A 72,089-nucleotide genomic window follows, 5' to 3' on the forward strand; every position below is an offset into this window, starting at 1 on the left:
TCCTGCCAAGATACTCAACCTCCTCTTTGCAAAATTTTAGTTTCACTTTGCTGACCTTATGACCTCCCTTTGCAAGGGCAGTCAGTATTGCTATGGAATATTGTATCAAAGTGCTATCAAGATCCAGATGATTTAGATAATTAAACAGCACCCTATTAAAATTGTAGGACTATCCACAAACCCTTGGGGTAGTCGTGTGTAGGTGTACTGTTGTCCTTCATACAGTAAGTGAAGGCAAATAGAAACTGAAAGTCAGAATGTACTGGAACACTGAAAAATGCATAACATAAATCAATGACAGTGTACCTAGAACCAGCAGGTATGTTAGAGAGCAATGTACGTGGGTCAGGAACAACAGGTGTCTCGGCGTTCACAATGGCATTAATTGTTCTTAAGTCATGTACCAATCAATAATCATTTAGACTGTGGCTTTTTAATGGGGAAGATTGGAGTATTACAGAGACTCTTAGTTATATTATTAATACTCCAGTTTTCATCAGACCTGTAATTGTGGGTCGGATGCCTTCCACTGCCTGGTGCTTAAGAGGATATTGTCCTTTGTATGGCGATACAACATCTTTCCTAAGCGTTACATGTGTTTGTTCTGCGTCAGTTTTGTGTTTTGACTCCAATGTTTGTGGAGCCTGCGTTAATATTTCTTCATGCTCTGTTGTGAGTATCATTTGTTTAGTTGTGTTGTTATGTATCAATACTCTTTGCATAAAACCCGCATCATAAGCACCTATAGTTATTTTTGGATATTGTTTATCAGATGTAACATGCATATTTCTTCCCCAGTCGACTCCCATTCAGTTAACTGTGATGCGGCCTCCACCATCTCTCCCAGCTGATAAGATTCATAGTTTCCTCCCACTAAGAGAGATATGAGGTGATGTGCCTGAAACCTGAAACCACTGCACTAGGTCTGCTGCTACTCCCTCCTTTCCCACATAAATGACATTGCTAGTGAGACAAAGCTTTCTGTCATTAATTAGTACTTTCCAGCAGGCTGCATAGTCTACATTATTTAGTTCTTCATCATATAACAACGTACAATGAAGTGATAATTGAGGTTCGTTCTCTATTCCTAGATGAACTTTTATCGATGTTTTCCATGTTTCCCATTGCTTTGCTAGATTTGAGTCAGAGTCTAGTTTAAGCCAATACACAACAGATGGTTTGTGCAGGGTTTGCAAAGGATTATGTGTTTGTTGAAGTTGCGCGATAATTTTACATGCCATAGTGTCATTTGGAAAGTCCATTCTCAACCCATCAGGGGTTTTTAGACGACATAATATGTCTCTTTCTAATTGTTTTTTATACAATAATGGTACAAATACTGTTTTTCCTTCTATTGTCATTGGAACCGGCTGAGTTAATGGTATTATTTGATTTTTCCCAGACCCTATAGTCTTAATTGATGTATCAGACAGGGGAATATTTGAGGTGTCATCAAATTCCCCTTTGGTTTCTCTAGGCCCCCCCTATTGTTGCACATCAGCAGGCCACGGATTTGTCGGACAGTCTTTTCTAAAATGTTCAGTTGATCCACAGCCCCAGCATCTAGTAAAGAACACAAATCTCGCAAGCCGACGGGATTGAGTTTGTTGTGTTGGAGCCATTCTTCTTTTTCCACGATGAGGTGGCCCCACTCTACGAGCGGGCTGTCTTCTGAAACTATTGTCTTCAGGACAACTCTGTGCTGTGGCTTCCAGTATCTTTGGGCTGTTGGTTCCGTATAATTCTTTACTGTTGGTGTCAGGGTAGTCTTGAGGTGCAGCTGCTTGCAGTTGTTCACAATCCATATCCAAGCATTCTTGTTCAGTGTCAACACAAGTCTGTGGCTCGGCTGTCCAAGGTCGCAGACTGCCGTATCTTTGAGCGTTGAGAGTCTCTTGTAACTCATCCATTTGAAGGCTTCTCAAACGTTGAATTTCATTTAATTTAGTTTGTTGAGTTTCTCTCATGATGTTATCTTCTTCTTTTATTCTTTTTAATTGTTCATCAGTTGATCTTATTATTCCATTTAATTGATCAATGTTGTCAACAGCAGCTTCATATGTTTGTAATCTTTGAAGATAATTTCTTTGTTGTGTCACAGGTGACCATTTGACTTCTCTTGCTGCTTGTTTTTGTTCTTGTGGTGTCTTTGCTTGGTGATACATTTTAATGTCTTTTTGAATTTCATCTTCTGAACTTGTATTGAATGCTTGTTGCTTAGGCTTGTCACCTTTCTTCTTCCGTACAGCTGCTTGTGTGGAGAGGCGGTGTTGTTGCATGATGCTTTCGTCATCTGACTCAGTGGCATCCGCCTTTCCTTCGTCAGAGAGTAGCTCCACCCATGACGCTGTAAATTTTCCATTACGTCCACCCCTCTCATCTTCCCTTGCTCTTGTTACCGGAAGTTGTCCAGTGGGAGTTTCTTTTGGACTGGTCAGGTAGGGTGGGGGCTCTGAGCACAGAGGAGGAGTCGATGGAGCAGAAAGTTCTCCTCTGCATTTCTCATTTTTCCTAGGGCCGGTCTCTCTCACAACAGAAGGCAACTGAGTAACATTTAAGATATGTTGTTTGCTCGCTTGGCGAAACCCTCGCAAAACCTCTCTTTCTTTCTCCCACTCGCTTTCCCTCTTTTTAATATCGACTTCTACCTCATTGCAACAGGCAGCGTTAAAGGTCCCTTCTTTCGGCCACGGTAATGTCCCATTAACACGTTCGTGCCATTTTTTCATACAGAGACGTATCTGACCTGCATGATCTGGCTGTTGATTTATAACCAACTGTAGCGGCGTTAACATCTTATCTTCCTTTGCCACTTCATCACCCATGATAACCTGTGATTTAGTTTTTAAATTCAAATCAAGATGCCGTGTGTCTATGTGTTTTTAGGTTATTTTTATTAACACAACAATCTTTCCAGCTGTAATGCCGTATTTTATTCTTTTATCGTAAGTAAATTCAAAATTTAGTTTGTCTGCTGATTTATCATTAATAGATATTAGATTTTTATTAAGGATTCCAAACTGCCCCGTTTCCCTCCTAACAAACCTGGGAACAATGGATACAGGCATTCAACCTTGGATTTATAGCTCCACTCCTTTTTTATGCCACTATCTGTTAACTCCTCCGGAATACCCAAGCGAGGAGTCAAACACACACATACCCCTTAGATTTAGGATTTCTGCAGAGTTGGTCCAACAAGTAAGAAAAATTCCTACAAGTCCAGATAATAATGTAAGTTTTTAAATGCTGTTAGTTGCCACAGCCTCTGATTTATTGCTCGCTGCTCAGTCTGTCCGTGTATGATCCCGTCTTTATCTTTATAGGTCTCTAAAACAAAAATTAGTTCTAATCCCTCGAGTTTCTATATCATCGTCTTAACTATTTAACGTTTCATTACTGGATTTTGTTTATTAATCATGGAATTTTGGACTATTTATTATTATTATTTTTATCAAAATCAAAACATTAAATACATTCCACTTTTAATTGCACATTATTAAATTAATTTATCTTTAAATTTTTAATCAACTTTTTATGAGCCTGCCACTTGTTTCTCAATAATGACCTTCAAGTGGCTGTCTCAGGCAGACAGCTGCTTTAACCTTATAACAACCTTCAAATGGCTGTTTCCAGCAGCCAGCCACGCTCGCTCGGCAGCCAGTATCTTATTTTTTCCACAAAAGCTTAAAACATAACTTAACCACCACCAACAATAACTGTGCTGATTTATTCTCAAAAAGCAGTAACAAGTTCTCAAGGATTCTTCCTGTTTTTCACTAAACCTAGGAGGCACTATGTCTGATCCTGGCAGTCAGACATGCCCACATTCACAGGTTTCACACGGCTTGTCGCGGATTCAATAATTTTTTATACCAAACCAATATGCCACATTTAAAGTTATTTATTACAACCAATGATTATCGTTATTTATCTCACTCGACTTCATGCAGCGGCTTTATGCTTTTAATCTTATCATCCACCACACACCTCCCTTTCACTCCTCTGCAGCTCTCAGATCTCTGCCACGATCTCAGAACTCTGCCACAATTATTCACAAATCACACTTATTCACGAGTCAAACCTATTCACTCTGTCACACTTATTCACTCTATCACACTTTATTCACGAATCACGCTTATTCACAAATCAAACCTATTCACTCTGTCACACTTATTCACTCTATCACACATATGTCCGGACCATTCGCTCTCACTCAGCAGTGCACACACGCACCTGCCACACCATATACAGAGATTATTTGAAATTACACGATGCACTGTGGACTAATTTTCTACTTTGTTATTACATGTATGTACAGTATGGCCACAATTATAAGCTTATTTCTACTTCTAGTCTCGATAGAAGTCTTCTGTACCTGACTGATTAACTACCACTAATGTGACAGATTTTACTATAATCTTACACAGGACAGGAATTCTCTGTCTCACCTCCTGACTGATCAAACTTCCACTAACGTGGGAGATTTGCTCTTACACAGGACAGTTCCTGACTGATCAAACTTCCACTAACGTGGGAGATTTAATCTTACACAGGACAGGGATTCCCTTGAGTTTTTCTTGTTCCTGACTGATCAAACTTCCACTAATGTGGCAGACTTTGTCTTACACAGGACAGGGATTCCCTTGAGTTTTTCTTGTTCCTGACTGATCAACCTTCCACTAACGTGAGAGATTTAATCTTACACAGGACAGTTCCTGACTGATCAAGCTTCCACTAATGTGGCAGACTTAATCTTACACAGGACAGTTCCTGACTGATCAAGCTTCCACTAATGTGGCAGACTTAATCTTACACAGGACATACACAGACAACTACTCTTTAATAGATAGAAAATAAGAGGTTAGTAGGACAAAAGAGAGGTGTTAACAAGGCACTAGGTCAGATCCACCTTAACAGCTTCATATTACTTATTTCTAGGTTCTTTTGGAAGTGAGGTGTAGAGAATTACCTGAGAGCAGGCACGCCTTTCTCATGTTTTCCAATTAAAATCTAATCAGTAGCCGGCCGGGCTTACCTTTTTGTGTGATTTAGGAGAAAGTGTGGCTCTGCTCCCAGTTGTTCTCGTCTCAGAACTCCTCCTGGCTGGCTCGCCAATTATGTCGTGATAAAAAAGCTCGTCCTTTGGGCCGTGAACTTGTCCGACATTTACTTCAAAGACTCCAATTAAACGCTGACCAAAGATGGATCCGACATAGAGTTGTCTTTTATTTACTCTTGAACAGAAGTAAAGTAAAAGCATACACCCCGAGTCACTTACAAAATACAAAGTACAGGAAAAAGAGTTTCGACAGGAACAAACCAAACGAAGTGACTGACTTCATATCATCAAGGTGTGGTTTATATACTGGTGGGCAGGTGTTGATCTCAGCATTTCTCACTCCCACCTGTTGAGGTCTGATCTGTTGACGGTGCACTTTATTCTGTGACCTTGATTTCACCCTGATACTTTTCTCCGGATGTGTCCCACTTTACTAGCCTTATTTGGACTGTTACCATAGACTTCCATACACTACGCGCACCTTCTCGATCCTTGCCTGGTGGCCATTCTATGTAAGTGCGCCGGAAGCCAAAACTACTAGCTCAGCAGAAAGTATTATACGGGTCATACATAGTTCACATCCATCCCCGTTCACCACTAACACCTTGCACTCCACATCCATCCCCGTTCACCACTAAGCCTTGCACTCCCTCAGATCCTGTAGAAGTGCACATAGGTGGTGCTAAGGAGCATGTTGTAATTTTGGAGATCAAAATGGCTGCCAGTAGTGATAATGCAATGTTGCAATGAAGCAATATAAGAACACAAAATAACTATACTTTAACTGTTCAAACCCACACAAAATGACATTAAATGTAATGTAGTCATTATTGAAATAACACAGTTCATACGTGATCTTTAAAGGTGGCATAACACTCTGTTCACTGGTCTTGTTGTTATCAAACTTTTATGTCATTTCCCATAGAAAAATGCCACCACACTGGCAGATGTGAAAATAACATTGAAAAAGAGAAGGCTGCAGGAAATGGAACTGGACCTTGAAATTAAACGTAGGACTCTTAGGAAACTGGACCTGGAAATCAAGAAACTAGAGGAAGTGAGTATTTCAGTGCACACAGTAACCATAACTGCAATACAGTGTTTTAATTGTTACTTTTGCTCTCTATTCAGGTTCCAAGCAGACAAATGAACAAACGCTAATTGGGGGAAAAAATACAATAAAATAAAAAACTATTAGAAAACATTGTGTGTCCTGCTCTTTTTTTTTTTCATTCAAATCATAACCACCAATGCTAAAAAAAAAATGCACATGGCAAAAAGTAACATTTAAGATACTTTAACTAAAGATAGGCAAAATCCAAAATTAAGTGAAAAAGCGTGCAATATATTGCTCCCTGACCAGTCTGCCATTGATGTTGTCTGGGAAGATGGGAGCGTTTTCCCAGTGAACATCCACAGCCACTTGGGGGGGCCTCTCCCTTCTTAGGACTGCAATGTTGTGCAGTACGGTGCATGCAGCAGTGACATCGCAGGCCCTGTCCGGGGAAACCCTCAGGTGGTGCAGGCACTGAAACCGGGATTTCAAAAGGCCAAAGGTCATCTCGATTCGAGCCCTTGTTTTGCTGTGTGCATGGTTGTAGGCCTGCTGTGGTGGGGTTTGGGGGTCTGCAAGGGGAGTCAAGATGAACGACTCGCAGGCACAGCCTTTGTCTCCCAGAAGCACACCAGAGAATTCACCTGATGATACAAGATATAATTTATAATACTACACAGCAGAGTTAAACACTCATGGTCCCTACAAATAAAATGGGTGGCTTACCTTGAGAGAGTCTCTGGTAAATTGAACTAGCCCGAAAGATTCTGGAGTCATGCACTGACCCAGGCCATTTTGCCTCTAAATTAGTGATAAGGCAGTTGGCATCACAGATCATCTGAAATGTTAAATTTTAATCCATTAAGGTCATTTAATGCAAAACATTAATTTATGTAGGTCACCACAAATCACTTACCTGAACATTGATGCTGTGAAAGGATTTCCTGTTTATGTAATCTCCCTCATTTTCCCCCGAGGGGCATTTGATTCGGATATGGGTGCAGTCCACTGCTCCAATGACATTAGGGAAAGCTGCAACAAAAAATGGTGAGTAGAGCTGTGACTGATCAAATTACAGACTAATGGTTGCAAGTTGAAATTGATGTTACCTGCAATCTTGTAAAACTCCTCCTTGATATAGAGGGGTCTTCTGTGGCCAGGGAAGGTTATGAATATGTGAACAAGTGACTTCAGTGCCAAACAAACACGTCTTATTGTACGGCAAATAGTTGCCTTATTGAAGTTTTCTGCATCCCCAACAGAATAAAGGAAGCTGCCACTCGCAAAAAATCTCAGTGCCACACAGACCATCATGGGAACAGTGAGCGCATGGCTTCGTGCGGTCTTATGCTGTAATTTTGGACCCAGCAGCCTACATAAATATTGCAGCCCATCGCCTAAGAATCTGTATCTCTCAAAGAGATACCCATCTCCAAAGGCCAATGGGTCAAACCTGTCGCGAAAGACTCTCTCGTGCCTAAAGGCTCGTCTGAGGATAAGCGCTTCATCGTCGAGTACATCCTCCAAAAAAGGGCATGCCATTATGAAGAGGATACAGGTGAATAGGAGTTAGGCTTATATACTCTTGCTATCGTCACATTTAATTGAAACCACCTTGCAACTTCAGAAGCCATGTTATATAATCTCAAATACTGCAATAAAACACATGAAACCTGACAATATATATGTAATATTTTAATGCAGGATAATTAAAATGATTCAACATATTTAGAAGAAACAAGGACATGCTGTGAAACATTAATTCCTCACAGGATTGATGGTAGAAATACAGGTGGATCACTAGGATTAATCTTAGCCTGGCTGTTAGCCTGGTCTGGAGCAGGCTAGCTGCAGAGAATGAATCACCATGGTAACTTGACCAGGATAGATTTGAGCTGCTTTCATGCAACTGACTTGAGGCCAAATTAAGCCAGGATAACCAACATATCCCAGCTTAATCCCCTTAAAGCCCTTATCTAGGTTTTGTGCAATACCCCCCAGCAGGCGACAGCCCCGCCTCAGTCATAAACCCAGAGCGGTCCCTTGTGTCGGTCTGTTGCTGTTCTGGTATCATATATTCTTTACGCACTAAATACTTAAAATTTCCTATAAATCCAAAAGCAAAAGAAATCAATTTTAAATGTTTAAATGGTGTGTATCCATCTGGTGAACTATTACTACAGATTTGGTTTTGAAACAAACAAATGTGAATTTTGTGATGATATTGAAACCTCTGATCATTTATTTTTTTCAATGTATGTTTTCTGAAGCACAACTGGCTGCACACAAAGATCCAACTTGAACCCTTTTCTCCAAAAGACATTATCTATGGAGTTGTTATGAACATTAATGAATGGGACTTTCTGGTAAACAATATACTCATCCTCGGAAAATTTTACATACACAAATGTAAATACATGAAAGTGAAACCTAGGTTCTATGTGTTTCATAACGAGTTTCTCTCTTTCACCAAAGCCCTTAACATAATGAAAAGTAAACATGCAATGAAACTTGTCAGTTTATTTGAAAAATATGCTCTGCGACAAAAGCCCTAGCTAAAGTTGTTTAATTTAATTTATTATATTTCATTTATTTATTTCTGCATTCCTCAATGCACCTGCTGCTGTGGAATGTTAATTTTGATATAAACTGTAAAATATGACTGGGTGTGGGAATAGACTGGTTCCGGATTATGGTAGATCAACGCAATGAGTTGTTTGAAACAATGCCACAAACACAGAAGGTCCAGTTCATCTTATTTATTGTTTCGCTGGTTAATTCTGATGAAAAGGAAAACGAAAGAACAGCAAAGATTAGTCCACACAACTCAAATATTCAGATAAGTTAACAACTATTCAAAGTGTACTTAATCTTGGTAAACATAACTCAACTTAGTAAAGAGTAGAAGGTAGCAACAATATTCTTCAATTAACTATGAAATAAACAAGGAGTGTGTGGAACTTAAATGAGTAACTTACATCATCTACGCAGCTCAACAATCATGGAGTTAGGGAGGATGAGGACTCGCAGCCAGCTCCTTTGTTCTCCAGAGCATGAAAGGACCTGCCACAGGTGGGCTACCTGCCTAAATCAACCTCTGAGCTCCGCCCTCCAGTGATGTGAGGGGAAGGGGGAGGGATAGAAGGAGTTAGCCTCGCATCACCAGGCTCTTCAGACAAGCGAAGAGCCTGGTGTCCGTTACCTCTGAATTAGTCTGCATTCTGGTTCCTGTCTGTAGCGGATACCGAAATCACCAAATTCACCAAAATAAAAGTGTTCACCAACATAAAACTTATAAAATAAACATTAACTTGCAATACAATAAAAGCGAAATGTTAACTTAATGGCTCGGGGACTTTCTTGTAAATTATATTCCTTAAATTAAAGAGTTTTACCGCATTTTATTAGCTTGGTGCTTTTATTTTGAAGGAAAGGTCTGTCTCTCTCGCCCTGGATCCGTTTCCTTCCCAAAACAGCGGGTCAACGGCCCCAGACTAAGAAGGAGTTGAGGTGGAAGGTCACCCTCTGCTTTATCCTACTGGTCTACATTTGTTGGAAATATTGATTGGGAAAAAGTCTGGCTACATAGTGCGAAATACGGGGGGGTTTGGGGGGGGTCGGACCCCCCCGATTAACCCCTTGAGACCCCCTGAAAGACTCAAAAGCAAAATCTGAGGGGGGTCTCAATCTTGTCAAAAAATAAATAATATAATATAATATAATAATTTTATTGTGGTCAATTAAATGTGTTTAAGATCACCATGTCCAGTATTCATAATTCAAAACATTTATTCGTTTAACATTAAGCTGAACCGTGTCACCTGCGCATTATGCAAATTAGCCATGTGCGCCAGCCATAGACTGTAAAGGCGCCAGCCCAGCGCAAGAGTCGAGCCCACTCGCTATCAGAACAGAGGATCCAGTTCCTCTCCACCCTCTGCCGAAGAAAGTGAAGTTGAGGCCGAGTGCTCTGAAGACGTAGCCGCAGCCCCTGCTGCTAGCACTGGTGATTGGCCGCTTTTTTTTCTTTCTTTTTTTTCTTTTTTACACCTAAGCAGGTGGGGTAATGGAAATACCGCAACCCTTGGCTTGACATTAAGGCAGGAAAATAACTTGAGGTAAGAGGCTAGCCTGCTTCAGCATACTATGGCCTGAACCCCCAGTGGTGTTGTTTGGCCAGGCGCCTGTTGTGAGCTATTTGTCTGTGCTTTTTCAATTTTCATGATGGCCTGTTATACGAATGTGATTTGTGGATGTGTTCAATGCTGTGTTTAAACGTATTTGCCAGATGGATGGTTAGATAAGGTTACATGATCGGTCATAGTTGCAGGCTGAGGATATCGTGCACATAATTGCACGCCAGATTTATACAGTTGTTATTTGAGTGCACGAGTTTGGTGTCTTTCATTCATTTTAATTATTGTATTTTATTTATTGTCTATTCGTTTCTGCATTGCCCTGATCGCGCCAGTCTCCTATACCTGGCATTTATTCATTGTTCAAGTGCGCCAGTGTGGTGCCAATTATTGTCTTTTATTTATTGAATTGTCGTCTATTTATTATCAATTACTTTCTGCATTGTAATGCACAACTTTGCCTCTCCTTTTTAGGCTATAGGCTAATTTTCTTGGCTTATTGTAATGTTATAGTCCTATTTTATAAAAAGAAAAAAAAAACGGTATTGCGCAACAATCGTGAGTTAGGGACCCCCCCGAATATTGATGGGTATTTCGCACACTGTCTGGCTACTACCTAATACGTTTTTTTTAACCAACAAGGTCAAAGAGATTTCATTTAAAATGCTTCATAGATTTTACCCAACTAATCATTAGGCTTAAGAAGGACATTGATGTGAACTGCACCCACTGTGTCTCTGTCAATGAAACCTTGCTTCATTTATTTTGGTCTTGCCCACACACCAGACAACTTTGGAGCAGACTGGCACGCTTTATCAGTGATCATATTTATCCCCAGTTTAATTTATGCTGGAAAAATGTTTTGTTTGGCTACACTGAATATGATAAAAAACTAAATTCTCAGTTTTATATGATTAATTTGTTAATTATTTTATCCAAATTTTATATACATAAGTCTAAATTTTCTGGTAAGAAGCCAAACTTCTTGGAACTGTCTGCATATGTTGGTCAATATATCTCCTCCCTCTGTGATTGTGAGAATAACTGGGCGTTCACACCAAAAGCGACTGGAGCGACCGCGGCGACCAGCTGCCATTCATTTTCAATGTACACTGGCGACGAGGAGCGATGAGGAGCGACCGGTGGCGGGAGCGACGCGAGCGACGCGATGGGAGCGACGCGACGCGAGCGATGAAAGTTGGGAGAGATTGAACTTTATGCAAATGAGCAGCGGCGCGACCGCGGCGACAGCCAATAGCGGACTGGGATTCCCACAGCCGGAGAAATTGGGAGAGCCTGAATGGACACATCTGCAGCACAGCTTGAAAGTCCCGCCCCTTTGGTCGCTTGGTGCAAGGGCCTGCTAGAGCTGGCAAGCGACGCGATAGGAGCGGCCAGGGCGACTACAGGCGATTTAATCGCTTTCGGTGTGAACGCACAGTAAAAAAGCTGTTAAAACGTATGATCTTTGTAAGCTTTACAAAATATTTAAGTTTATGTTTTTTCTGTCTTGCTGTCATCCCCTGGCGTATTTATGATTGTTTGGTTGTGTATTAATGTTATATACACTTATTTCATCTAACTGTATTCAGTCCTGTGTATACTCTTGTTGTCAATAAAGTTGTAAAAAAAAAAGAAAAAAAAGAGTTGAGGTGGAAGGAGGTGGGGATTTTCTACATAAGCCATGTTGTTTGTACATGATTTTGTCAAATAAAGTTGGAAAAAAAATGCCGTTTCCTCCGGACCAGCAGGGGGCAGCACCGCCGCGGTCATAAAGCCGAGGCGGAACCTTTTATACAGCCTATAGGCGGAACCTTGTGTCTGTCGCTGTTTCCTCCGGACCAGTTAGAGGCGGGAACCACCAGCAGGAAACGATCCGCGGCTCCGTTTGTGTTCATGTTTATATTTCTATTTATTATTATTTACCTGTTGACAGAGCGAGGAGCGCGAGGCGACATGCAGCGCAGCAGCAGCAGCAGCAGCAGCAGCTGGCCTCTGATTGGTCCGCTGCAGTGGAGCCGCTACGTCAACAAACAGGTGAAGGTGGTGGCGGGAAAAGATGAAGAGGAGTGGCGCGGCTGGCTGCTGACCGTGGATCCGGTGTCCGCGAGGTGACACACACACACACACACACACACACACACACACACACGTACGTACGTACGTACGTGACGGAGCAGGCGGTGATAACATGGTGACGTCACTCAAACTGATTGATAATCGATACACCACAGTTATACTGTTACACCCTGAGCTTTTATTTTGAAGGAGCAGATACTGTGTTACTTCCTGTGGAGTTTTATTTTCATGAGACCAGATTCAGACCAGCGGAGTGTTGCACAAAACCTAGATCAGGGATTAAGCCGGGATATGTTGGTTATCCTGGCTGAATTTAGCCTCAAGTCGGTTGTTCGAAAGCTGGATACCTTTATCCTGGTCAGGTTACTATGGTGATTTATTCTCTGCAGCTAGCCTGCTCCAGACCATAATAACAGTCAGCAGTCACTCTGATCAGAAATCAACGTGTTTCACTCAGTTATTCCATGTTCTTATGTAGGCTACTGTATTAAACATTTACAAATCTGTGTCCATCTATGATATTTTCTATGACCACTAGTAGCTATACATCACTGGCTTCTCATAAAAAGCAACGGAGCAGAAATAGCATATAGATGTATTTTTATTTTTATAAAATATGTTACAAAATATATTGGCCTAAATATTGGTTGAGGTAAGAAAATGAGAATAAATTGAGTGAGTGTGAGCAGACACCTTCCAAATAATTTATACACCTCATGTGAACATTGTTATCAGCAGTTTATTGAAGCACCAGACTGCATAATGTTCTTATATTTCATTTGTTTTAACCTGTTGCACTTTGGCCACTTTTGCTGTATGAACTTGTATTACTTGTTATGTACTTCAAGCAATTTGTGCAAATGAATCATCTTCCACTGCTCATCATTAACTCTTTCGCGACCACACTAATTTCTCATCACATCCGCTCAGGACCACATGTTTTTGGCTATTTGTTTACCTTTTATCTCACGTCGAACCGAACTCTGTACATCACCTAGAAACAAACGGTTTTCACGTGGTTGAAGAGTGACTTTACAACGTGCTCCACGAAAAAACGGCGAGTTTTTCCGCCGTTTCGTTCGTGAGTACGAAGTAGAAGCAGAGAGCTGGGTTTCTCCAAAAACGGAGCTCCCGCTCTAGTTTCAGAGAAAAATGCACTTTTGTGTCAAGTGGCAATCTGCTCATTTTACCGGTACTCTGCAGTGTGGCGTCTCCCAAATCATTTCCACGGCTAAATAAATATATTTGTAGGCAAATCTGGGGGGTGTGGCAGCCTGGAGAGCAGCGGTGCAGCGGTGTGGGTCTCTGGCCGCAGCGGAGCAGCTCCGTGACACTGCTGTGTGACTGGCCGCCGGTGAGTGCTCTGTGGCGGGGGCGGCCGGTCACAGCCCCCGCTGCTCAGCGCCCGCTCTGCTGCACAGCGCCGTGAAAACAGCCGTGATAACGGGCTTTCAGATCCGAGTCTCCAAACCATAAACGTTTGTAACAGCACCGGAAAAACTCGCCACATTTGTCGTCGGTCGCTTTTGTCAAAAGAGGGTTTGGAAAGTCGCCAGATTCAGCGAGAAAGTGGCAACACTGTAGCCGACAGCCGCACAGCGCTGCACGCTGTCCCCAGAGCAGCATTCAAGGAGAACGATTACTCAAACAAAACCAAGATCACACAGTTTATAAAAAATATTATGTTTTGATTTTAGTTTAAAACAGTTTTACATATCAGAGGACTACCATATTCACACACAGGGTACCTCAGAGTGTCTATTATCGTAATCTGTAAAAAAAAAAAAACGGTTTAGACGAGTTTACTCGTCGATGGTCGCGAAAGAGTTAAGGCAAAGTGCACAACTGTTGATTTGTGAAAGGAACTTGAGTTGTGATTTTAGTTTTCAGTCTGCAGTCTGCTGTCTGAGCTTTACCACAGCGACGGTGCTTTTTTTTCAAGAGGTGAGTCACCTGACGTCAGCATTAAGATCTGCTGTTGATTGGAGGAAAGTAGCCACACCTGTCCTCTCATCGGTGAATCTGTGATCAGTCTCTGTCTGTTTTCTAAACTGCATACTACCGTACTGCCTACTACATACTGCGTTATATGTACTGTATACTGCATACTGAATGTGGGATTCAGTATACTGCTTGAGCAGACCGACGCCGTTATCATCGCAGTATGCAGTATACGAGTTTCCCAGAATGCATTTCACGGCAACCGGTAGCAGTAGCTGTAAAACAGGCTAAAAGCTGTTTTATTTCTCGCTCTAGTGCTGTAATTATGTAACTTTATTAAGTTTTAATATTTTTTCATGCGAGAAAGTAACTGTTAAGACTCCAAATATACGGCCAGTTTATCCAAATGACGGCTGTTTAAAAGTTTGCTCCGATGTTTTTCGGAGAAGTGAAGCTCCGCAGCGACCGGGACATCACAGAGACAGCAGCCCGGCTCCTGACGTGCTCGGCCGGCCACAACTACGACGTCATTCCGGAGGAGAAAACCATCGCTAATTAACTTACCCGCAGGTTTTTAGAGGTTTACCACCGGCTGGTTAAATTATTTTAAGGAGATAAATGTTGGTCTCATTGATGAAATCTCAATTGTGGCAGTAGCATTAGTTTGTTTGAATGTAAAGTGAAGCTTCTTGTGTGTAAGCAGCGCTGCCTCGGGGCTCTGGAGCCTAACGTTACGTACAGAAATCACCACATTTACAAAAAATAAATAAATATTTTACAATGAACCGATCAGTCTGCATTAAGTTTTATTTTATTAAACTATAGTTACGGTACACGGCTACACTACCGTCTTTGGTTACGCTCTGGTTACGGTTAGGACGTCAGGGGAGCATTGCATTGTGGGATACAGTAGGCGATGTAGACTGGTCAGATGCATACTGGAGATATTTTCCGAATCAGTACGACATCCGGGAACTTTTCGCATACTGCAGATTTTGCTTTTGTTCGCATACTGCATACTACATTTTGGCCAAATCAGTACGTACTAGCAGTATAGTATGCGGTTTCGAATACAGCCTCTGTCTCTACTGACAAGAGAATAAGTTCCACCTGGCTTGACCAAGCCGCTGCTCCTCAGCATGGCTCGCCGTTCGTGAAGCCAAGATGCGCCGATCAGACTCGGTCAAGCCGCGCTTACTCAGTTATCCTGGATTTCTTTATACTACTTTTGCGCAATAGCCCTCTGAAATACATAACAAGTACTAATACAAGTTCATACAGCAAAAGTGGCCAAAAGTGCGACAGGTTAAAATGAATGAAATATGTGACGCGTTCTATCAAAATGAGTCGGAAGTCGCGGCGGCGCATTAACGAAAAAACACGTTTTTTCATGAAAAATTTTATTTTTGGCTGTTTTGGGGTTTTGTGTATTTCTGAATAAATAAAGTCTCAGCTTTAATATGGTGTCAAAATTACTCTAATATTCAAACGATAAATGTAGTTTTGAAGCTCTTAAATGTAACGTGACGCTGCGGCGTACTGACCGTTGATAAAGTTTATTGATGGAGGAGAGGGATTGTGGGTGATGGAAGAAGAGCAGCAGAGCAAGCAGATGAATTCCCGGGGGGAACAAATAGCCCGGCTTTTAAATACAATTCCGGTCAGAGGTGCTACATCTGATGGCGACTGGTCCGAGCTCATCGCGGACTATTTCACAGAGCCTGAGCCAGCTGATCGCGGAGCAGAGTCCGACATCAGCTCGACGTCCGAGACCGAGTCCGAGTCGGACGACCCGGCGGCTAATGTTAGCTTTGATAATGACGATGCCGGAGATCAAAGTGAAATGGAGGAAGACCGTCCACTTATGGATGACCCTATGCTGGTGTGTGATGTCTCTAATGAATCTGATTTGAATGAGGACAGCGTTAAAGAGCTAAAAATGGCCAAAGAGTACAGGTGCACCTGCAAATTATACAGCAACGACGCTTGCTACCAGCGCTTCACGGCAGAGGAGATGGTGAGAAGACGGGACCAGATGCGAGACATGAGTAATGGTAAGTGCTTATACCTTTAGCTAACTGTGTTACTTGTTTGTAAAGGCTATTAAAATGACCACAGTAGGCTTAGAAAGCAGTCTGGCTTTGTGTCATTTAGCAGCCCGGTAATAGCATTTCCCTGCTGACATTAACAACATTCAACATTGAAATTAAATGGACGAGTTGATGAAAAAACGTTATTTCACCGTCAAAACAGCATTGAAACAATGTACTGTAGGCTATTGAACCTGTATTAGCCTATTAAATATCTGCATTATATCGAGTGCTCCAGTTGTTTCTTTGGGTTTAGTCCACTCAATGTATCATGTTTCCTTTAGAATTAGGCTATATTACTGATTGTGATGACTTAGCCTACTATTTCTCCCATCTTTAGCTATATGTTTTTCTTTCTCTCTCTTTTTCGCTTTAATTAGCCTAATTGTTTGTTTTGTTTATAGGTGTATATTGGTTGTGTAGCCTATTCTTGGTGGGTGGGCCTAAGTTGCCCTTTGATCAAGTATCGCCCATCTGGTGAGTGTAAGAACATCATTGGCTTACGGCATAAGCCAATGAAATGAATGAACTCCAGGTAGTGACTATAATAAGCAGCTGTGTCACCCTATGTTCGGCTTACCTCTGATGAAAACGCATTGCGTCGAAACGTTAGGTGTTGTGCACCTGTATTATTATATATCTGCATTATATCGAGTGCTCCAGTTGTTTCTTTGGGTTTAGTCCTACCTACTGGCCCTGTCTGAGAGCACCGATTTACCGGCTGAAGCGCAAGAGCACCCTTCCTTTTGAGCATTGAAACAATGTTTATCTTCCGTGACTATACAGTACGTCTAAATGTCAGCAGACTTCATTTACTAAAAAAAAAAAAAAAACTCCAAGTACCTTCAGCAATTAGCTACATTGTCATCACCACCACGTAATTATGAAAATAATTTTGTAATATCTACAAACGTAATTTCTAAGAGACAGGGTTGCTGTGAGTGAGGAACTCATTTCAAATAGAAAAACAAATAGCCTGACACATGGTTAGAGTAGGTTTTACAATCACATTTGATAACACATGGTGATATAAATTTTCTGAATATGGGGCTGCATTAATGTGAATATGGAAATGATCAGGCCTCATTCAACAATGATTCAACATGATTAAGACAGCTTAAAATCTCTGTGATGACTTGATTTTTTTTTTTTTAAATTTCACATTATGTCCTTTTATAGATGAAAAACATCTGGTTCTTCTTGGGAAGATCAGCTCCCACATGACTCTGTCCAAAGATACTGTGTCCTCCAAGAGAAGCAAGCAGAATGAACGTAAACACCAGAGGACCGCGTACTTTATCGACGGACAGCACATATGCAGGAAAACGTTCAAGTTTCTGCATGCGTGAGTGAACTTTAAAAATAAAATTCTACATTAAGCACTTTACTGTATATGGTATCAGATAAGATCAGATGAACTTTATTAAAGGGGAAATTTGGCTTGGGCTAAAAAGTGCCGGATGCAGCCACAGTCACAGTAACAAATTGCAATATGTACTTGCACACACATACATGCACAAACTTATGTTATATAAATTAAGACAAAACAGAGCATGGCCTAAAACAAACTCGATTTGAAGCTCACAGTTAAAAGTACTCAACAAGAATAAATAGATAAAAGTTAGTAATGAGTTAATTAAATAAATATGTAAAATGATGTACTGTATAGAATAAAACTATTTGAATGACATTATGATACCTACTTAATCTAATTGTCATAATTATTTTATTTTTTTCCAGAATATCTCAAAACAAGCTCACCAACCTTATTAAATTTTATAAAAAACATGGATTGGCACCGAGGATAAAAAGGTCTGGTGGGCGTCTTTTGAGCAGGAGGCTGCTGACCATAGAGGACATCCAGCGGGTCAAGCTATTCATCACCAACTTTGCCGATGTCCATGCGATGCCACTTCCTGGTCGGATTCCAGGTTTTCAGAGGTCTGACATCCAGGTGCTCCCCACTACAGAGACTATGACATCGGTGTGGCGGAAATACAAATGCCATATGCAGGACTATGGTATGTATTGTATTTTTTTCTCATGAGAATTTGCATTTTCATTTTAAGATGTGAAGTACTCAATTTAAGTTTTCCTTTCCCTATTAAGGTCACCGTGCTGCTGGCAACAGCTCCTTTCGGAAGCTGTGGAGGCAGTTGACCCCCCACATTGTCATTGGGAAACCAATGACAGACTTGTGCTGGGTCTGCCAAAAAAATAACAACGCCATCTACCGCAGCTCCAACCTACCAGACTGTGTGAAGTCTGCAAAGTTGAGGAAGCAGGAGCAACATCTCTGTATGGTCGGTGTTGAGCGTCAGGCATACCAAGACATGGTTGCAAGCTGCAAGGCAGCAGTTGGTGTGCTGGGTGTCAAGCTTGGGCCAAATCCACCCTGCAGCCAAGACCTCACCATGCACTACAGCTTTGATTATGCCCAGCAGGTATGTTTTATTATAACTATGTTTCAATGAACATGTAGGGTGAATAGCTGTTAGTGTCACTTAGGCAGATTGTGAGGAGATATGACTCTAAATAAATAATACAAAAAAAAATAAAAAGTGTAAATCCTCATCAATGTGTGTGTGCATGTGACAAAAGGTGCTGACCAAGATAGATGCATAAATACACGTTTTTTTGTTTTTTTTTACGTAGGCTACTGTGTAATGAGTGAATCACTCTTCACTCTGTTTCTTGTCTTGTTCTTACAGGTTCATTACCCCAGTGACCCTCTCCAGCCTGGGCCAGTGTACTTTTTGGTTCCCCGTAAGTGTGGTGTGTTTGGAGTCTGCTGTGAGGGTGTGCCTCAGCAGGTCAACTACTTGATCGATGAGGCTCACTGCATCAGCAAGGGCTCCAATGCAGTCATCTCATACCTGCACCATTTCTTCTCCTATTATGGGCTTGGGGAGAAACATGTCCAGCTGAACTGTGACAACTGCTCTGGACAGAACAAGAACAAGTTCATGCTTTGGTACCTGGCTTGGCGATGCATGATGGGTCTTCATGACAGTGTGTCCCTCAATTTTTTGATTGCTGGCCACACCAAGTTTGCGCCAGACTGGTGTTTTGGGCTGTTTAAGAAGAGGTTCCGCCGAACACCAGTTTCCAGCCTCAAAAACATCTGCCAGGCTGTGAGCTCCAGCACATCAGAGAGCAATGTGAATATCCCCCAGCTGGTTGGTGATGAGACTGGACAAGTGTTTGTGGAAACATACAACTGGCATAGCTTCCTCACTCCCAGCTTCAAACCAATGCCAGGTTTGAAGAAATACCACCACTTCCGCTTCACCAGTACAGCCCCTGGAATGGTCTTCATCAAGGAACTTGACAACATGGTGGAGGAGCCTTTCTTGCTCCTTCGCAATGAAGGAAGCATTGACCTTGAAACCCTGCCCACTGCACAGAAACCACCAGGCCTTCAGGCAGTGCGTCAGTGGTATCTTTATGACAGCATCAGGGAGTTCTGTACCGAGGACACAAAAGACCTGGTTTGTCCAAAACCAGCTGTGGCTAAACCATGATTGGTAATGTGATGTTGGAATGTAGTAGGCCGGCGTGAGTGCATGTGATTGTGTTTAGGGTTAGGTGTTAGGTGTTAAGGTTAGCGTGTTCAAATTATTATATAGTTGTGTGTTCAATAAGATTGAAAAAATATATTCTATATTATTACATTAAATTACACAAACGTCTCTAAAATACTATATATTATATGAAATAATAATTATTAATTATATGTATTATGTGTACATAATCTTTGCTCATTTTTTTCATTGTTGGGATATAGTATTTTTTTCATTTACCTATGTGTTCAAGCTGTGTTTAATATTTAAAAAATTATATATTCTTTATACTGTATTTAAATATACTGTATGTAAACTGTATTTAACTGTATTTAAATATACTTTATTTAAACTGTATTTAACTGTATTTATTGTATTTAACTGTATTTACATATACTGTATTTAAACTGTATTTAACTTTATTTATATTATACTGTATTTAAACTGTATTTAACTGTATTTATATATACTGTATTTAACTGTATTTAAATACAATAATATTGTATATTATATATTAAATCATATTTACAGTATATTGTTAAATTTTTGTTGTTTAATTTTATCAATTGCGTTGCATACCTTTTAGATTATTGTCTACATGGGCTTCTAGGCCTATCTATTGTATTGTGCGTGTGCACGTGCGCGTGACGTGAACATGATCATGTGCACATGTATGTGTGATATGTGTAGGGTATCACTTTAGGCCAAAGTATTGGGTTCATTTTCACCTTGAGTCTTAATACATTTGTTTTAATTAGTGTGAAAAATGGCTGAATATGAATGATTATTTTTAATGCCCTTTTTCTCAAAAGTAACGTTTGATGACAGCCAAACTTTGGAAGAGCATATCTCGGAGAATATTTGGTGTAGAAAGATAATATTGGTATTGTTGTAAAGCTGAGACTTTACTCTTTTCAGACATACAAAAAACCCTGAATGTGTTTCTGGGTCAATGTGACTCAAAATGATGGAGCAGGTCACATATAAGAACATTATGCAGTCTGGTGCTTCAATAAACTGCTGATAACAATGTTCACATGAGGTGTATAAATTATTTGGAAAGTGTCTTCTCACACTCACTCAATTTTATTCTTATTCTCTTCCCTCAACCAATATTTAGGCCAATATATTTTGTAACATATTTTATAAAAATAAAAATAAATCTATATGCTATTTTCGCTCCATTGCATCCATTTGTAAATGCATTTAGTTTAATACAGTAGCCTGTGCAGTATAAGAACATGGAATAACTGAGTGGAACACGTTGATTTCTGATCAGAGTGACTGCTGACTGTTATTATGGTCTGGAGCAGGCTAGCTGCAGAGAATAAATCACCATGGTAACTTGACCAGGATAACCAACAAACCCGGTTTAACCCCTTATCAAGGTTTCTCTCACACCCTGAGCTTTTATTTTGAAGGAATCATTCGGTTCAGACGCTGTGTTACTTCCTGTGGTATTTTATTTTGATGGGACCAGATCCAGCTCAGACCAGAACCGGATCTGGTCAGAACCGGATCTGGTCTGAACTGGATCTGGATCTGGTCTGATCTGGATCTGGTCTGGATCTGGTCTGGATCTGGTCTGAACTGGATCTAGTCTGAACTGGATCTGGTCTGATCTGGATCTGGTCTGAACTGGATCTGGTCTGAACTGGATCTGGTCTGAACCGGATCTGGTCTGATCTGGATCTGGTCTGAACTGGATCTGGTCTGAGCTGGATCTAGTCTGATCTGGATCTGGTCTGAACTGGATCTGGTCTGAACTGGATCTGGTCTGAGCTGGATCTGGTCTGAACTGGATCTGGTCTGATCTGGATCTGGTCTGAGCCTTTCTCTGATCTGGATCTGTTTCTGTCTCTCTGTCTCTCTGGTCCTGGTCCCGGTCCAGTCTGGTCCTGGTGGACTTCGGTGCGGCCGGCGAGACCTCGGTCCAGGTGGTGATGGGCCATGCAGTGGAGGAGGTTCTGGTCCTGAAGGATCCGGACCAGGAGACTCTGGACCGGCTCTGGTCTTGCTTCCTGCCCCCGAGGACCCGGATCCTGGACCCGGAGCAGCTGAGGACCAGGAGGGACCAGGTCCGGGTCTGGCTGGACCAGAACCGCGTCCCGGTGGAGCAGCACGGCGAGGAGCTGCGCGTGGCGGCGGTTCTGACCGTCAGACCGCCGTACGGACCCGAGGACTGCTACAGCGCCAACCAGATCATCCTAGACCGGGTCCAGAAGCTGATCCGGTCCCAACCGGATCGCCCCGGACCGGATCCTGAGACGGAACCAGAACCAGAATCCGATCCGGCTCCGACCGGATGACGTGTTGATCCACATCCAGAGACGGAGACGGACAAAGACACTTCCTGTCTGTCCTCAGTGTTGAGACGCTTTTACTGTGAAATGACCTCATCTGACTTCCTGTTATGCATTTTCAAAATAAAAGTTACATTTGCTAAAAACCCTCAGCATGGCTCGGCGTCGTGAAGCCAAGATGCGCCGATCAGACTAGGTCAAGCCGCGCTTACTCAGTTATCCTGGATTTCTTTATACTACTTTTGTGCAATAGCCCTCTGAAGTACATAACAAGTAATACAAGTTCATACAGCAAAAGTGGCCAAAAGTGCGACAGGTTAAAATGAATGAAATATAAGAACATTATGCAGTCTGGTGCTTCAATAAACTGCTGATAACAATGTTCACATGAGGTGTATAAATTATTTGGAAAGTGTCTTCTCACACTCACTCAATTTTATTCTCATTTTCTTACCTCAACCAATATTTAGGCCAATATATTTTGTAACATATTTTATAAAAATAAAAATACATCTATATGCTATTTCTGCTCCGTTGCTTTTTATGAGAAGCCAGTGATGTATAGCTACTAGTGGTCATAGAAAATATCATAGATGGACACAGATTTGTAAATGTTTAATACAGTAGCCTACATAAGAACATGGAATAACTGAGTGAAACACGTTGATTTCTGATCAGAGTGACTGCTGACTGTTATTATGGTCTGGAGCAGGCTAGTTGCAGAGAATAAATCACCATAGTAACCTGACCAGGATAAAGGTATCCAGCTTTTGAACAACCGACTTGAGGCTAAATTCAGCCAGGATAACCAACATATCCCGGCTTAATCCCTGATCTAGGTTTTGTGCAACACCCCTCAGATTATAAGGAATTTGTGCAATGAATCATCTTCCACTGCTCATCATTAAGGCAAAGTGCACAACTGTTCATTTGTGAAAGGAACTTGAGTTGTGATTATAGTTTTGGATTATTCAATCAGTCTGTAGTTGTCCGCTGCGCCCTCTCTGAGCTTTACCACAGCGGTGCTTTTTTTTCTTCAAAGAGGTGAGTCACCTGACGTCAGCATTAAGATTAGTAGTTCAGTTACTTCTTGGGGAAAGTAACTAGTAACTATAACTAATTAACCTTTAAAGGAACATTGTGTAGGAATTCCTCCATCTCGCGTTGTGGTTGTATATCTCAAGCAACTCAATCGTATTTTTCATGCTGCATTCAGGTGAAATTGGGCAGATGGACGACAGCCGCTGCAGGTAACAGCATAAACAAGCCTCTATGTCAACAAGTGGTCCGTCAGCACCAGGCAAAACAATACACGTGACAATATGTTGTCATGGCGATGTGGTATTGTTTTACCGGCTTTCTCTGGACTTCTGTGACTAAAATGACATCTGGTTTGTTAGCGACGGCCGTCTGCCCGACTGCAGGTGAATGCAGCATCAGTGTAACGCTCCATTCCTCCTCACTGCGTTACCACGGTGACTTTTCACAGACGCCACCTCCACCTGAGCCGACAGCTCCGGTGTCTCCGCTGAGTTTCCGTGGTTTCCTACCGTCACGCTGCCACTGAACGTAAAAACATGGAGACACCACATGGCAGCAGCACCGAGCTTACCCGCTCCATGGAGATATGAATGATATGAACGGCTCATTCAGAGCTGAAAGGAACACTTCACTTTGTTGATGTTAATGAAAAACAGACTGAAGAACCAAATAATCGATTTTCATGAAGAGATAAACTGAAGCATCAACAAACTGAAGTGTTCCGGTAAGCTCCACACCTCGATTATTGTTGAGGTTTGGTCGTGCGCTGTTTTCATCACTTATAAAGAAACTGCAAATTGCTCAGAACAAGGCAGCACGATATTTATTGCGCTGTCCATACAGAACCAATGTTGATAAAATGCATAACTGTCTTGCCTGGTTGAACGGTAAGAACAGATTTACTGCCTCAGTAGCAGCTGTTATTAGAAGACCGTCTGTGAGGAAATTGCCGAGGGTTCTATACAAACGTTTGTCTTTCAGTTAGGATGAACACCGTTACAAAACAAGACATGCTACGGAGGGTAAATTCACCTTACCCAAAGTGAAAACAAACAAGATGAAGTGTACGGTAATTGTATAGGGCCATAGTGATATGGAACATATTATCCAAGAACATAACAAATACAGATTTAAAGATCTATTGAAAGAACATTTATTAGTCAAACAGCTCTCTATCTAGCTGAAGCTATTTGGTGCAATCAATTAGTGTTTGTCTGATTTACTTGAAATGTCTGCTTGTGTATTGGTACTGTTTCTGTAAGTTAATGTAATTATGAGGAACGTATGTTTTTGAACATCTGATTATCTCACTACTATGGTAATAGCTACACTGTGGAAATGAATAAGGTCCAGTAATTAGGGCCACGGGCCATCGCACCGGGCACTGATCCCAGATCAGGGACCAGTGCTTCGCCCGGGCACTACTGTTATTGTGTGGATTTTTTCAGCATTCACACTACTATTGTTCTTCTGTTCGGCCATTTTCTTCCGCCTTTTTACGGTCTTCTTCTAGTCCTTCATACTTTGTGCTATTTCAACAATTCATATATCAAAACGTGAAGCTTTTTCTGGACTTTATCGGATGTATTCAAATTTTTCATACTTTTTTTTACTTTTTCAAATATTTAACTTTTTCAGATTTTTTCCCCCCCCATAGAGAATGCATTGGAACAGCTTCAAACTCTTCAAATCTTCTTACTTCTTTCAGCCACTAAAGCTTCACCATACTTTCTGCTAGAGACTTCATTCAAATTCTAAGCTGTAGACAAACTTTTTAAGTGTTCCTCTATGACTCAGCTTATTGATATTGATATCTTCAAGTTTCTGATATTTGGTTTTAAAATCATTACGTTTTTTGACAAAATCCAGCTTTATAATGGGTGTGTGTTCACACTGTGGTGACCTACTGGAGCACCCAATGCCAGAACATAACTGCTATTGTTCCCACTATTGTGACAGGCTAAAATTCATCATATTACTCCACTCATAAAGCTGCAGTTTGAATGTTTTATGATATTAATACTCATTACTGTAAAAACAAACAAACAAAAAAATCTGTTTAAAGGGTTTTAACTCATTGTTTTTGAACAGACACTGTAAAACGAAAAATTTCAAATAAAAAATAATTTTTCATCAAAACATTTAATCAGACCATATAAGCTTTATTTATGTATTTATGTCAATAGTACATGAAGAGATCCAGTCATAAAGATACAGGCTGACTGTCAAACTACATCAAGTGGGAGTTTATTTTCAAAATCAAAATGAACAAGAAATAACTCGTTTAGAAGAAATGAAACCGATGTGTGAAAACATTTTTCTTGCTGTAGCTGTTCTCTGGGAGAAGCATCTCAAAGGTTTACAATGTGGCTTTTGTTGTCATTCTCTGGTGAATCTAAACAGGTGCTGGTATTGTATGGAGTGGGCACCTTCCCTGGTTACAAACAGACAAAAAGAAATAATATTAACTGTTTATTAATTATATTTGCAGGGTAAAACAAAGTGTTATCCAGCATTGAACAATAAAAATATTATTAATCATATAATAATAGTTGGTTATCTTACTTGACGATGCACATCTTCAGTACAACCTAAAAAGACACAATAACAACAACACAGCAGTAAATGTTTCTGAAACATTCGTTCTGACTCACTGAAATACTGCCCGACTCCAACTACAGAGGAAAATCTGAAAGAACAAGACTGGCTGGTGCTATTTTATACTTTTCCAGACTGTCGACAATTTCTATTAGAGTGTCAGTCGTAGTAAATCTAGGATTTCATAAGTGTTTTTAAGGTATTTTACCAGGCACAACCACCCTGTGAGGGGTTGTGGGGGCAACTGGACGTAGCATGGGGACTCCCCGATGTGGGGGCGTGGAAAGGGGAACAGTCACACCCATTATCACATCACTATTTTGACGCAGGCTATCTAGCTTTTTGCCAGACGTCTCTGAAGTCTCAAATTCACTCATAAATAGGCGCACATTCATAATTTACTTTGTCTTCACACAAAGAGAAAATTATTTATTTGTGTTTGTAATTTGAGTCAGACAAGAGGGCAGGTATTTCTCTGGGGTTTGTTGATAATACTAAAATTATAAAATAATACTCATGCTCATGTTTTAAATGTCAAGGTTTCAGCTGTCTTATGGTGTGTAAATAGATCTTTTACCTTTACCAACCTCTTTTCCTGTCGATCATGATAAAAACTAAAACCATTGAATCAAGTTAAAATACAAAGAGCTATTATTATTTATACTTACATGTGGTGTATTGTATCCATCCATTACGGCACAAAAATCTACTTATCGATCCAGGGCTTGAACACTGGACTTTTGTAAATAGTCGTTCCTTTATGACTCTGTCTTCACGTAGATATAACCCACCTTCATATTGACCAGATGGCGCAACACAATCTTTATTCAAACAAAAGAATTAAAAAAATAAATAAATAAACGTATGATTATTTATTTAGACAACACATTGGATGATGTTTGAAATGAAAGTTGGTAAGGATGAGTTTATACCTCTGCAGGTGGGGAGATGTGACCAGGTACGATCACTGTTGCACCTCACTGTGGGTGAACCCAGTACTCTGTAACGTAGTTTACATTTGTATGTCAAAGACATTTGGTCCGTTTCTACTGTATATTCAGCATTTGGAAGGTTTTGTGGCGCCCCACAGTGGTCGACTGAAACAATAAAAGAGGTTCATTAAGGTTGTCACAGGATCTCAACAAAACATCACAGCATCATCACAGCAGCAACAACAACATAACTTATTTTAATATAACGAGGATTGTGCAATCAGCCTTATGTTATTTTGTTTGCCTAGGACTGTGCCACATAGCCAGAGGTGCAACTGATGTAAAGCCAAACTCAAGTTTGTACAATAAAAAACAACTATTTTGACAATATTTTACAGAGTAAATAAATAAATCAAGTCCTCTACATGTCATTTTAAAGATGCAATACATATGAATGTTTTACTTGTTGTGTAGCGTCCGTCAGAGGTCGTAGAAGTTCCTGTAAGATACAGAGCAGACGAGAGAGCAGAGAACAAGTCTGTCAGTGTCACTTTGGGATTTTCTTTGACTCAGAGTAGAGTGAAAATAATGTTGCAACTAGAAGAAAGTGTAAACCATGAAGTAAATTTTACTTCAAATCAGTGAATTAAATCTGCTCTTCAAGATTTAATCATGTCACACTGATAGAAAGCTCCATAATCCTACCTTCAGTTGGTTGTATCTCCTGGCCAGTAGCTGTGCCCCCTCCAACACCTGTTCCTGCTCCTGAAGAACCAGCACCTGGATCTTCTATTTTTTCTAAGTGGAAAACATTAGGCATTGATACTGTAACTTGAATATGGCCTCTTTACGGTTTCCAAAATGTATTACCATTGAACTTGGAATGAAGCCTAATTTTTCAGCCTTAGAGGTTGGTGCTACTATAAAGGTTTTTCCTAACATAGTCACTAACCTCTAAATTATCTATGCGTGCAAATGTGTTTGTGCAAATAGCAGATAAACAAAGCAAATAAGCACAGAGGCTTTAAGTAATAAACATTATAGACAGGATTGGCATTCTCAACTTACTGCATGTTGGACCTTCAGTCCAGGCCCCAGCTCTGCAAAAGATGGATGTGCTGACGTATATTTCCTCTGTAGCGTATCCATCCTCACATATATACACCACTTCTGTATCTCCAGGAAGAGCCTCCTTGTATCCCCGATCAAATATGACAGCATGAGGAAATGAAGGGGGCTGACCACATGCAGTGCCACTTTCTGTAAATGAGAAAATAAATCATGAAGAGGGACAGAAAAGGACATCAGTATGAAAAGTTGTTGGTTGTGGCAGATGATAACTTTGAATTTAGACACAGACACATAGTATCTGTTTTTAGTTTATTTCTTTTATTGCAGTGACTTTGTCTCTGTATGAACAGAAACGTTCTGTTAAAAAAAAGTCAGTATTTAAAACGGCTAAGAACTAAGGAACTAAAGAAGACGGAGACAATAGTTTGGTAACAGTTTCACGCTTTAATGATAATGTAGGCTGTTGTGGCACCATGCTGTGTCTCCATGCTAATCTGTTCATAAATGCCTACATGCTTTACCACATTCAATATCTTAGCTTTGTATGTTAGCATGCTGACATCTAAGGCAGGTAAAACTAAGACAACCATGGATGTACGGGAACACTTACCTATACATTGTGCCTCATGGGACCATTTACCATTTTCACATGTGATTGTGGCCAACTGACCATTCACAGCTGTTTGAAGTCCTTCATTGCAGATATAGGTGAGCTGGGTTCCACTAGAGTAAGTCTCCTGCCTCGGGGAAAAGACACCACCTAGTAGGTCAGGAGCGCTACAGGACTGTGTATCACTTTGTGCTGAAAAACAACAACAGGAAAGATTACCCTTACTGTTTCTTACAAAATGAAGTTATTGAAAATGAAAATACTCAATGCCATCACCATGTAGCACTGCAGGAAACCAAATGAGGAGAAGACATCCAAAATATCTGTTGCACATCTTGTCAGGGCTGAATCATCTCACGACAACGCAGAGCAAAACTGTCGTCCAGATCTGTTCTTCAAACATAATATGCTCTCAGGCTAGATCCACAAGGCCATGGAAGATTATTTGCTTTACAACTGTCAACAAAAAACTAATGATCAATGATGATTCAGAGTCCAAATTTCAAAATGATTCCCCGGATTGCTGTGTTTTCAGGCTAGGTCAGGTGCCTCAACTGGTTTAATTATTTATCCATCATTACTTCTTGATGAGCACGATAGCTAAAAACAAGATTTATCTGATCATTGGCTGCTTGTAAGAACAACACACACCTGCAGTGTCACAAATCAAGCTTGACTACTCAAGGGGCACCGTTTACCTCAGTGGGTAGAGCAGGCGCCCCCATGCGAGGAGGTTACAGTCTTTGCTGCAGCTGGCCCTGGTTTGAATCTCGCATCGGGTGGCCCTTTGCTGCATGTCATTCCCCCACTCTCTGCCTCCCCATTTCCTGTCTCTCTCAACTAACCTGTCAATTAAAGGCAAAAGCCCCAAAAATATACTTGAAAAGAAAGCTTGACTATTCAAACACTGACACGTTTCAACCATAGGTTTCAACATGGAGATACTGTAGGGTGGACATGTGAGCTACATGTTTCAATGCAAATCAACACATGATGTAACATCATCATCATCACCACCAAGTTTCCAGGCGTGTAGTTGACTTCAACCATCAAAATCCCTGGTTAAAAGACAGACTGTAAATAGTAGTAATAATAATAATAATAATAATAATAATAATAATAATAATAATAACTTAATCATTATCATTATGTAGTATCATATAAATTAACACCACATATTACTCACCAATGCCCTTTCTGCAAGGCCACGACCTAAAAATGATCATAGAAACACAGTGGTGAATATAAAGAAGCTTTATAAAAGCACCTCTAAAGCTCAATAATTCACATGTTACAAAGGGAAACCAAAGTTTGGGAAAACCTCCTTTAAAATACCACCAAGACTGTTAGTTAAAAATTCAGCCCAGGAACAGACTGCTTGGCAGATGTTGAGGGTACAGGTAAAATATTTGGACGGTGACTTTAGACCAGATTATTTGTGAATTTTATGATGCATTTAAATCATGATTACAACCTCAAGTATGATGGGGGCTGTAGATTTATCATTGTGTAGTTTTGTTTCTCCTAAAAGGAAGTGACATTTAGAAATGTAGGTTTAGCTACAGCAGCTACAGAGGAAGCGAGGCTAGACCAGGTGTGATGTCATCAGTTTCCCAACAGTCTGGTTGTCACCTTGAGGTTGCCTGGCAACCAGCAGAGCGCCCTGGCCAGGTAGTTGGTTTTATACTTTTCTTGTTGTAACAGATGAAACAAATAAAGAGCTGATTACTGAGCTTTGCAGGTTCTGGTCAGCAGATATATTAAACCAGTCTTTTCAACACTAACCCTTCTGTCAATGTCATATTGTAATGTAATGAAGTGATACTTACATTTGTTTATTATTAATTTTCCTTGAATGCACTCAGCCAAAGAATAATGATCTGACACCCAGTACCAATGTTTTTTCACACATCTCAATTCCATTTCGTAGCCGCTTCTAATATGTTTGACTCCATCAGCCACTAAGTCAGGATATTCAGTAGTGTCCATGGAGCAGTAAGTGTCTGCACAAAAGAAACAAGAACTTGTTAATTTTTTATGTCTTGGGCCAATGGGTCCTTTGTTTATTTTTATTTATCTTACTTTAAGACACAGGTCAAAATATGATCCTCCTTCTTTCCTTTCTAAATAGAAAACTGTACGGAAAAGCGTCATTGATGATAAATTAGGCTACACAAAGTTAGCAGTTCACGGATGCTTAGTTCTTCGATTTATATTTTTGAATTGAACATTTCTGAGGGCACACTCCCACTTTTCAGTTTTTAGAAATGAGACATTTCATTTCTGACAGTAAAATACCTTTGTTATACAGTGAGGTTTCCAAATGACTGGACCTCTGTGTGGATGTCAGATTTGCTCAGTCAAGTCAAAGTTGATCAAATAAGGTGCGCTGACACTGTAGTTCTGTTTGATCCGTCCCTAAGTTTTATTGGTTGTGTCCTGTCTAAGTGCAAGGGATGGATGCACTGCTGACAGCCATGTTTTAGTAATGAGGTCATTATTAAATATCTTGAATTCAAATTGTAAGACAAGGGGGCCCAATTGAATTCTTAATTTGTTTCATGCATCTCCAGAAATAAAGTTATCACGTACTCAAAATCATTGAAATATGTGAGGGTTTCAGATTTAGGTGTGCACATTAACTCATTGAGTGCCATTGACGTCTATGGACGTCAATCAAAATCCAACGCTTGAGTGCCATTGACGTCCATAGACGTCAAATGCACTTTTCTGCGGCTGGTAAATGGGGACGCTCTCGCGCACACTGTGAGTAATTTTGGGGCTTCTGGGATGTGTAGAACGAAGAAGACTGTAGATCAGAGCAAGAAGTGAAGAAGAAGGAGAAGACGAGTGCGATCGGTACGGAGATAACAAAGTCGGAAAAAGTTTCTATTTCTAGAGAAAAACGACGGGCAGAGCCTGGAACAAGTGTAACGTGGAGCTGGAGGAAAGCTTATAGCTACGGATGCTATTAGCATAGCTCCAGCATGAAGTGGTCGGAGGAGGCAGGAAAGGTAAACTGATCTAGATGATCAGCACCAAAATGCCAAAGCGAAAGCGGATCGCGGAGTCAGTTTCACCAGTTGCTGTCTAACCGACGTGACGACGAACCGAGAGATCAGCGCGGTGAGTCGCTGCCGCTTCCAGCAAAGAGGCTGAAGAACGGCATGACGTCTCCCTCCCTACTTCAGAGACGAGGGGATGCAGCAGGAGGAGAAGGAGGGGAGGGGGGGAGGAGGGGGTTAGGAGAGGGTGAGGGGGCAGCAACTGCAGGAGGAGTAGGAGAGCAGGCATCACTCTGCAGAGACCAGAGAAGGACTTTGGTAGGACTCCTACTTGTTGTATTTTTTTTTTTTTTAACAATGAAAAAACATGTGAAATGAATTTTTCAGATGTCTTACATGTTTTTGAAGCCAAAATTAAAACGGATAAATCACTGTTTTTCTTGAGAGACTCTCTTTCACAAAAATGCATTTTTCTCAGCTTTCTAGAAATAAAGTGGTCTTTTTGGTGCAACCAGGCTCTATTCAACTTAAGATAAATTAAGAATGGAACAAGGTACAAACAAATGTTTTTTTCCCTAGTTAAATAGAGAGTCTCCTCTTTCCTGTGAGCTGTTTTGGTGTTTTCAGAGTCATAGTACAAAATATTCTCTGGGTCTTAAAATATTACTCAAAATGCCCCGAAACGCTGGCACATGGCACTGACCATTTTATAAAAGGGCTGGCACTCAAAGAGTTAAGGCCAACTACAGTCCCAACACGATTTAGAAACATAACTGTCTCATTTGTTTCATTCTCAGGTGACAGATCTGACAGGCTTACTCTGACAGACGGGCAAAGATGACCATTGTCCATCTTCACATCTGGCTGTTGTGACATTGTACTTGTGTTCATATCCCTTGTTACATTTCGTCTGTAATATGTCTCCATTCTTAAACAAAGTCGAGTGTTCAGTGTTTTGTCCGTTGGGGATTGTTGGTAAAATGCAGTCTTGTCTATCTGAGGAGAGAAAACAAGAAAACGTCAGTCTCAGTCAACATATTTATACATTTCTAAAATTATGTTTATGAATGTTTACTATAGATACATTGGACATATTTAGTACTAGCTACCTTTCATCACAAGTCATGAATAGTTAGATTTTATACTTTAACAACAAAGTGAGGGTTAGAGAAAATGAAATTTCTTATTTCTTATTGGTGGCCCATAAGATTAGGGTTGCAGTGGAGTCGGAAATAATGTGATGCCATTTTTCTCACTGTCTCTGCCACCATTCATTTTTTATACTGATAGATTGGATGATATTATTTCTTTACAGTTAGCACGAAACATTGTGAAATTGGAGATTTCAAATCAAAACCAAATGATCCAGTAGAGGTATTTATTCATCAAACACTCACCTATACATTGTGGTTCATGAACCCATTTGCCGTTTTGACATGTGCTACTTGCCCACCAACCCTCCGCAGCTGGTTTAAGTCCGTCATCACAGGCATAGGCGAGCGATGCTCCATGACGATAACTTGTGTTATCAGGGATAAAATAACCACCGTTCAGTGTGGGCGGCTTACAAGACTGATCTGCAGTTTGTGCTGAAATACAAAGATAAACAAAATTGCACAATTATACATTTAACAAATTGAGATGTTTTGAAGTGACAGAATTAAATGTTCTTACCACGCAGCACAGGAATCGACACGAGGAGAACAAAACCAAGACACCTCATGCTCATGTTGCCTGGGATGAAATCACCATGCTAAAGCAAGGTGAAGAGCTTTGTGCAGGTCTGGATCAGTTAATAATTGTCCAGGGCATTTCCCCATTGAGCTAAAAGGTTCAGAGATAGTAAATATTAGGATGGGTCACCGTCACAATATTGTTGCTCGGCAGTCGACGGAAATATCCTATTAAGCTGTATGTAGGCTACTAATGCACCATCAGTGTGTGAGGTTCTTTAAAAATGTAAACAAAGTGCGCCGACTAGTCCTATACAATTGCATCATTTGCTGTTATATTGTGACTCCGTTTTTTTAATTTAAATCCTTATTTCACGTTTTGGCACACACTGCAACATGAAGAGGAGGGTTGATCATTTTCAGCACTAACCTTATCTTACATGTGTTTGTTTAAGTTAAGAATTATTTCACAATATTCTCTAAAAATTCACGGGACTGTTTAAAGTCCAAATTTCAACTTGATTTCCCAGACTGCTGTGTGCAAAGATCAGCATTAAGAAATATCAACACGGTTCCGGTGATGACGTCGTACTGAGAGGATCGAGGCCAGTTAGCTCCCGACAGAACTATCCACAAACTTCTATTTTAAGAGTCATATTGGTAGCCATACGTTACGTAGGCTACGTACGATATATTGAACCGTGAGTGATCGATAAACATATCTGGCCGAGAAATGCCGAACAACAAGCCCGCAAAAGTGCCGGTCCAGAAAACTATTCAACAAGTCCAAGGCGGAGCTAATGCCTTTGCTAATGCTAAAAATGGCGACTTAGCAAAAGCTAACGCTAACGCTAACCATGTAACTGCGGTAGCGGCGGAGACTACGGCCAAAGTTGCGGCCGTCATGGAGGAGAAGATGTCCATATTTCCAACAAACTGGATATCATCACGGCTAAGCTGGAAAGTGAATCGCAGCGTATTGAGGAGGCAGAAAACCGCATTTCCAGTGCTGAAGACATCATTGCTGACTTGGAAGGCAGGCTAGCAGACACTGAAATTAAACTCGTTGCCCTCACTAACCGCCTGGATGACCAAGAAGCAAGATCCCACAGGGATAATATTAGGATCTTTGGTGTCAAAGAAGGGATTGAAGGGAGCAATGCGCTGCATTTCTTTGAAACCTGGCTGCCCAAACTTCTCAACATGGAAACCAAGAAGGGCAGAGTCCGGCTGGACAGGTGCCACAGAGGTCTCGGCCGACCTAAACCCGGGATGCCCCGCGTCGTCGTAATGAAGCTTCATTACCCGGCGGAGAAAATGAAGATATTAGCGCTTGGTGCAAAACAGAAGCTCGAATACGAAGGGGACAGGATCTCCATTCGCCAGGACATCCCGCAAAATGTCCTGCAGCAACGGAGGGGGTTCAACGAGGTGTGCCAAAAGCTGATCTCAAAGAATATCAGGTTCAGGATGCAATATCCAGCGATCCTCCGTTTCACCTACAACAACAAGGATTTCTCCTTCGACACAGCTGAGGAGGCGGCTCACTTTATTGGGACAATGGATACGGTTCCGTGAGTACTGTGAAGAGTTGCTGATCGGGGTGGTTTGGACCACAAGTGAACTTATATAACATTATGTTTAATGTAGGTGTGCTCTATTAAGGCAAATGTATATGCCACCCCGTGCGCACAGTCCCTACGGGCTGCTACACACAAGATGACTTTGTGATGTATTGGCTACACAAGGTGACTTTATTGTGGGGGTTCGAGTCGGGAGTGAGTGGGTGTCATGACGGCTGCGTTTCACGGAGAACTGTGGACCATGGTCAAGTGCGCTCACAACGTGCGTTGTTTCCTCCCAGCTCCAAGGGACCCTTCGTTTTGTATCCCTGAGAGGACTGTTTTTGTTTCCTCCACAGGGACACGTTCGTTTCAGCTGAGTGTGTTTAATGACGAGTACACGTTCCTAGTACTTGAGTTGTTTGAGTATAAGTTTGAAGAGAGTAAGTTAGGTCTGGGACCCACCCTTTTTTTTCTTTCTTTTTCTTTTTTTCTCCTCCTTTTGTGCCCTTGTACTATTTATATGTCTTGCTTTACAGTCAGCCATCTAACTGGGTAGAACGATGAACACCACTAAGTATGTCTCGTTTAACATAAAGGGAATAAATAATGCTGTTAAACGTAAGAAATTATTATGCTGGCTAAAGAAGGGAAAAGCTAACATAGTCCTGTTACAAGAAACCCATTTGGATGATAAGGAACATGAAAAACTTAAGAGAGAATGGGTAGGACAAATTTATTACTCATCATTTTCTACAAGTAAGAGAGGGGTGGCCATCCTAATAAACAAAAACACTCCGTTTACTTTAGAAAAATGTGTTAAAGATTGTCAAGGTCGATATGTGATTATTACAGGATTCTTATATGGGGAACGTATAATGATTGGATCTGTATATGCTCCTAATGTGTACCAAGAAGAATTCTACTCTAAATTGTTAGCTGATGCCTCTGCAATGTCTGCGACATTTAGTATACTTGCAGGAGACTTCAACTGTGTTATGAACCCTGAGGTAGACCAACATCCCTTAACTAAAGTCACATCTAAAATGAGGGAGGCCACTAGAGAGCTTTGTGTAGACTTACAGTTGTTTGATGCTTGGAGAATTCTCCACCCTAGAGGGAGAGATTATACCTTTTTTTCACATCCACACCAAAGTTTTCCCCGAATAGATTATTTTTTTGTCTCAAGGATGGTTTTAGATAGAGTGGAGGAATGTACTATAGGTACCCGTCTACTATCAGACCATGCAGATACGTCCATTATAGTTTCTCCCCCCTCCCCCCAACCCACACCACGCTACTGGCGACTAAATCCCTCACTTTTTAATAGTCCCTCATTTGTGACCTTTATGGAGGATCAAATTAATATTTTTCTTTCAACTAATGATAACAATGATACTAATCCATCAATACTTTGGGATACGCTCAAGGCTTATTTGAGGGGAGCCATAATCTCATATAGCACAGCCAGGAAAAGGGAAGCTTTGAGAGAGCAGTTGAATTTAGAGAGACAATTGGCTGATCTGGATAAACAATTAAAGGATAATTACTCTACAACCCTGCTCAAAAAAGTAGAAGCCACACGATCAGCTCTTAATCAGCTCTTGACCCAAAAGGCAGAAGCAAGCATATTTTATGCAAAACATAGGCTGTTTGAAATGGGTGACAAACCTGGGCGACTACTTGCCCGCTTAGCAGCTGGTAGGCGTGACATTAGGGCTATCTCCTCTTTAAAGGATGAAACTGGGAAAAATCATTATGAGACCAAAACAATGGTGGATATAATGAAGAACTTTTATGAAAAACTGTATACCTCTGAATCCACTAAACAATCACATTGTATACATAGTTTTCTAGTTGCCGCTCAATTTGCGTCTATCGCATTCGGTGTGAACGCCCATTAAGAGAAGATTTGGGCCACGGAAACAAAGCAGACTCAGAGCAGTGTAAATAAGACATGGCCACAATTTTCCCAAAGATGCCCACACACTTCTACAGACTCCACGTTAAAGCATTAAAGGATAATTACCGTTTTACAACCTGGACCTTATTTCTAGCATAAAATACGATCATTTACTCACCCAGATAACTTTGGTGTCATTACAAGTCGAAGTCGAAATTAGCTCCAGCCGAGAGCCGCGTATATCCGTATAATGCAAGAACACGGGGCAGCGCAATGCAGCCTCTAAATAACACATTATCCGCCGCAAAACTTGTTCATTTCACCAATATTTTGTTATGATACACTAGTGCTATTCCCCTCCGAGCCCGTGGTGGCATGTTATCAACATCCGTGGTCTGTAGGTTGACCTACTGACCTCTGACCTGGATGATGCTGTCTGTAGTAAAGAAGGCAGTAAGTAGCAAAAAAGAGGTATGTATGACATTGCAGTCCTAAGAACATTCAATCTAACAACCACTAACAACTTCTGCTACTAACAACAGTATGTGCAAAGAAGCGATAGTCATCGATCTTTCAATCTAACAAAATGAAATAAGTACACTCGAAATTGCTTCTATACGGTTTTGCAAAAGAAAAATATTCCAACAAGGAACACAATGAAATTGCATCTATTACAGTGTCAAGAGGGACTATATCTCATGGAAAGTTCAGTACAGCCCCTTTGCCATTGGTATGTGCTGATTTACAAGGCCATTCTTGAGATGATTCCATCTTATTTATCATCCTTTCTAATCTTGGCTAACAGGGCCTACAGTCTCCGCTCTCAGGACTTTTGTCATTTTACTGTTCCTAAGGTGAGAACAGAAATGGGGAAGAAAGCTTTTAGATTCTCTGCTCCGAGTACATGGAACAGTTTGCAGTCAGAGCTCAAACTCCAAAGTCTGGTCTCTCTGAATGTATTCAAGTCCATGATAAATCCCATCACATCCAGGCTTCAGGAGTGCAAATGTTTTAATTGAGTGCAAATGTTTGACTAATCTTGTAAATTATTTTAACTAATTTAAAAAATTCAATTTTGTTTTTTGTTTTGTTTGTTCGTTTGTTTTATGTTTTTAATTAATGTGACTATGTGTTGAAACTATGTGCTGTCATTCTTGGCCAGGTCTCTCTTGCAAAAGAGATCTTGGATCTCAATGGGACAAACCTGGTTAAATGAAGGTTATTATAATAATAATAATAATTTGCTTGGCTGTTTCTTAGAGTCAATCAACCACCACTTCAATACAGTATATGTTATAATGGATATACTGTATACATTTTTAGCTGCTTATGTAGCAGATGCAGTGGGCCAATTGTTTATTATTTTGAAATGTGTTTGACAGTCATTTATGTTTACCTTTGCACTCAATTTTGATATTTCTACTGATAGATTGTTAATGAATAAACAGAAATTAATTATAATATTCTTTTTGCAGAAGTTAAAAACATGTCTCAGAGGAAGACGACCCGGGTAATAAAAAAAGGATCTACCCTGACTGCGTAGAAGGTAATCGGCTATTTTAGTTTTGATATACATTACACATGATGTAAAAATGACGATGCATGTACATTTCATCGATTTCTAGGTCCCACTTATCCTTCACCCCCCAAAAAGTATCAAAAGGGGTCGAATACAGCGGCCTCAAAAGGTAAATTGAAATACACATTTAAAAAATTGGAATTTGTTTGAACAAAAAGAAGGTGACCAGCCATTTTAGTTCTGATAGAAATTAAACATGACGTAATTATAACTACTCATTTCAATTTTTTTCAATCTATGTACATGTCATCGGTTTATAGGTCCCAATAATCCTTCACCCCCCAAAAAGCACCAAAAGTGTCATGGCCCTGAGAATTCCGCCACGCAGTGGCTCAGTTTTTTGTTGGATTCTTGTTGTGGACTCTTGGTTTCGTTAGTTCCTGTGTCTTGTCTTAGGCTACGTTCAGACCGCAGGTCTTAATGCTCAATTCCGATTTATTGCTCAAATCCGATGTTTTGTTTGGCTGTTCACATCACGTCTTTAAATGTGGCCTGTCTATGGATTGCTGTGTGAACAGCTCAAGCTCCTGAAGTGACCCGCATGCGCAGTGACATCACGCCACAACGGTGTTTACCGAAGCAACCATGGCAACGGCAAACGGTATTGTAGGACTTTATAGCTAAAAAAAAATAAATAATAAAATCACGTCGGATTCGAACCCGCCACCTCTCCCGCACTCCATCAGCCTCCCTATACCCACAGCATTACGCTTAAAAAAAAAATATATATATATATATATAGTCTTTTGATGTGATCTGCAGTCTGCCTGCCTGGCTCATCACCTGACAGCTCAGTGTGACGCTACGGCCAACGGCCTTTATTTCTAAATCCCTCAGTTTATGGTTACACATTACAAGCTCATCGTTCATTAGTTAATCTTCCTCTTCCTCATGTACTGTCCTCGCTGCACTGTTGGACCTGCATGGGTCTCTGTCACCGTTGCGCTGTAGCGCTTCACCCCCCAAATGAATACTGGCTATTATTTGAGGAAATCCCGTATCAAATCGGTCATTGATAAGTGTGCGTCTCTTTTTTTACAGTCTATGGTCTCATCCCCTGACTCTCCCAACAAAAATCCCGCCCCCCCTCTCAGAAATATGCGCCTGTGGCACATTTTTTGTTTTTCAATCAACTTTATTAGTCATTAATTTACAAGACAGTGCAGCGCGGGTCAGAATGACGTCAAAGTCGCATTAAATGCGACCTGGCTGTTCAGATTGCGGTCGCATTCAAAAAAATCAGATACGTATCCGATTCAGTACCACATTTAAAAGTGGCCTGAATCTGATTTGAAAAAGTCAGATTCAATGCGACTTGTGCTGTTCACACTGTCAAAAGCAAATCAGATATGGGTCACATATGAGCGAAAAAATCTGATTCAGGTCACTTGCAACTGCGGTGTGAACGTAGCCTTTGTGTCATGTTCTCTATGTAGTTATTTCCTGTATTATTTTATAGCTCTGTGTCCTGTTTCCCTGTGTGTCATGGTCTGTGTCTTTTCCTTCCCTGTTATGTTCCTAGTTTTATTTTATATTCTATATTATTTTATTTTAGTTTTATTTTGTTGTTTAAGTCCATGTGTTGCTCCTGTCTTCCTGTTAGTTTGATTACCTAATGTGTTTCACCTGTCTTTGATTGCACCACCTGTGTCTTCCCTTGTGTATTTAGCCTCAGTGTCTCTTTGTCGTTGTCCGATCGTCTGCGTTGATCCCCCTGCGTTTATTACCTGTGCTCCAGCTCCGCCCCCCCCCCGCCACTCAGTTCAACAGGCCTACAGAGCGGGGCCAGCCAAGGTCTCCCGGCCTCCTAGTGGGAAGCAGGCTGGTCAATCTCCTGTCCCTGCTCTGCTGCAGCCATGTCCTGCTCTGGTGGGGCCGCAGCCTTCATGTCTTTGTGCTATATTCTATTGTTTATTTTCTATTTCCTTTTGATATGTGGTTCCTGAGATGTCCTGCATATGGTCGTTGTTGATGGATGGACTGATGGATTATATGCATGTTTTTTCTTCTATATAATGTTAACCTACCTATGTTTTGTGGGTGGGTTTGTCCTTGGTCCTTTTCAAGGTTATAGGAAACTTATGTTTAAAATTGAACTTTAAAACATGATTAAAATCTAAAATTTGTTAAAATCTCTAAACATGATTAAAAGGTAAAAAAAAAAAAAAAAAGTTTAATTTATAAATGTAAAACTATAACCTTGTATTGAAAATTAGCCATCCTAATACTAAGAGGCGCCTCTAATTTACTAGATCTTTATGACGACCATTTGGCCTGATGGGCTTTGATCTAATGTATATTATTATGATGGAGTTCTATGTATGTTGATAGATTATTTGTGTGTGTATGTATATGTGTGTGTATATATATATATATATATATATATATATATATATATTCTATGTCTTTTCTACTTCAACACAAGGTGTGTTCGGATTTATGCATTTCCCTTAACCATGTGACTCATCATGTGGCCCTCAGGGGAAGGTTTAAAAATGGGGCATCTTATACATATGAGTTAGTCTGAAGCGTGTGTCTGTGCTAATAAATCTGCACACAAGGGAGCTTAAGTGTGTGGTCTCCTCTTTTTTTGTCCCCTCCGGCTGGGCCGCAGCCTCCATGTCCCCTACCTGCGGAGAGGCAGTCAGTGGTCCGGCCGACGCCCACTCCCCGTGCTTCATCGGCGGTCCGGCCACCTCCACCACCTGCCACCAAAATCACCCTATAGTTCCCAATTGGAGGAGGAAGGAAGAACAGGTGCTCCTGGAGCGGGAGCAAGTGGACGAGAGGGGAGAGGGACGAGGTGGCGGAGGAAAGTGACGAGGCCTTTCTCCAGATCCAGGAGGGGGGTTTTAGGATGTTGGAGAGGAAGCTGGAGGGTCCAGGGAGTAGAGGCCCAGCTCCACACGCTGGACCATCGGCTGCTCGACCTGAAGGACAGCCTGCGGCCGCTGGCCTCCATTGACCAGAGCCTACGTCGCCTGGGCGATGCAGCCGACAGCCTCTTCCCACGACCCACAATCGCGCCAGCAGCACCACATCGTAGGTGGCCATTACTGTCATGTCCAGAGACTCCGGTCATGTTTAGCTTGTTGGTTTTAGCTATGTTGTCTTGTGGTTTCCTGTTTTATTTTGTAATTTACCTCTCCTCTCGTGTTCCCCTGCTGGTCTGATTGTCTGCCCCGCCCTGATTGTGTGTGTGTGTGTGTGTGTGTGTGTGTGTGTGTGTGTGTGTGTGTGTGTGTGTGTGTGTGTGTGTGTGTGTGTGTGTGTGTGTGTGTGTGTGTGTGTGTGTGTGTGTGTGTGTGTGTGTGTGTGTGTGTGTGTGTGTGTGTGTGTGTGTGTGTGTGTGTGTGTGTGTGTGTGTGTGTGTGTGTGTGTGTGTGTGTGTGTGTGTGTGTGTGTGTGTGTGTGTGTGTGTGTGTGTCCGTCCCTCCCTCCCTTTGTTCTGTGCCAGTTCGTCTTGTCCTGTGAACCAAGTGACTTCTCCATGCCCAGCTCTCGTGTCCTCGTCAGGTTTTTTCATTTTCTGAGAGTGATTTTTTGTTCTCTAGTTTTTCCCTCAAGAGAGTGGTTTTTTGTTCTTTTGGTTTGTCCTTGAAAAGAATGATTTTTTGTTTGCATCTCCAGAATAAACTGAGTTTTGACTCACACATTTGGGTTGGGACACCAGTCCTGTCAATTACGGCCACGCACAAGAGGAGGGCTCTCCTCCCCTCCGAGCCTGAGAGGGCGAGGAAGAAGGTTGGGATAATTAATAAAATATTTATTGTTAACATGGTTTGTTTGGGGTGTTTATTGTCTAGTTTAAGTGAGTAAATTTACTCTAAAATGTTTGTTTGGATGTACAGAGAAATACTCACATCTAGGGGCAGAGCTGTGCAGCCAGGCGGTCTCGTGTGCCAGGTGTATTGCATCAGATTAAAGTACGACATGGTATATTATCCACATATTAGAATAACTATTTATATTCTATCTATATTCATGTTTTTGTTGCCGATCTCATTCAAACACTGCAGGTTACATGACTGCACCCTGACTGATTATTGCACACGAACCGGCCATAAACATTCACACATAGTAACTATACCTCCATTATTTCATGCATACCGGTCATAAACATTCACACATATCTACATATGCTAGAACATTGCACACGCACCGGTCATAGCCATACAACTGCAATCATGTTTAACCCGGGTTAAACATGATTACAGGTGCTCACAAGTTTGTTTGTCTAATATCCAGTCTGTAAGTTGTGCTTTAAAGGTCCTGAAAGTCAGACACTCTCTAATATCGATGGGTAACTTGTTCCATTCTAGACATCCTTGGACATTTTGAGAAAATGTTGTGCGTCTAAATTGTACCTCACAGTCCCCTCTTGTGGTGGCTCTGGTCCCTATATTCCTTTTTGGTTGTTTTTTTTTATATACTCTTCCAGGGGCGGTGGGTACAGGCCGTTTAGAGATTTGTAGATCGCACATACATGTTTAAAGAACTTAAGATTGTTGAAGCTAAAGAAATTATATTTTACCAGGATGTTGCAGTGATGATACGAATGTGTTCTTTTGTCGAGTACCTTAAGGGCTCTCTTGTACACTTGTTCGATTGGTCTAAGTCGTGGCACCCAGCACCCCGGGGAATCCACATTTCAACAAGAAACCTCGCTTCGTTTCCAGCTGGCTCTCAGGTGTTGAAGGAAAAATGATGTGCTCACTTGCATGTCGGACTAGACTGGAAGTAACTGCATGTATAGCTGGACTGACATCTCTCTGAGTGATCCCCACCACCGAGGCCACGGTGTGTTGGAAAGACCCGGTGGCGAAGGAAGTCAGAGCCGCTGTCACCTTTACAGCAACTGGGAGAGCACAAAAATTTACTATTGAAAAATGAGTACCAAATGAATTGAATTGGACATTGCAGTAATCCAGTCATTATTTATTTGAGTTACCTGCATTCCTGCTCGGTCATGCCTAAATAAGATGACCGTTGCCTGTACACCCTGTCCGGATACTGTACCCCTTCCTCCTCCTCTGCCTCACAATAATATCCTCCATCTTTGTAGATTACGTTAAGCAAGAAAATTATAACATTTGTATTGATCATCACAAGCACGTTAATCCTTAAGACACCGAACACAACTTACAATTTGTTGCAGCGCGCTCTTGCTCTATTTCGCTTTTTTCTCTCTCTGTCTGTCTCTCACTGTTTTCTTTTGAATTTGAGACGAGATGCCGAATACGCTCTCTGATGGCGAGGGTGTTTGTGCTTGGCTCAGAGTGATGTGAACTCCTTAGTTTTTGTCACCCTTTCATCTGTGTTAATTAGTCAGGTGGAGTTTCCATTACGCACGTGTGCCAACAGCTTTTGATCTGTCATCAGATGCGACGGGACAAGATATAAATGTACTTGTTGATTCCATTAGTTGTATTAAGAAGGGGTTATTGTGGATATTTATTGCATTGAAATGTCTGAAACTGTGGAAACCTGCCTGTGAGGTCTTGGTGATGTGTGCGCACCGGACAGTCAAACTTCCACTGCACCGGCTGCACTTCGCCCTGCGCCGAGAGTAGACCAGGTTTGAAAGGTGGCGGGCTTTCGGTGCACCCTCGGCGGGGCATTTTCGTATGAAACTTCCACTGCGCCAATCTCAGCGCAGCGCAGTGTACGACCGTCTACGTGACACCTGCAACAGAGCTGTGAAAAGACTGGAAAGGAGAAGAAAGATGAGGATGGGTGGAAGACATGCATTTGTAGTGATTGATGAGCAAATTCTCCCACAAAATAAAAGTATATATGGCTGTCAGTGGTTGAGGGGAGTATACATGCTGCACTTATTGAGTTTGTGACGTACAGGAAAATAAGTGAACTAATGAGTTCTTCTCATTTTCCTTCAGTACAATCGTGGACGATTTGGACGGACATTGAAAAGAAGCAGGTCCTGGGTATTTGGAATGTTGGAGGTGGCTGGGGAACGTCGAAGGCCAGTCCTTAAACTTGCAAAGCGACCAAACAGAAGGCGCCTGCAGGGGATCAACCAGTGAAGTATGTAAAGCCGGAGCTGTGTCATCAGTGACTGTTGGAGGGCCTACCACAACCTCCAACAGAGAGAACCACCAGCGCTACTTAGTGCATCCTGAAACTGGTGCACATATGCAGCACCTTGAGCATGCTTGGCAGACCTACAAAGAAAGTACTGGAATGGCAGCACTCCCTGCTCCCCCAGTCCGCATGTCGAAGTGTCCTTGGGAAAGACACTGAACCCACACTTGCCCTCCGATGTATAATCGGATGTATGAATGTGTGTGAATGATTAGTTCCCAAGCCTGTCTGCGAACAGTGCTATATGAATGTGTGTGAAAGGGTGAATGCGACCATTACATTGTAAAGCACTTTGAGTGGTCCCAAGTGACTAGAAAAGCGCTATATATACAGTAAGTGCAAGTCCATTTACCATACATACACAGTGTTCAACGTGCGCATGCAGCCAGATAAAACCACATACGCACAGTGTCCAATGTGTGTACGTAGACCTGTTCGCTGGTCATACAGAACATCCACATAATTAATTGCATTCTTCATAAATACACAGAAAAATCTAAACTACATTCATAAGAAACAGGACAATGACAATTCTTCATTTAAGCCTCTGGGGTATTCAGTCTGCAAATGATGTATCCAGTAAGCTTCTCTCTGTAAAAGTGTCTTCTCTCTATTCAAAATATTCAAAAAAATAAATACAGCTAACTGTAGAAACAGAATTGCCCTTAGGGGATTAATAATAGTTTCCTTCCTTTCCTAAATCCTTTCTGCATTTGGGTCCTTCCCCCCCACAGACAGAAACTAGGTGGAATAGCACCCTGTTCATGTCAGAGTGCCTCTTTGATCAGTGAGAAGCTGTGGGTGCAGCTCTGGCTTCACTTCAGACTGACTTGATGCCTCTGAATTGTCAGGAAAATGAAATAATTCAGTCACCAGGCCACAGTGGATTGGTATGAGGGGAACTGAGTGTCTGGTGCAAAGACTATTCCACTGGTGAAGATGACACAGCCATGGTGGAGTGGTATGAGGGGAACCGAGTGTCGGTACAAAGACTATTCCACTAGTGAAGATGCTACACCACACTTGGCTGACAACGTCATCCGTCGCCTCAAGGAACACCTGGCCAGTTTTAGAATCAGTCAGTGTGATGACACTGGCAACCGCTGTATAAATCTGGAGACAGACACCAATTCACAAATTACAGACCCGTCTCATTACTACCACAATTTTCAAGAATTCTAGAAAAAGAATTCAATAATCGATTAGACAAATTCATAGTCACACATAAATGACTCACTGACAATCAGTACGGATTCAGACCAAACTGTTCAACATTACTGGCATTAATGGAATCAATAGAAGTAATCACGAACGCTATAGAAAATGAACAATATGCAATTGGAATATTCATTGATCTCAAGAAAGCCTTTGACACAATTAATCATGAGATATTAATCAATAAACTGGAACGGTACGGGATCAGGGCGATAGTTTTGCACTGGGTTGAGAGTTATTTAAAGGGTCAATTTGTGAAGTTGGGAGACTATAGCTCATCGTGCTTGGACATTGCCTGTGGCGTCCCCCAGGGGTCAGTGCTGGGTCCCAAACTGTTTATTCTATATATAAATGATATATGTAACGTCTCTAATATATTGAAATTGGTGCTATTTGCGGACGACACAAACATGTTTTGCTCAGGGAAGAATTTACAGGAGCTTCTGGGGTGTATCAATGAAGAAATGTGTAAATTAAAGAGGTGGTTTGACAGAAACAAGTTATCTTTAAATTTAAACAAATTCATGTTATTTGGGAATTGTAAAATGAACACTCAAGCAACAATACAGATAGATGGTGTTGACATTGCAAGGGTATATGAAAATAAATTTCTGGGTGTGATTATGGATGAAAAAAATAACATGGAAACCTCACATAAAGCATGTTTGAAGCAAATTGTCACGGAGCATCTCAGTACTTAGCAAGGCAAAACACTATCTGGACCACAAATCACTCCACATTCTTTGCAATTCACTGATATTACCGTATTTGAGTTACTGTGCAGAGATTTGGGACAATACTTAGAAATCTACACTACAACCACTGTTAATTCTGCAAAAAAGAGCAGTCAGGATAATTCATAACATGGTTACAGAGAACACACAAACCCCTTATTCTTAAAATCAAAAATACTTAAACTCACTGATCTGGTACACTTCCAAACAGCACAAATCATGTACAGGGCAACAAATAACATACTACCAGTAAATATTATTATACTATTACTAAATAACATTGAAAGGGTAGATTTACCCAATTCATTTTACATCAGAGAGGACAACGAAACTAAAATCAGCAAAATATTGGACAAATTAACTAGCTCAAAATCCAAAGATATGTCACTTTTATTAAGCAGCATAGTTCCTCTATCATAAAACCATTAACTCACTTAATAAATCTTTCTACAGTATAACGACAGGTAGGTTTCCAGATCAATGGAAAAAAGCTGTTGTCTCTCCCATTTCTAAATCAGGGGACTCAGACCAGCTATGTAATTATCGTCCAATTTCTATACTCCCTGCAATGTCAAAGATCTTGGAAAAAGTAATGTCAGAACTACTTGACTATTTAGAGTCAAACCAACTTCTATATCCTGAGCAGTTTGGGTTCAGACAAACACTCCACTGAAACAGCTATTTGCTTTTTTGTTGAAAATCCTAAGTGTTTTATGGAGGGGGTAATGTCGTGGGTGCGGTGTTTCTCGACCTAAAGAAGGCATTTGACACTGTCAACCACGACATCCTGCTATCAAAGTTGTCTAAATTTAATTTTTCCAAACATGCTCTCAGTTGGTTTGCGTCGTACTTACATTCAAGAAAACAATGTGTGAGGATTGACCAAAAAAAGTCGTCTCCTCAACATAATAATATTGGCATTCCCCAAGGGTCAATCCTGGGGCCGTTGCTCATCAAGTCATTTACGCGTCAGCTAAGACATCTAGTGAAGCTGCTGAGATTTTATCCTCGTTTTTGAGCAGGGTAAGCCACTGGCTTCATGATAACAAGCTCACTCTAAACAAGAATAAGACCGTTTCCATGTGTTTCTCCATCAAAAACACACCACAATCAGAAGATTTTTGCATAACATTGCAGGGAGAAACACTAAGGTTTTCACATTTTTGCCATACTTGTCAGTTATTGTATTTATTTTGACACAAGCAGTTATGGTGTTGTTTGTTGGTGATTGTTTTTAAAGGTGTACAGAAATGGCCGTTTGTCCTATTTGTCGCGCCGAGTTGTCACGAGCTGGAACACGAGTTTACCCGAGTAAGGAAAACGAATTTGATTGGTTGTTATCGAGTGGGCGGGATATTCAAAGCTTGGGGCGAGACCGAGCTCCGTGTGTGTGTGTGTCTCAGACGTTTGAATGATGGATGACGGATCCAATATCAGTGGCTGGTGAATCGTGTACAGGCTGACGTATAATCCGTGCGCCTGCATTATCCAATGCGAAAAAAAAATACACACTTTCATCCCGGATTTACTCAAAAATAGAATTTTGCACAAAGTTTGGCCTACATCGTCTGAAAGATGAGTTATCACATTAATTTTATGATCCAGAGTGGGCTCAAATTCAGTTTTCTTTTCTGTACACCTTTAACAAAAAAAAAAAAAAAAAAAATGGATACACAGGAAGTAAGATAGTAAGTACCTATAGTACTAGGTATTAAGTGAAGAAGGGGTAGGAATTAATAAGCTAATGCTTCTTCCTACTCCTTTTCAAACATACAAAGGTTTTTATCGAGTGCTTCAAGTGTAATATATTATTCACATGTTTGAAATAAAGTATTCATTCATTCATTGCTGGAGCCCAGGCTCAAGGACCCGGGGTCTCATTTATCAACTATGCATAGAAAAGGTTATAAATTATCTCGCAGGAATGAAACTCAGAATGTGTACAAAAGAATCCATAAATATCAAACGTGCGCACACCGGTCGTACGCACACTAGTAAGTAATCAGTGATGATGAATCCCACCTGTTCGTGGTTAGGGTCATTTGCATTCAGAAACACCTCCAATTGACCATATATCATCATAAATTATGGCAAAGAGGGCAAAGAAGAGGAGTTTCTCTGATACCGAGACTGAGGTACTTTGTAGGAGAAGTTGAAACAAACGAAAAAAATACAGTTTGGAACACTAAATGCAGGTGTGACCAACAAAAGAAAAAATGCTGCGTAAGAGAAAGTAACAGCTGCTGTTCTGTTGGGTCAGAGGAAAGATCACTCTGAGAAATCAAAAAGCTGTCTTTTATAGCTTGTCACACCAATCATTCAAAATGTCTGCTAAATTACTAATTGGAATTTTTTATTAATAAGGGAACAGTTTTAGATTGCTGAACACTGTGACTCCTTTAATGGTTTCTATTTGTAGTTTCACTGTTCTTTGTGTGTAAGCATGGTCAAGAGTTGAATTTACACACGCACCAGGGACTTCAGCATCAACACCAAGCTCAGCTAAGTGTTCATATGATGTGATCTATATTTATGAGTGTTTGCTTCAATACTGTTCTGTATTCTTTTGTAGGTGGTAGTAACCTGTGGCAGCTACTGGACAGCAGTGGGAGTCAGAGGTGCGGAGTTGCCAACGCCGAAGCAGAGGCCATAGTGGAAGTACTAGTTCTGTACTAGTAGTAGGGACGAGTAGTGGGTACCTCACTACACGCCAGGATGATAGAAAGGAGTGAAAACTGTCCCAGGTGAGTTGTGAGTGTGAGCCACGGCGCACCACGTTCCTGACGCTGGTGCACGGCTCACGCCACACATGTTTTTGGGGACTTACACTGAGTACTCAGTGTTCATCAATATGCACTGTCCCGTCTAAATAAACAAATAAATATAAAGTTAATGTAATACATTTTTATCCAAAAGATGTCTTAGGTCGCTTTCACACCTGAAAGTCCGGACCACGGTCCGGACCAGATGGAAGAAATGATACATTGTTGCAATTAAGTTTTGGTCCGGTCTGTGTTCACACTGTCCTTTGTCAAAACGTACCTTTTTTTGTAAACAAATGACATGCGGTCTACAGGTCGTTCAGCTATTGGTCAGAAGATTTGCCAGGGAAAATCACTTTCGGTCAACAACAACAATGGAGCAGCAGCAGCGTATAGCATTGGCTTTGATAGCTATATTGATATGCTGCTGCAACCAGGATAGATGGAGATATGTGGGCCATGACATGATCCTGAGGACACGTTACCGAAGGAGGAGGCGGGCCCTTATGGGTGCCTATGATATGTTTTCTGCGTATTTATTACACAGAAGACGAGTGAGGTATGTTTTCAACATTAGCCTACGTCATTTCTAACCAGGAGTAGGCCTAGGGATGGGATATGAATCATTAAAGACTGTATTGATTTCCGACGTAACGAGTCCTTTTGCCGGTAGTTTCCGAGGTTTCCGCGTCAGCTTCCTCCTCCTCTCTGTCGGGCTGCGAGCGCTCACAGACACTCCGCCTCCTAGCTAGTAGCGGCACCTACAGGCAGTGAATCAAATCAGTAACAGCAGGGGAACAGAGGACAGACTGATGTCAGTGTTCCTCATTTTTTCTAAACTTCACCCAATATTTTGATGTCAGGATATTTTATTGACATTTTTAATGTTTCCAGTGAGGGATTGAGTTTATATAATGCCTTTGCTGTAATATTACTGTTGCTGCTCTATAAACATTTATTCCAAATTTAAAAAATCTCATCCTCTTGTTCTCTTGAAAAAACATTTTTGAAAGCAATTATATAGTAATGAAAAACAAATGATGAGAGTATTGATTGACAAATAAACCGGCAAAGAGTGGGCTATATAGATAAGTAATATTGATAAAATCCTAATGATACCCATCCCTATGAGCCAGTTACTTACAGATGTCCACCATTAATCAATAAATTAATTAGAAACAAATTATATGAAAGCTCTGTGTCTCTACAGGAGCATGTGGATCATACCACGCCCCTGCAGCTGGTGGCGACACATCAGTGAGACCTGGACTGACACTGATTGGGTAGCCAATTTCCGCATGAAGAGAAGCACCTTTCTGCACCTGTGTGACATCCTGCGGCCCAGCCTGACATGCCAGACCACCCCATACAGACATCCTGTCCCTGTGGAGCTACGAGTTGCAATATGTCTGTGGAGGTTGGCAACCAACTTGGAATTTCGATCCATCTCACACTTGTTTGGTGTCGGCCTGTCCACTGCCTGCAGGATCACACAAGAAGTTGTGACAGCAATAAACACAATCATGAAACCTCAGTACATCAAGACCCCATCTACTGCAGAGTTTCGGAGGATAGTGCAGGGCTATCGTGATAGATGGGGGTTTCCGCAGGTGGCAGGGGCAATAGATGGGACACACATTGGAATCCTGGCTCCAGCTGATGACCCTGCTGACTATTATAACCGCAAGGGTTTCCATTCACTGATACTGCAAGGTGTGGTGGACCATAAACTCAAATTCTGGGACATCAATGTAGGCTGGCCAGGAAAGGTGCACGATGCCCGAGTTTTGGCCAACTCATCTCTGTACGCACGGGGCCAAAATGGCACATTGTTGCCAGAATGGACTGAGGTGTTTGAGGGAGTGGATGTGCCTCTGGTCATTCTTGGAGATGCTGCTTATCCCCTGTTGCCGTGGCTTATGAAGCCATTTCCCGAGGGCAGAGGAATAACACCTGAGCAAACAAGCTTCAACTATCGGCTCAGTCAAGCAAGAATGACGGTGGAGAGGGCCTTTGGGCGGCTAAAAGGCAGATGGAGATGTGTCCTAAAGAGATGTGATGCACACATTTCCCTTGTCCCATACATCATCTCAGCATGCTGTGTTTTACACAATTTTTGTGAAATCCACGGCGAAGGATTTATTGATGAGGGACAAGAAGAACCTGGAGATGATGAAGGGGATCAGGAGGATGGAGAAGCTGAGCCAGAGAATCCCAACCAAGCTAACCAGGGTCGCCACATTAGAAATGCACTGTGTGCATATTTTGAAATGTAGATTTTCAAGGCCACCATTTATGCAGCAACAACTACTGTCACATCCCCACAAATGGAGAGAGAGAGAGAGAGAGAGAGAGAGAGAGAGAGAGAGAGAGAGAGAGAGAGAGAGAGAGAGAGAGAGAGAGAGAGAGAGAGAGAGAGAGGGGAGACAGACAGGTGAGACAGACAGAGACAGACAGGTGAGAGAGAGAGAGACAGAGAGACAGAGAGAGAGAGAGAGAGGGGGGGGGGGGGGCAGGTTGATATTACATCATATTGAGAGATGTTATTACATTGTTAGTTTTTCGATAACATAATACTGTGTATGGTTTTAAAGGTTGTATGCGTTGTAGTGTTGTAATTGTTTTGTTTGAACTTACCATACTGTTCTACCTGTGTTGATCCACTAGTCATTATATCCACATTACTGATGACTGTTAATCAAAATTTGTACTGTATTCATTCGTACTGTGTAAATATTTTTCAGAAAGCAACCAGAGTCATCCCACAATATTGTCAGAATATTTATATTGAGTTATTTGGTTGAAAATGGTATGTGATATTTGATTTTGTCTAAGGACATCCTAACTGGACACTGGGAACTCTGAAGTAAAAAAAAATGGAACAATTCCATAGAAAACGTTTATTGTTACAATGTTATATCAAACAATGTAGTATGCATTACAAATATATGCTTATTATGAGGTAACAAAGTTCAAACTGTTAAGCAAGGGATCAATCACCTCTCATGAGAGGTGTAAAATAAAGTCTGAAATGTTCAGAAACTCCTGTCATCTTTTATAAAACACTTATGACAATAATAATATATAAAACTGAAATGTTCAGAAACTCCTGTCATCTTTTATAAAACACTTATGACAATTATAATATATAAAACTGAAATGTTCAGAATCTCCTGTCATCTTTTAGCAAACACAACAGTAACAATATATCTTTGAACAACTTTAAATTCTGGATTAATCAAACAGCTTTACAGACAAGTGTCAGATAAAGAAAGCAAAATATAAATAAATAGCCTGGTTCACAGGAACACTTGTTTTTGCATAACAGGAACACTAGTGACAGATCCAGTGCAAGTGCAATAAGCTTACAAGTCATGATAGTGTTGGCTCTGGTTAACATCATGGAGAACTGAAGAGGTACTGGGCATACTGTTGCCGTGTGAGCCAGTTGAAGCTTCACCCTCAGTGAACATGGGATGACCCATTGGCTGCTGGGTCATGGATCGCGGTGGGACGAATGAGCTGGCCATGGGTGGGTGGGTGATGGATGGTGGTGCGTTGGGTGGCTGGGTCATGGGCCAGGTACTCGGGGGCATCATTGGACCTGGAGGAATCCAGTTGGGGGTAGGAGGCCGTGGTTGTTGCGCAGGAAACAATGCACTCATAAAAGTCCCCATCAGTTGCATTACCATTTGAGTGTTGGCCTGCTGCTGTTCTTGCATTGCCTTGAACCGACGGTCTTCAGCTTCCTGTTGCATTTTGACGAGATTTTCCATGTTAGCACTCTCCTGCTGATACATCTCTTCCCGCTGCCTCTGTAGTTCAGCCATATATCGTTGTATCCCACCATCACCCTGATCTGACTTTGCTTTTCTTTTTCGCGATTGGGCACCCGGAACAGCCCACTTTGAACTCCTCATTCCACGTCTTGCGCTCTGCTCAACCTCAGCAGACCTGCTGGAATTGGTGTCACTGGATGTAGAGGAGTTTGCAGTATCCCCTGTTAATGAAGACAAAATGTTTCAGTACACTATAACATGTGAGTACTAGAGTAATCAACTAATGTAATGCTATACAGTAACCTATTCATCTCTGTCCATACCACATAGTCTACAGCCTAAATAGACACACTCCCCTCCCTTATCACTGGACTGAATAGAAGGGCAATTACAATGTTTGAAATGCATTTAAAATGTTTTTTTTTTTTTCTGATCACCTTATACATTGTGAGACTCTACAACTACAACACTGGGCACTTTATTGTAGGCCTATATTTTTTAATAGCCTACTGTGCCTTCTAGTTTTATCTTTTCTTATGATTCTAGACATTGTCTATTAACACACACACACACACACACACACACACACACACACACACACACACACACACACACACACACACACACACACACACACACACACACACACACACACACACACACACACACACACACACACACACACACACACACGAAGAAAAAAATATTACCTTTATCTGACTCCATAACATGCTCGGTAGTATCACCAGAGCCGGCGTCTTCCTCCTCTGCCGGCTCGTAGGACTCCACCACATTGCTGGGGCTGCTAGTGGGTTTTGTTCCCAAAAAAGAGTCCATGAAGTCATACCACGGGAATTTTTCTTTCTCATCACTGGTGCCACCGCTCTTCCTGAGTGCATCGCGCACTTTAATGTAATTTTGCCGTAATTTCTTTACTTTCAGCCGACACTGCTCCACTGTGCGCTCAATCCCCCTTTCTCTCATCTTATCGCTGAACAGCTTGAAGACCTCGCTGTTTCTGTGCGTCTCCATAAGCATCCGTGAAACCGTGTCGTCAGCCCATATCTCGAGAAGCGCCCTCACCTCCTCGTTCCCCCACGTTTGGCCTCGACTCATGGTGTTTTTTTAACTACGTTGTCAACACACATGCGTCTTCATCCCATGATGCACTGCTGTTTTGGTTTGCTTCCTGTATTTGGTCCTATTAAAAGTCCGATTACGTTCTCACCTGAAGCGAACCGGACCATGGTTCACTTCGAACCGGACTGAGTCCTGACTTTTTTGGGGGACCATGGTCCGCTTGTTTGGTCCGACAAAAGTCCGGACCGTGGTCCGGGGGAGTGTTCACACCTGAAATTTTGGTTCGGACCAAACTGAAAAGTCCTAAAGACCGGACCAAACGAGGCTAGTGTGAAAGCGACCTTAGGGGGCTTTCACACCTACCTCGTTTGGTCCGGACTTTCGGACTTTCCAGACAGTTCGGATCAAATTGACAGGTGTGAAAGCTCCCCCGGACCACGGTCCGGACTAAAGACCGAGTCTTTGGTCCAGCCTCAGGAGGCGGTCTCGGTCTGGACTATCCTGGACCAAGTTCCGCTGCTGCGTAGTGTGAAAGCATTTTTTTGGAAGGTTCGAACTATCAGACCAAATAGGAAATAACGTCAGATGCGCTCGTGCCGAAAAAAGTAAATAAACAGAAAAAAAGGAAAGAGGAGCCGCGGCAACCGGCGGCAACACTTGGGGAGAGGAGGAGATCATATTATATCCAGATTTGGTCAGAGGGATGGGTGTGTCAGTGTAGGCTACACTTGTAAACGTTTACACGGAATTAAACAGTAGAGTGTTTAATATAAATCCCCAAACGATACATGCAAGCCTATTTTTTTATATAATGATCCGAATATATATTTTTCCGCCGAAAAAAGTCTGAAAAAGACGGATCAGCGGGTGACACCAAACGTCTGCCCCAGCAAGTCAGAGCTTTTATTTCTTTCACACTCACACACAAGTGACCTGGAGAGATGCAGCCGCATCTGACAGGAGGATCGCGCGTGTGTGCGCATAGCGTGTGTGTGTGTGTGTGTGTGTGTGTTCCCCTCCACTACACAAAACAGCTGATCGCTGCCACTCTGATCAATGAGAGCATTTTGCCGCGGCACAATCCTCTTTTTTTCTCTCCTTTAATCAGCTCTAAACTCACTCTTCTGCACCGCGATTAAAACCACAGCGTGCTTTCCAGCAGTAGGCTATATTTTTTTCTTCTTTTTTTTTTACACATATTTTTATTTTATTTTTTTCAGAGCACTTTCTATGCGCTAACGTCAGACGCACGCTCATCCGTCAAGACGTCGGTAGATCCTTTAGTCCGCTGTCATAATAGCAGTGTGAAAGCGAACTTTACTGGACTATATGGAAACAATGTAACAAAAAAAAAAAATTAAGTCCGGACCTTCGTCCGGACTATTAGGTGTGAAAGCGCCCTAAGGTAATGTGGAGCTGCCACCACAAACAGCTCAGACTGACTGCCCGTCTCTCTCTCTGTCGTCTCTCCTCCACTGCCTCTTTTCTTTCCAGCCACTGCCCCAGGTGCGTCTCCTCCCCACACAGGTGAACCACATCAGCCACTAATTGCCCCCCACCTCTCCTGGACGTTCCAACCCAACATCACTCCCTCACTACAATAACATCCTCATTAGCTGTGTTTCCATTACAGATTTTCGCAAAATAAAAGCAATATTTCTGAAACTTCGAAAAAGTGCAATTGCTATTTGCGGGTGTTTCCATTGAAAGGTGTTTTGCGAATGAGCCGCAATCTAATCTCGCCATATCCCATAATTCCTGCCCCCCGCGAGACTTCACTTTGAGGAAGATGGACGTAAGCGTCTTGCGTTCCTATGGTGACAGCACAGCGATCTCAGCTGCTACAGCTGTTGCTGTTATTGTTTTTAACAAAGACGAAGGCAGCGCTTGATTGCTGAAAGGCAAAGCCCGTGTGGCGCTGGCAGCGGCCACAAATAAGAGACACCAGCGTTGATGAGGCGCTGACAATATAGGTGGTTGTGTCCACACACCCGTACTGGTTTATGTGACTAAAGGGGACATTTCAGCGCAGGAGGGAGTGGAGCGTGGATGCGAGCCAGTCTCCTTCAACCATGCACGGAAAAGGGGAATGATAGGAAAGGTTTTTTCTAATTTATTGAGAAACAATGCCCAGGTCAGCAGTGCATGACAAAAAACATTTGGTTAATTTGTCCCCTCAAGTTACATAAACCAACACAGCGTGGACACACACACACACACAACTCCGCTGACGCCGGTGACGTGTAGAAAAAAGTGTTTCCATTACACTTTTGTGATACACGTTTGTATCGATACATCTCAAAAACCACCTCATGAGAGCGTAAAAACTTTTTAGAGATATTTGAGAGTGTTTTAATGTAGGTGTTCCATTACCAGTTTTTCATTTCAATATTTAGGTTTTGCGCATTTCAAGGGATAATGGAAACGCACCTAGTGACTCCCTTTGTCTTTGTCGGATGGTCTGCGTTTATCCCCTGCGTTTCATGCTCCCCGTGTTCCTGTAATTCCTTGCAAGTTAAAATAAATCCTTTTGTCACCAAACCTTGTACCTGGCTGTCTGCATTTGGGTCCTTCCCCCCCACAAACCTGACAGAAACTAGGTGGAATAGCACCCTGTTCATGTCAGAGTGCCTCTCTGATCAGTGAGAAGCTGTGGGTGCAGCTCTGGCTTCACTTCATACTGACTTGATGCCTCTGAATTGTCAGGAAAATGAAATAATTCATGAAACAGCAAAGGTGTTGTAGGCCCAGTCACCAGGCCATGGTGGATTGGTATGAGGGGAACCGAGTGTCAGTGCAAAGACTATTCCACTGGTGAAGATGCTGCACCACACAATTCAGTGACCCTGCCAAACATTTGGCTGACAACGTCATCCGTCGCCTCTAGGAACACTTAGAATCAGCCAGTGCGATGACACTGGCAACATTGCGGCTTTATATAACAACATTGCGGCTGTGGCTCAGGTGGTAGAGCGGGTCGTTCACTAACCGGAAGGTCAGCGGTTCAATTCCCGGCTCCCCCTGTCTGCATGTCGAAGTGTCCTTGGGCAAGACACTGAACCCACACCTGCCCTGTGTGAATGTGTGTGAATGATTATCTTCCAAAGCCTGTCTGCGAGCAGTGCTGTATGAATGTGTGTGAAAGGGTGAATGCGACCATTACATTGTAAAGCGCTTTGAGTGGTCCGAGGGACGAGAAAAGCGCTATATAAGTGCAAGTCCATTTACCATTTACCATTGCTGGACCCCAGGTTCAAGGATGAAAATTAGCTATTTGCTAACTCCGGTACATTTACATTAGGCTTTTTCCTTTCTTTTCCTTAAAAAGATAAAGAGCTGATGTTATTAATGTACATTGTCCTTTTTAAATAAATAAATTAAAGGACCAGGTCTCAGTTATCAACCAAGCATCTAAATTCTGTCGTAGGAATGAAACTCAGAATGTGTACAAAAGAATCCGTAATTATCAAACGTGCGGACACCGTCGTATGTCTGCTAAATTACTAACTGAAAATTTGAATAAATAAGGAAACAGTTTGAGATTGCTGAACACTGTGACTCCTTTAATGGGTTCTATTTGTAGTTTCACTGTTCTACCACTAGACTTTGTGTGTAAGCATGGTCAGAAAAAAGCACTTTATAACAGATGCACTTTAATGAATCTTAACAGCGCTATGCGACACCTTTGTCGATTACATGCACTTAATTTTACTACTACTCCTTGCTCTTTCCTACTGAAGCTACGGTATGTTATTGTATATATTGTGATATGGTATTACTCTGTTTTAACTGTGTTTTTAACGGCATTCTTAAAACTGCTGTATGTTTTTAATGAAACTTTGTATCTTTACGGTGAGCCAAAGGCAAATTTCCACCATGGTGGATAATAAAGATTTATTGTATTGTATTGTCCTTGTATAATTGTTGTTGTTGTGTGAACGGTGGGACTACGGATGGAAATGAGCCTAGAGCTAAATCTGGTGTATTTACATTTTGGATGTTCATGAATACGCCGAGTCCCGTTACAAATAAACAAATAAATGAAATGAAAATGAGTTGTGCTTGAATTTACACACGCACCAGGGACTTCAGCATCAACACCAAGCTCAGCTAAGTGTTCATATGATGTGATCTATGTTGCTTCAATACCGTTCTGTATTCTTTTGTAGGTGGTAGTAACCTGTGGCAGCTACTGGACAGCAGTGGGAGTCAAAGCAGAGGCCATAGTGGAAGTACAGGGGACAGCTCTCCATTCCGACACACCTCGGCCCAATCCCAAACTAGCCTAGTCCCTACTCACTACCACTTCACTAACGAGTGTCACTCCAAATGAAGTTCCACTCCCAGCTGGGGAGGGCACTCCTGATTAAGGAGGAGGGTATAAAAGTGAAGCCGAACAAGTGGGACGCCCTCGCTACCTTACCGGAAACAGGAAGGAACCGTTGTCAAGGAGATGGACAGACGCGTTGCGTGTGCTGCAGCTGTCGTGGCATTTCACCGTTTAAGAGGAGCGAGGATGGCGTCTCGCAAGAGACAAAGGCGTCTACGTGTCGCTGCATTGTTTTATGAACAAGAGGTAACTAGCATACTGAATTGCAATTGCTGCAATATATTAACACAGCTCAGGTAATATAATTGACATATTTTGCTATGAGGCTATACATGAAGTGATACTAGACCAATAAAACACAGATGCATCTAAATAAAAAAGAAGACGAATATCATGGCAAAGTTAATTATAACAACTTCATTTAATAAAAAATGTGAAACTTTAATTCTAATTGCATTTAATAGTTATGAAGTAGAGGGTAGGCTATATTATACAATTTTCTATTTTTCTATACACAGAAAATACTGAACTCTCACCATTTTCTCGACATGCAACTGTATGAATATAACCTGGTTATTGTTGGCAGTGCTATTAACACTCATTCATTATCAATACAGAAAGCAATATGCCGAAATAAATCAAACATTAAATATACTATAGGAAGCAGTTATTTATTTATTTTGCAAGTGATGTATTAATTCAAATTGACACTGGTGTATGTTAGCTGTTGTGATTTGGGACTTGATGAGATGAAGTTATGAAAATATTTGTCCTGTATTTTCCTAGGGACGTGGGATGTACATGCAGCTGAACCCGAACATTCCAATTCTGAGGGTGTATAATGATCCAGAGAGCTGCCTCAAAAGAGATCTCCGGCTCACTCGAGAGTCGGTGAACCTTTTTTATTGAGGATCATCCAGAGTCCCAGGGACCATGGCTGGGGCCAAGAGTTAGAGGTCCTCATGTTTTTATACTGCTTGGCACATGGCCTTTCCCTTTCAGTGGTGTGCCGTGCCTTTGGGGTTCCCAGGTCCACTGTGCACCGGATAATTCACAGGATAGCTGCAGAAATAAAAGCCAAACTGGGTACACTAATCTCACTGCCATCTCAAGACATGCTAGCAGACATCGGTATGGGTTTCTGCCAGCTTGCCCGAAGTCCAGTTTTCACCCGTGCTGCTGGTGCAATCGATGGCTGTCACATAAGAATTAAACCACCAGGTAACCAACATCGTGCTGATTACATCAACTACAAGTTATTCCCATCAATACATCTGCAGGCCATCTGTGATGCAACTGGCAGGTTTCTGGACATTTTTGTGGGGTACCTGGGGTCTGTGCATGATGCCAGGGTCCTGAGAAATAGCCCAATCTTCAGCAAGGCACTCTACCCACCAGCAGGCTTTTACCTCCTGGCAGATGGTGGCTATCCATGTTTGGAAAAACCTATCTCTCTCATCACACCATACAAGCTGCCTCTTCGGGGTCGGATGCAGGAGCGCTTCAACACCCATCATTCAAAGGCACGTTCAGTAGTTGAACGTGCCTTTGGCATGATGAAAGCGCGATGGAGGGCCACGCTTTTTAAGGCACTGGAGGTCAGTCCAGCCTTTGCACCAGATATTGTTGCCTGCTGTGGCTTCCTGCATAATCTGTGCCTGAAGACTGATGACATCCTGGACATGGAGGACATTGAACCTGCTGAAGACCACCCAGTTCCCGCGCATGTTGCACCTAACAGAGCTGAGACATCTGGACATCACATCAGGGAAAGGTTAGCTGCCCAGCTGTCTGCACCTGCCATCCTTCCACAGCACCTGCAGGAGCATGATTATTTTTGAACGAGGTCAACCTCCATTGTGGAGCGCTTTGTTTTGTTTTGTGAAACAGTTTGTGTTGCATTTTTATTGTATAAAAGTGCTATATAAAGCAAGTCTGATTTGATGTAACCTTTTTTTTATTTAAGGAGGACAGTGCACATCAATGAACATAATAAATCAGTGTGATTCATTGTACTGATCCAATCACATGCACATCTAGAATGTGTCACTTTCCTTTTTTGCATTGTCCCTGACAAATAAACCAGTCTATCAAACAAGAACCCAGCACAAATATTTTTATTTTTGCTCTGAATGACTTTACTGGACAAAACCATACATTCCTAGAAAAAAACAAAGCAGAAAAGTGTGTACTGTTAATTAATAACTTAAATAAAATTAATTCCAGCATATGTCATTTTGATTTAACTAAAAAAAACAACCTACATTTTATCCACCATTTTCTCAAATGCCGAAACTAAACGCTCAGTTTGTTGGTTGAAGTCCTCCTGTCTCTTGTCCTCTTTTTCTGACTCCTTTTCTAGAAATCTTCTCCTCACGTCTCCTCCTTTTCTGTCCCAGGTGAGTTGTTGGTTGAAGTCCTCCTGTCTCTTGTCCTCTTTTGGTGGCAGCCACTGCCCCAGGTGCATCTCCTCCCCACACAGGTGAACCACATCAGCCCCTCCCCCCCCCCCCCCCCCCCCCCCCCCCCGCCACCCCGGAAGTTCCAACCCAACATCACTCCCTCACTACAATCATTTCTCTTAGTTCTCAATTAGATTTACAGGTCCGCACTTTTGGAATTCATTACCTTAGAAACTGCACAAGCATAAATTCATTTAAGAAACAAATAATTCACTTTCTATTGGCCCAATTGAGCAATGCATAATCCACTTTAAATCGCCTCACAATATTGATTTTCTCTCCCTCTCTCTTTTCTAATTGTTTTATGTTGTTCTTCACATTACTGTAAATTGATGAGAAGGGAGTAGATTTTGAGCTAAACGGGTATGAATTTAATTATATCAACAGAAAGAACAAAAGCGGAGGAGGAGTGGCAATATATGTTAACTCTTTCGCGACCATTGACGAGTAAACTCGTCAAAACCGTTTTTTTTTTTTTTACAGATTACGATAATAGACACAGAGATACCCTGTGTGTGAATATGGTAGTCCTCTGATATGTAAAACTGTTTTAAACTACAATCAAAACATAATGTTTTTTATAAACTGTGTGATCTTGGTTTTGTTTGAGTAATCGTTCTCCTTGAATGCTGCTCTGGGGACAGCGTGCAGCGCTGTGCAGCTGTCGGCTACAGTGTTGCCACTTTCTCGCTGAATCTGGCGACTTTCCAAACCCTCTTTTGACAAAAGCGACCGACGACAAATCTGGCGACTTTCTCCGGTGCTGTTACAAACGTTTCTGGTTTGGAGACTCGGATCTGAAAGCCGGTTATCACTGCTGTTTTCACGGTGCAGCGGAGCGGGCGCTGAGCAGCGGGGGCTGTGACCGGCCGCCCCCGACCCAGAGCACCCAGCGCCGGCCAGTCACACAGCAGTGTCACGGAGCTGCTGCGGCTGCAGCCAGAGACCCACACCGCTGCACCGCTGCTCTCCACGCTGCCACCCCCCCCAGATTTACCTACAAATATATTTATTTAGCCGTAGAAATGATTTGGGAGACGCCACACTGCAGATTACCGGTAAAATGAGCAGATTGCCACCTGACACAAAAGTGCGTTTTTCTCTGAAACTAGAGCGGGAGCTCCGTTTTTGGAGAAACCCAGCTTTCTTCTCCTTCGTAGTCACGAACGAAACGGCGGAAAAACTCGCCGTTTTTTCGAGGAGCACGTTGTAAAGTCACTCTTCAACCACGTGAAGACCGTTTGTTTCTAGGTGATGTACAGAGTTCGGTTCGACGTGAGAAAAAGGTAAACAAATAGCCAAAAACATGTGGTCCTGAGCGGATGTGCCGAGGAATTAGTGTGGTCGCGAAAGAGTTAATAGTCTGGAATATAAAATACATTTTTAAAAATGACGGTAGCTGTTGATGATTTGACTGAGTGTATTACAGTAGAAATTTGTTGTGAAAAAATGAAAAATATAACGGTGAGCTGTGTCCTAGATCAAGTATCGAAGTTTTTTTTTTTTTTTGGATGGAAAGTATGTTCATAAAATCAACACAGAAGGTCATGTATATTTGTGGTGATTTTAACATAGACCTCTTAAATCATAAGAAACATAAAATGACATTAGAGTTCATTAACTCATTGTTCAGTATGGGATTGTATCCAACTATTACCAGACCAAGCAGGATCACTTCTCACTGTGCCACTTTAATAGATAATATATTTACTAACATCCTGTAAAATAAAACAGAGAGCGGACTACTATTAACAGACATCAGTGACCACTTGCTTATTTTTAATGTATATTATTGTAATTATAGCAAGAAAAAAAAAAAATACAAACTGTCCCATAAAGAAATGCAGTAATGTACATAAACATACAAATAGTCCGTGGGTCACCAAGGGGCTACAAAATGCCTGCAAAAAGAAGAATACATTATACAGACAATTCTTAAAGCATCGAACTATTGAGGCAGAGGAAAAATATAAAAATAAATTAACTAATGTTATGAGGATATGTAAGAAAGACTATTATAATAAATTAGTGGAGAAAAATAAAAAAAAACAATATAAAAGGTATATGGACTGTACCAAATGGCATTGTGAGAAATGGATCCAAAACTACAAATTACCCGGAGTACTTTACTGAAAATGACAAGACCATAAATAATATGGAGGATGTGGTGAATGGTTTTAACCTGCATTTCTAATAAATCGGATATGTGTGATGCTTTTAATCACCATTTCATAGCCTCTAGTCATTTGTTTGATAACAACATTGTCCCAGCTCCTCCTGACCCAGTATTCGTGACTGCATCCAACCCACTAGCAGTCTTTACAATGAGACCGGTAAGCCATGCTGAGGTAATGAAAGCAATCATTCACCTTGATTGCAAGAAATCCAAAGGTGAAGATGACCTTGATCCATATCTTCTGCACTTGAGTGCCCCCTTAATTGCCGCACCGCTTACACACATCTTTAATATGACATTTTCATCTGGTAAAATCCCTGCTGTGTGGAAGGCTGCACAGGTTGTTCCATTATTCAAGGGTGGTATTGCTAATAATTTAGATAACTATCGACCAATCTCAAAGCTCTGCTGTTTAGCCAAAATTTTAGAATCCCTTGTAAACTCCCAACTGCGAGCCTTTTTGGACTCAAACAACATCCTTCAACCAGAACAGTCAGGTTTCAGACCAGGTCACAGCACTACCACAGCTACAGCACTTGTTATTAATGACATCATTAATGGGTTAGACTCTCACCAGCATTGCACAGCTCTTTTCATTGATTTGTCAAAAGCTTTTGACACTGTAGACCATAACATCCTGTTACACAAGCTCTCGTCCATCGGCCTTGATAGCCTTTCTCTCAACTGGTTCTCCAATTATCTCACTGGGAGAACGCAAGCAGTTGCTGTAGATGGATTTAGATCCAGCTCGCTCTCATTGCAAAAAGGTGTTCCGCAAGGGTCCATTCTTGGTCCCCTTCTATTCTCTCTTTATGTCAATAATATTGTTACCCCATCCCCAGCCTGCAATGTCCATTATTACGCAGACGATACTATCTTATATAGCATTGCCCCTACTCTCACCTCAGCTGTTGTTAATTTACAATCTACCTTCAACCATTTCCAGTCGTCTCTGGTAGCTTATAAACTTGTACTGAACTCCAGCAAAACTAAATGTATGTTGTTCACAAGGTCCCATGAAAGCATCTCCCCTCTCAGTATTCACACATTAGATGGTCAGCTTATTGAAACGGTCAACGCTTACAAATACTTAGGCATCTGGCTGGACTCCAGGCTTTCCTTTCGTAACCATGTGGACCACCTTATCAACAAACTTAGGTCCAGAATTGGTTTTCTATACAGAAACAAGTCTTGCTTCTCATCACAGAGCAAGAAGATTATTGTTCATGCCTCTGTAATGTCTGTTCTTGATTTCAATGATGTGATATATATGCATGCCTCAGCCTCAGCACTGAAACCCCTAGACTCTATCTTTCATAGTGCCCTACGCTTTATCACCGGGGACCCATATTTAACACACCACTGCACTTTATATAGCAAGGTGGGCTGGCCATCACTCACCACCCACAGAGAACAGCACTGTCTACTATTCATCTACAAAGCTCTACTCGGAATGCTTCCCCCGTATTTAACTTCACTTTTGCATTCTCGCTCTACAGGTCTCCCTACCCGCTCCCAGTCCCACATCAGACTCCATCTCCCTTACACAAACTCAGAGCTAGGAAAAACTGCCTTCTCCTTCTATGCCCCACACCGATGGAACAAATTACAAAACTCACTGAAAATCGATAGACTTATCTCACTTGAGGCTTTCAAAAACCTACTTCTCACCGCAGTTTTGGGGGCTCAGACGTGCACTTGCTTTAGTTAGTAATTTTACTACTCCTGTTTTCATAACTGTATTTTATTGTATTGTATTGATGTTTGATGTTTCATTTTCTGTGAACTCTGTATGCTACAGGGCATCCTTGAAAAAGAGAGCTTGCTCTCAATGGATCTACCCTGTTAAAATAAAGGTAAATAAATAAATAAAAAACAATTTTTTGTAAATGTGGGACCAGATTTAGCAGCAAATATAAAGAAACCGCAGACAACACAATGTGGGGACATAGAAGAAATGGGGTACAGAAATCCAAGTACCATTTTTTTAAGTGCAGTTGATAAAACTATAGAAATTATGGAAATTGTAAGAAAATGTAAAAACAAAACCTCTGCAGACTGGAATGATATAGACATATCAACAGTAAAAACAGTTATTGAAGGAATTGTGAAACCACTCACCCACATCTGCAATTTATCTTTTCAATCAGGTACATTTCCAGACAAAATGAAAATTGCAAAAGTGATTCCACTGTTTAAAACCGGAGATAGACACCATTTCACAAACTACAGGCCTGTTTCTTTACTCCCCCAATTCTCCAAAATACTTGAAAAACTTTTTTCAGATAGACTGGACAAATTCATTGAAAAACACAACCTCCTTATATTATTATTATTATTTTTTTTTTTAAGTATATTTTTCGGCTTTTTGCCTTTATTTGATAGTGATGACAGTAGAGATAGACAGGAAAGGGGGAGGCAGAGAGAGGGGGAATGACACGCAGGAAAGGTCTGCCCGACGCGGGATTCGAACCGGGGAGGCCTGCGGCGAGGACTGTAGCCTCTACATGGGGCGGCCGCTCTACCCACTGCGCCACGCACCGCCCCACCTCCTTATATTATTATTATTACAGACAGTCAATATGGATACGGACAGATCAACATCACTGGCACTAATGGAACTAATAGAGGAAATCACAAACTGTATAGACAATTTAAAAAAAATAGCAATTGGAGTATTTGTGGACCTAAAAAAGCTTTTGATACCATTGATCACAACATATTTCTAAGTAAATTAGAAAAGTACGGTATTAGGGGAGTTGGGTGGAGCTGGCTGTCAAGTTATCTGAGAAACAGGCATCAGTTTGTACAGATAGGTGAACATTAATCTGAATTCAGGAACATTACATGCAGTTACAACAGTCAAGAGCATACTTACGCACTTTTAATTAATCAATTTAATTTTTTTAAATTGAGTGAACGGAAAATGTTAATTTAAGAAGGATAGGCAAAATAAGCTGATGCTTCAGCCTACACCTTTTCAGTCAAAGTAAATTGATTTGCTTGTGTTTTTGTTCTGATTTGTTTTGTTTTGTATTTAAACCTTTATATTTGTCTATTGTATTTGTTTTTATGAGACCGAAATAAACATACTAAACTAAAAACTTAAGTGCTGAGATTTGTGCAAAAATAACCGATTATAGCGTTTTCTTCGGTTCTGCAGTTGTATGATATTATATGATTTGAATAAAAATTATTTTCTTATCTTTTATGATGTTTTTAATAATCATACATATTAATAATAATAATTTACAAATCATTGCTCTTAAACACAATAGACACTTAGGGGCCGTGTCCACCAAACACGTTTTTAGCGCTGACAGCGCTCTCAGCGCTGCTTTCCCAGTGCTTAGCGCTCCCTTTCTCCCTCGTCAGAATGCCACTGTTGCTAGGTTACAAAATGAGTCCTCTGACAGTTCCGTGTTCCTCCCTTGTTTAATGTAAACACTACAACGAGTGTCAGAAATACACAACAGCATTAGCGGCAGCTTTTGACATGGACCCTGAGGTCGGCCTACCTTCAATACAAGTGGGTCATGATATAAACCGAGCCACGTCTCCGGTTGTGTTGCTGTCGGCAACGTATGTCCCGCCCCTTCTTGATTCTGATTGGTCAGTGCAGGGAGAAGTGACATTGACGCGACAAAAACCGCCAAGTGCGCTCAACTCAATAGGGTTTGAATGGAAAGTAGACGCCCAGAGCGCTAAAAACGCGTCTGGTGGACACGGCCCCTTAATTCATATCAATTTTGTTTTTTTGGGGGGGGGGTATTAAATGTGTTTGTTGTTGTGCGTGACATACAGCTGCCAATATGATTCAACAGCGATCTGTTGCACTACTCGAATCATATGTGATAATATTTATGGTGGCACGTGAGGGTGTGGTCTCTCTGATAATAACCCGATGAGCTGCATCCACTGCTGACGCTACTAAATATAGCCGAAAAAAACACATACAAAAAGTATGTGTCAAAGGGGTGCTCTCTGATGAGATTGTTTTGAACACCGGGGCCCCGCAGGGCTGCGTTTTGTCCCCTTTACTCTTTTCTGTGTATACTAATGAAATGACACTGGGCCTGCATAACAGCAAGTATAGGCTATTTAAATATCGGACCCGTCTGAAAACGAAGGGGGACGTGCTCCCACTGGAGAGAAGATTTGCCCAGTCGGCAGACTGTTTCAAGGGTCAACTGGAGACTTTTTTGTTTAAAAGGGCTTTTGGGTGTTAGATGCGGTGGGATGTGACTCACCTCTCATTTAACATTGTTTTTGCCTCGACCCCCTCGGGTCGATCAAGTGCCACTTGATGTTCTCATATGTTGTTATCTGTACTGTTACTATGTAATATGCACAGTACTTTCTATATTTTATTGCATATTGTGATGTGCTGTATGATGGTCTTATCTACGATGTGAAGCAAACTAAGTTCCATCAGTGGTGTGTGTCCAGCTCATTGCTAATTAACATAGGCAAAACAAAGGAGCTGATTCTAAATTATGCAGACCCGCCCCCTCTGATACTATGTGACCAGACTGTGGAAATTGTTAACTGTTTTAAAGGTGATAGCTACAAGTTTAATTCCTCCTGGCCAGTAGAACTCACACTGCCTGCTCTCGCTCCAACCTTCCGTTTTACTGGTTTCCAGTTACAGCAGTAGCTAAAGTTCTAATGCTGTTGCCACAGAGATCATTCCATGCCGACGTTGCCAACGTAACCAGATGTAAATATTTACATATTTCGGACCCGCCAAAATTTATTAAACAATTATTTATATACTATTTTTAAAAAATTCAATAAAATTAATACTTTTATTCTGCACCCCTCTAGACATTCTGTGGATGCATTATTTTTGAAAAATTAATCCTTTTGATGAAAAAGTTGTAGCTATAACCTTTAAGTACTTAGGAACACTCATAGATGACAAATTGAGTTTTACTGATAATACTGATTTCATTCACAAAAAGGCTAGTCAGAGAATGTTTTTAATCAGGAAATTGAGGGGGTTCGGGGTCAGGGTGGACATTCTGGAAAGGGTGTATGTCAGCCTGGTAGAAAGCATTTTTATTTTTAATATCACCGTCTGGTACGGGCACTTGACCCAAGTACACACAGCCTCTATAACACCGCTGTACAAAGGAAAGCCCTGTCAATAATTAGAGATGAGACTCACCCCCTACACAGTGAATTTGAACAACTTCCCTCAGGGCAGCGCTATAGAGTTCCTCTAGCAAAGAAAAAGATCTACAAGGGCTTCTTTATCCCCAATTCCATCTGCATAATAAACAAGACACAGTAAAGGGGATTTTATTTTATTTTTATTTTTACTATCTGTATGTGATGTGACCGCTGTTGACTTTGTTCCGTCTCATGTAAGCCTTGCTGGCAAGCGTTTGTGTTGTGTCTGTTTTGTCTATAAGTGAGACCAAAGATGAATTTCCTGCCTTGGCGGGACAATAAAGTTTTTCTAATTCTAATTCTAAATATAAATATAAACTAAATATAAGCTTTTTGTTTGTTTCTGTGTTTCATTCCTGCTGCAATAGCTCCACTTCACTACTTAAGTTCTTTTTACGTTTGGAGTCTGGCGCTCCCTCCCAGATTTTCATTTGAGCATTTCAACTTTCTTTCTCACTTCACCTTCTCTGCTCAGTGCCTGTGGGTGCTGTGTGCACACGGCCCTGCAGTCTCATGCCCTTTTACGGGCATTGATGGGGCGGTTACCTATGCTAATCCTATGTTAATTAGACTCACCTGGCACACGCCCTCAACTTACGAGGAGATGGCATAAGAACACAGCTGCCAACAATTCTGAGGCTTACGAATGCGTTGATGAATCTGACGTAGGGTTTTCTTAAGGAACCTCTTAAGAACAACTTAAGAAAGAATCTAAGAAGATATTGGTGAATGAGGCCCAAAGTTTTCATTGATGAAGAATGAAAGTCGGAGGTTGGAAGTGTCAGGATAAAAACAGGAAAACTGACATTCGTGTTCGTTTATTCCAAGAGAGGACAAACAACGACGTTCCGGGCAACTATTTATTAAATTGGATCATCAAAGGAATCAGATACAAGAAACTCTCCTGTTCAGGAAATCGCAGTCTGCAAGCAGTTAGCTGCAACCACCATCCCAAGAGAGCGAGAGTTCTCTGTCTTCTTCCTAAAACAAAGGCGTTACATTAATTTTAATAAATTCGCACTATGTGTGTGTAATTAATCCTTATTGGTCAGAAACAGGTGGGGAGTGGCTGTGGTTTAAACTTAGCCCTCCCTTCGTTGGTGCCCTCTGGCTGGCACATGTTGGTCCCATCTTTCCAGCACACGAACCTCCGGGCCTGAAACACAAGAAACCCTCCCTACACTGACATAACTCTCCATCCCAGGTGTCTGAGGGGTCCGGGCAGATAATACAGACCACACAATGCTTCATTCAGCGGGCCACAGGCCTCTCATCCTCTCCTCCCTTCGGCCTTGGAGATGTTTTGCTTTCACTGTGGCTCTGTGTGCCCTCAGTTTACCTCTGAATGATCAAACAGGTTACTGGTATTCATTGCATTATGAATTAAGCTGAACACAAATCTATATGGTTTGCTTTAAACTCAGGGGGTTAGTCAAAATATAAGACACGATAGGTTAGTTAAAACATGAGACTAAACTTTACTACTACTTAAAGTGAACGCATAAACAGGTACATAAAGGCAAATGTTTCACACCACGCAGGATTAACTTGTTTAATTGGGTAAAATGAGTAAGTGCTCAGTCTAATAAAACAATCATCAGTGAGATATGTTCAGTGTTGATCAGTACTGTCAAAGTGGAGAATATATGTTCAGTGTTAGTTCTGGTGATGAGGTAACTGTGTGCAGCTTTGCAGTCTCCAGTGTAGAGACACAGGGCCCTAGTTTGTTGGCGCAGCGCAGGTGGCGCAAGGTAGCGCAGCTGGTCTAATGCAAGTTTCGACCAGCGCAGCCGAGCGCAAAGTCAGATTGGGAGATTTGTAGATCGCGCTGCGCTGAGATAGGCGTGGCCGCGCAGCAGGGGGAGGCGTCACAGATTCAGCTTGGTGCAGTGCAAGTTTTGTGCGAAAATGTCTCGCCGAGGTTGCGCTGAAAGCTCGCCACCTCCAACCAGGTCTAGTCTCAGCGCAGGGCGAAGCGCAGCAGGTGCAGTGGAAGTTTGACTGACTGACCTGCAGTGCACGCACGTCACCAAGACCTCACAGGCAGATCTCCACAGTTCCAGACACATTTCAATGCAATAAATATCCACAATAACCACTATTTAATGCAACTAATGGAATCAACAGTGAATTTATATCTATATAGATTGTCCCGTCACATCTGACGTCAGATCAAAGCAGAGATCAAAGGCTGTCGGCGCGTAAAGGAAACTCCACCTGAATTAACACAGCAGGGACGAACTGGCACTGAAAAGCAGCTGTGGATGTCCCAAAAGCAGGACTGAGGGTGAATGACTGCATGTCGCTGCCGTGTTGAGATACCACTCTGCCCTTGTGATGATCGCTTTATTTATTTACTTATTAATTCATTAGCGCCAGCGACCAGATCAGGCAGCCGTAATGAAAAACAAAACACAAATCTTCATCTCTCTTAGTCCACCACAGCCTCGGTATCAGATAGTCAGTATATAGCCTACTACAGTACTCAGCATCTCTATCACAGAAAAAAAAGAGAAAAAAAGAGACGGACAGAGAGAGAGAGAGAGAGAGAGAGAGAGAGAGAGAGAGAGAGAGAGAGAGAGAGAGAGAGAGAGCGTCCTTTACGCTGATTTCATCCGTTACGCATGGTGTTTGTTTATGTTGTGATTACACCTCTCATCTTGCTTACAGGGTTTGAATAAATGTGAGTTTCTTTATTAGTTGTTGTTTCTTATATTGGGCAGGGGTTCTCAGTGTATCAGATCAAACCTGATTAAGGATATTTGTATTATTATTAGTAAACTCATTATTCGGCCACTCTGAGCTCGGACCTCCGGGGAAACAGCTGTTTCCTCCGGGGAGAGGTTCGGCCTCTGGCGTCGCTGTTTCCTCCGTCCATGTCCAAGTATAAAATGACAAACTTGCAGCGCGCATCGCCCTCCGCGCAGTTAAAGGTGAGGAGAGGAGCTCATTTGATTGGTGAAGATCTGACTCGGCTGTGTCAAACCCACTCCACGCCTTTCTCTCCTCCTCCTGTCTCCCTCCCGCCCTCTCTCCTCCCTCTTCGCCGTTTGCGCCGGTGGGAGGGACGAGGGGAGGGTTTACGCTGGTCTAAGTCTGACTGCGCGGCCCACCAATCTTGCGAAAAGGACCGGTCCACGCCCCGTTGGCGTGGCGAAGCTGCGCTGCACTTAGACTTCGCGCGGTCTACGAGACTAGGGCCCACAGGTTCAGCTTTATTTCATCAGTCAGTAAAACATTGGTGTTCTGTTTTATTTATTAATCAGTAAGGCACAATATCAACTTCGGTTAGTAAAAGGCAAACATTCAATGTTAAGACAATTTTCACCCTAACATAATACCATTTTTACTGTAGGACAGGCTAGAACACCGTTTGTTTACTGTGGTCACTTCCGTCCCTCCCACACACCGCGCTGATTCGCTTAGGGCACCGCCAATCAGAATCGCCATAGCTAGCACACAACCAATCAGAGTACCCGACAAATCTACTCTCCCGACGGCCAACGAGTCCCGACTGAGCCCGACAAGACCCGACGCTCCCCGACGGAGAGGAACACACCAAACAGACGAGCTCCCGACGCCGTCCGACGAGGACCGGCGCCCGACGGTCGGGCCGGTGTGTCCCTGGCTTAAAAGACACCAGTCTACCTGCCAGGCCCTTACTCGACCACTGGATCTTTGTTGTAGGTTTTGTCATAGCATGGCTATTAGCATAGAAGCTAAAACTATTTCAAATATTTGTTGCCAATAATGAAACTGTGTTGGTTACTGTTTTTACTTTGTATTTTATTTTAGGAAATGGAGTCACCATCCAAAATACCCAAAGGAGTTGATGAGGACAGCAACCAAGTCCGAAAGGACTTGGTAATTGCATCCGTGAGAATTAACTTTTTCTTCCAAACTACAAAAAGGAGTCGATGAGGACAGCAAGATTTTGTAAATATATTTTTAATTATTGTAAAATAGTTATGACATGATCTTAAAAAATATTTATAAGTAATGAAACAAACCAATTGAGTGTTATTCTTTTATTTTTTGTTCATCCCTCACATTAATATCGGAACGTAGCTTATCT

General features: G+C 41.6%; 2 protein-coding genes and 1 long non-coding RNA gene across 3 annotated transcripts; 1 reads left to right on the top strand and 2 right to left on the bottom strand.

Annotated features, from left to right (window-relative positions):
* The first annotated feature begins 12,108 nt into the window (after positions 1-12,108).
* LOC310997591 (gem-associated protein 6-like) lies at positions 12,109-22,385 on the top strand. The gene is made up of 2 exons (XM_083987343.1): positions 12,109-12,360; positions 21,814-22,385. Exons 1-2 carry the CDS (start codon positions 12,146-12,148, stop codon positions 22,229-22,231), a joined length of 633 nt encoding a protein of 210 aa, XP_083843469.1. The 5' UTR covers positions 12,109-12,145; the 3' UTR covers positions 22,232-22,385.
* A 3,022-nt stretch (positions 22,386-25,407) lies between these two features.
* On the bottom strand, positions 25,408-29,350 carry LOC310997096 (complement factor H-related protein 1-like). Its single transcript, XM_083986695.1, has 9 exons — positions 28,754-29,350; positions 28,478-28,669; positions 27,865-28,056; positions 27,502-27,594; positions 27,260-27,295; positions 26,797-26,961; positions 26,533-26,685; positions 25,832-25,857; positions 25,408-25,700 (listed from the first exon to the last, which is right to left on the bottom strand). The coding sequence occupies exons 1-9, from the start codon at positions 28,809-28,811 to the stop codon at positions 25,662-25,664; spliced, it is 954 nt and encodes a 317-aa protein (XP_083842821.1). The 5' UTR covers positions 28,812-29,350; the 3' UTR covers positions 25,408-25,661.
* Positions 29,351-32,221: 2,871 nt separating this feature from the next.
* Positions 32,222-33,420, bottom strand: LOC310996776. The gene is made up of 3 exons (XR_014595912.1): positions 33,157-33,420; positions 32,880-33,071; positions 32,222-32,478 (listed from the first exon to the last, which is right to left on the bottom strand). It is a non-coding gene; the product is annotated as an uncharacterized lncRNA (long non-coding RNA).
* Positions 33,421-72,089: the final 38,669 nt, after the last annotated feature.

The sequence above is a fragment of the Trachurus trachurus genome (genome assembly GCF_905171665.1).
Source record: "Trachurus trachurus genome assembly, chromosome: 14".
NCBI lineage: Eukaryota > Metazoa > Chordata > Actinopteri > Carangiformes > Carangidae > Trachurus > Trachurus trachurus.

What these genes read in the sequence shown, in the direction of transcription:
- LOC310997591 (XM_083987343.1), top strand. Translation starts at nt 12,146, where the DNA reads ATGTTTATATTTCTATTTATTATTATTTACCTGTTGACAGAGCGAGGA. An exon ending in GTGGATCCGGTGTCCGCGAG is followed by an intron (nt 12,361 to 21,813) that starts GTGACACACACA and finishes GTCCCGGTCCAG; the next exon opens with TCTGGTCCTGGTGGACTTCG.
- LOC310997096 (XM_083986695.1), bottom strand. Translation starts at nt 28,811, where the DNA reads ATGTGCAACAGATATTTTGGATGTCTTCTCCTCATTTGGTTTCCTGCA. An exon ending in CCATGAGGCACAATGTATAG is followed by an intron (nt 28,057 to 28,477) that starts GTAAGTGTTCCC and finishes TCTCATTTACAG; the next exon opens with AAAGTGGCACTGCATGTGGT. An exon ending in CTGAAGATGTGCATCGTCAA is followed by an intron (nt 25,701 to 25,831) that starts GTAAGATAACCA and finishes GTTTGTAACCAG; the next exon opens with GGAAGGTGCCCACTCCATAC.